We start from the raw sequence: 72,089 nt of genomic DNA, 5'->3' as shown, positions 1-72,089 counted from the left end.
GGAATGAGAGTAAAACACAGTGGTAATAGTATTAAATGTCTTCATAGGAGAAGTTGTAATTGTAAAATAGAATACTGTACATTAATACACATTTATAGTGTGTTATCAACCTTGAATGAAATCTTTATATACTTCTTTTTTGTTTTTTTCAGGGATCCTTGTGGGCAAATTTATTGGACTATGAAATCGAACATCTGCGCCGCACACAAGCAAATAAACAAGCAATTTGTACCAATGAGATCTGTTTTAGTTTAAATTAGACCATCAAATAAACACAGAGAGAAAAGACATTTTCCACCGCTGCGGGCTGTGTGCTGTTTGTGTTCTGAAGCATTTTTCTCACGCAGAATGAAATATAAAGACTTCCCCCACAGACACCCAGCGTGGCCTACGGAGCTCCGAAGCAGACGCCGGTTGCAATCATGTGTTTGTGACATAAAAGTCACAGTATTTAGAGTTCATGTTTTTGGCAAAGATCCGGCTGCAAAAGTGCCTCAATGCAGACAGAAACAGAACATATCACATTGGCCTTTACAAGGAACTGCTTCCCAAAAACCAGACGTGTGAAGACAGGCGGCAAACCTCCGGTTCTGCCGAGTGAAGCTGTTGCGGTAGAGTCTTAAAACTTGCATTCTCTGTACTGACCATCAGGGGGCGACTCCTCTGGTTGTATAGAAGTCTATGAGAAAATGACTCTACTTCTCTCTTGATTTATTCCCTCAGTAAACATTGTAAACATGAGTTTATGGTCTCAATCTCTAGTTTCAAGTCTTCTTCAATACAGCATGATGTTCATTTAGTAAATGATGCTCCATTTAGAGTCAAATAGACCATAAAGCAGGGTATGCTTTACTGTGATTGACAGGTCTCTACATGTATACATAGTTTCCAAGTCACTCCTCGGTATTCCAAATATTGTAACTTCCGTTCGTTGGTTGCAAAAAAAACAACATGCCGTCAACAAACCAATGGGTGACGTCACCAAGACTACGTCCACTTCTTATACACAGTCTATGGTGAAGACATAAGATAAATGTAAAGATAAACACGAGGAGATTAAAAAAAACTATGACAGCAAACAGCAGAGAAGAGTTTGCTTTCACAGCTTTCTTCCTTGACATGGGCTCCACAAATGTTTTAATTTCATGTAGCTCTTCTAACCGCTGGATAAGATCTTTAGTCCGCGCGGTTTGTTGTTGTCCGTTGCCGTTAATTCATTGTTGAACTGTAGCTGACTGCCCTACTCGAACCCCACACCAGCTACACTCATCACACCGCTCTCATTTCTGTGTGATTTTTGTGTTACTCTGGCTTCAAATCAGAACTTTGGAACCAGTATGACTTTGATTAAGGAAAAAAACCTAAGCTGTAGCATCTTGTTTCAGCTCAATTGGATAAAACATTTAACAAAAAATAACAAGATAATAAGGCGATATCAAATGTGACAAAAATAAGACGTGAGATTAAACAAAGAATGAAAATAGATCATTCATTTATAGGTCACAGAAAGGTATTAATGTCAGTGGTATAATTATATAGGTGTTATTATGGACATGTATTAATAAGAATAGGAAGACAGGGGCATTTTTGATTGTAAAAAATCTGATGGATCCATTATTTATAGATCAGATTATTCCAATCATTGGGAGCTTTAAACAGAAAGTAATTCTTAGCGATCGACACCAAGAACAGAAAAGAAGAGCTGCAAATCTTCACCTTTGAGAACACTTTGAAGGTTTGGTAGTTCTCAACTTTACAAAGTACCTTAAATAGCCTTAATTAAAATTGTTAATTCATATTCTGTCATCTTACTAATTACAAATGAATGGTCTAATTGTCTCATGCATGCTCTTTCTAACGTGCTGCAGATAAATGCCGTGTCGTTTTGGGGTAAATTTAGATTGATAGATGGTCTGCCGTGTCGTGGCGCGGCAATTTGGCGTGGAATGGTGCGCTGTCACCGAGGTCCAGTGATCAAAGGAGTCACCGGAGGTCAAGCGGGACAGTTCACAGTCTTCACACCCAAAAAAACAGCTCCTCCCTCAGAATCACTGCATATTTTGTTCCATCTTATCCCCCGTTGTGTGAACTCTGGAGGTCTGACACACAAACCACTTCTGGAAAACCCTTTCGTGATAGTCCCCCTCTTTTAGCTTCAGTTTATTAACAATTATTAAATGGCTAATAACCCTTTATAATGTAGTTTTAAGCACATATAGGTCCTCATGTGGAGACCCATAGGTAGAGGCTGGTGTATAAACGTAATGATTGACAATATTGTAAAACACAGGAGTAATGATGTAGGAGAAGTTGAAACTGTTGACATTTATATTAATATTGTTGACGTTTTTAATTTCAACATTGTGCAATATTGCATTTCAATTTCATCTGCAATATTGTTTTCATTAAGGTGCCATACAACTTTCTACTACTTATTTTAATATCATTGACAATATAGGCACTGGAGTTAGTATCACTTCGTATTTGTATTTTTACTCCTGTATATAATCTTTGCTGTTGAATTTTACTTTTTCTATTTTAGTGGAATTATTTTTACGAGATTTATTTACCTTACTTTTTTTGCTATTGTATTCTATTTTGCAATGGTGTCAGTATTATTCAATTTAAATTCTTTATTCAATTTTATTGTTCATATATGTTTATATTTTTCTTCTATTGTTTTTCTTCTGTTGTATTCTTTAAAGAAACTCTGGCACAAGAATTTCCTACTGGATTAATAAAGTTCTATCTCATCTTATCTTATTTTAATAAACACATTATTGTGTGTTAAAAAATAGTGTTTTAAAAGTATGTATACTGCTTACAAATGCTAAATATAGGGACGCATTTTTGTTGAAGTATGTTTCCAACTTGGTGCTAAATCCTAATTTCTGTTTTGTTTTCACACTTTCTTGAGATCACGTGTTAATTTAACAGTTGACTCCCATTATGTCGTCCTATTTGGACTCTGTAGGCAGTTCTCTCTTATTTCCCCCAGGATGACCTACCAAACACCTGGTATTTACAACTACAATAAAACACATTAATGTAGATATATTTGCCAATTTTACTTAACTACTGATTGTTCCTTCTCATTTTGTTAGTTTTAAGTAAAGTACACGTCATTAACCTGGCAGAGGGAGGCTGCTCTCTGTCCGGTACGAGCTCTTCGGGGGATCAAAGAAATTCTCGGCCAGCATGGGTGCCGTTTGGCTGTGAAAACTCAACGTTGTGCCCCATGACTGGAAGGGATTCACTGGGAGATAGAGACAAAGAGAGGGGGGATCAGTGGACCGCCCGGCTGAGGGCAGCGAGGGAGGGAGGGAGGGAGGGAGGGAGGGAGGGGGTTTGAAAGCAAACAGCCTACTGCCAGTGTGATATATGTTTAAGCCCACTGGGTGCAGAGCAGAGACACCCAGCTTAAGATCTTTAACTTGTCTCAGCAACCCGGGGATGGTCGATCCCTGCCGACTCTGGGACCCAAAGCTTGTGCTTTATTAAAGAAAAACAAAAAAGCTGTGCTTAAATGCCCATATGGAGGCAAAGAAGAGAGCATTCACTTTAAAATATAAAAATGTATTCTTTGATACAATGTAAGCTTGTACAACTTGTATTAATCGCACACGTTAAACTATTTTGAGACCCTCTGAACCAATAAAAGAACTTCATAACCAGTCAACATTCCTCACTGTCCTTGAAAGGGTTACATTATGTAACAAACATGTAACTGAGGGCTTGTATTGCTTAAAATCAACAAGTTATACCTCTCAAAAAAGCTATTTTTACACAGGAAAAGAATGTGCTTACCAATTAAAAAGGGCATATTATTCAAATGCATGTAGAAGTTTTGGTGAAGTAATTCAAAATTAAAATAATGAATCATATACTGGGAAATAAGGAGAAAATCCTCTATCTTAGTATATGTAGTTTGATTTCCTTGGTCGAAACATGCTGGCTTTTTAATGATTTCACTACTACAATAAAGATTTTTTAATATTTTCTAACTCATTGTTTCCTGTTGTAATATTTTGGAGTGCCTGGATTTCGTATTGTGAAATTATACAATAAAGTAGTAAAGTATAATATATAGAAAATCTGTTAAACGTAGTCTTCTCACTATATATATGGTCATATCGTCCATATAAAGTGGTACTTAATATCATTGGTTATGGCACCATAACTGAGAAATGGCTTTCATAAAACTACATTTTCAATACAGAATAAATGCTCATTTATCTGTCAACCTGCATTAATATCTTTTGGATCAAAAGCAACTAAATTTCTCCAGAAATAAGCTGATTCATCAAGTAAAAACCGCTTCGACCACGACCTCTAAGAAAACAATTGTAGACAGGGAAAGTTTAAAGGGCATGTTATTCAAATTCTTGTGGTAACGTTTTGGTAAATGTATAATTTGTGGGTTTGTATGATAAAGTCATGTTTCAACTTTTATTATGGTGTCATAACTGAGTAATTGCTTTGAATAAAATACGTTTTTTAAGGATAAAATAAAGATTAAAGGCTCATCAAAAAGTAGAGAAAAATATCTGTAAATGTGTAATTTATTGAATTTATATTTATATATCGTGTCATAAGATAAACTGCTTCGATGACCAAAAAATAAAGGCTAATTTATCCATCAACCAGGAATAATATCTTTTGGTCAAAATCTTTTGGACTCAATTCCTCCAGTTACTCCCTTCATAATAGCTTGATGTAGTTTTAATGTTCCCCTGTCAGTCAGCGTGAACTGATGGAGAGACCGGAGAGTTTAAACGGACCGGAACCATGATGCGTCTTTATGATAAATATGGCATGAATCCACCGTCATCATCTCCATCTGTTTTTTTACATTTAGCCTCGACATCGCTCGGCTCGGTCCAGCTGCTCGGACCAATTCTAAAAATCCAATCGCATCGTCTATTGCTGAAAATTCGCCGACTCCAGACACTGTATGGTATGAAAACAGTGAATCAGAGACGAGAGGCCCGGTACCCGACCCTGACTCAGTGGTACAATTTCCTACTTTTTCCCCTCTTCTTTAAATGTCAGACGCCAACTGAGGTCTGCAAGTAAAGACGAGGTTTTGGGGTGGGGGGGGGGACACGGAGGACGGCGACTGCTATTTGCCATGCTGTAACAATTAATTAGGAGTCACTCAAATTACCCGAGTAGTCCAGAGACGGTCAACCGAGAAGTTCCCACAAAAGAAAGAGGACCAACTCGGACCACCCAGACCCCTTTAGAGGGAACTGCTGCTGTCAATCATTTTTTAAGATAATAGCTAATACAAATAATAATGCGTCGATTAAGATAAAAAAAATAACCTTAAATAGAAAAGAAATATCAAGACATTAAGTATAAAATGGGCTTTTAAGGTCATTTTAGAAATCCTTTCAGCAGCTTTCAGAGCACTGATGATTGGCTGATGGGGCAAAAGGGTTTTGAAATTGCAAATGTGCAAACTTCCATTCTTTTCCCTGAGGAGTTTAAAAAATAAAATAACAATGGCATTGGATCTTCTTGCCCTTCGCAGAGGCAGCGAACGGCAGCGATGTAGACCCGAGTTATGGCAGACACAGCTGAGTTATTTAATATTGTAACCCATGTCCCAGAATTCTCTGCAGCAACAAACAGCCCGCTCTGGTGAGGACAGACAGGCAAGCGTCGACGGTGAAAGCCGAGGAGCCTGTGGTCGGGTTGTTTTTAGTGTTTTTTTCTGATTCTGCTTGGCGGGGAGCCGGCTTCTGTGCTGCCTGATACGACTTCTACTGTGCTTTCCTTCCCCAACACGGTCAAATCTGCACTGACTGTAAGATTTGAACCAATCTGGTATTTTGATGGTTGATTATTCCTTTGAATGTCAATCTTTGAGGTCTAAAATAGCTCAAACTGAGTTACTTACAATCTCAACTGTTGGATGTCAAACTATAATATTTGCTCCAGGAGTTATTTTGTGAAAGTGAACTTTAAAGAAAAAACACTCTTCTCTATTTCAGCAGTTTCCTAAATTTCCCAGAGGGACTTGTCTGGGCTCAAAACTAACTTTTAAAAGTTGTTGCCAAAACTGAAAGTATTGTCGCCATTTTTAGACACCTTTTATTTTGAGTAATTAAGAGAATATGCGGTTGATAAAATGTGACATAAAATATTCAAGGTGTTATCACAAACTACAGTATCATTTTTCTTAAGGTCAAACAACTTAGATTGCTTTACCACAACAAGCAAGTAAACACACCAATGCACCAAACTTTAAAAAAAAAAAAGAAAACTCATTGGGGGGAAGTATGTTTTGATGTTTGCGGTCACTATTTTTTATTATGCTTAAAAGGCCAGGAATTGGTTGCCAATTTCTTGAAATGGTTGTCAATGGCAACCTGGCAACCCTTACTGTTGAGCCCTGCTTGAGACACAAAGGTTCTCAATCTTGTTGAGACCTTGGTGGAAGTTTAATTCTTTCTGAGGAAGAAAGAGCGCACTGTTTTTGGTTTAAACAACATAATGTTGTATTTATTTACTGATTCATTCTGACAGCTGTAGTTAGAAGTTAACACAGCAGTGCAACAATGTCACTCTAAAAGAAAACCCTGCAGGATGAAGCACTTTTGTTACTTGATATTTCCTCCTTCTGTTTATTAGTTAAATTGTGGGAGACAACTCCCACTGATGAACATAAAAATGTTGAGCAAAAGTTAACGTTGACAACCAATTTCATCTCACCATTAAGACGTTAAGGCAAAGAAGTCTATCGTTTTCGTACAGAAGCCAAGTTTTGACAGCAAAAGTTTTTTTCCAGTCATTCCACATTTTGCAAACCCATCGAACCCAGACGTTAGAGCCAAATACAATTCAATTACCCCATTTCTTAAGGGTGAAACTAACCGAAGACAAATTGAACCAGACGGCGACCCTATGAGAGGGCTGTTAATCCACGGCTGTGGATTACAGGACAGTGTCGCTGGTTGAGAAGCAGAGGTGAAGCAGTAGATGAAGCTCCGGGGAGCCGACAGTGAATGATGTGCTGCCGGTCATTCAGACACTCTGAGATTGGCGTCTCCAAAGGCTTAAGGAGCAGAAGAAGCACGAAGAGGGGTTAGACTAAACAAAGCCCCGTCCACACGGCCTCTCTGGGGACTACAAAGGGCAAAGCTGCTCCTCTCAATCCACTTCCAATCCAGACCAGCAGCAAGATCAGGTAAACCACTTAAAGAGTTCAGATTATACAAGAGCGCGATAATCACTGCGGTGTATTACAACATTATGTCACTTCAAAAGATGTAGTCGTCCGTCAGATCAATGCCCTTTTTACAATTATAATAATTACAATTCATTGCGGTGATTGACACAAAAAAGGATGGCCAATTAAAAAATGTATACTCAATACAATTTTGTGTGCTAAAAAGATCTTGACTGATTTTGACTGATCAATCAATGAATATCCCATTTAAATTATTGACATATCATGAAAACACACGGTCTTATTTACGTTTTGAAGGATGTCTTTATTTGCTGTTGGATTTTGCAAATCAAAAATTTAAGCAAATTTGAGACTGAAGTTTATTCAGGCAAAGTTGTTGAAAGGTTGTGTCTGTTTGGACGCGTTACATTTGAAACGTTTTCAAGGTCAGGTGGACAAATTACTCATTTATATTATGTGTCTAATGATCTGCAGCACTCGGCATATATCTTGATAATTATTGTCTAGTGTGAGAGCCAGAAAGGTATCAGTAACTCAAAATGATTAGAGTAGAGACATATGCATGTGGAGATCAAGAGGCTGGTTTTCATCTATGATACAGCATGCAATAGTGAGCATGGACGGGGCTGATATTATTACACTTATAAAAAAAAGAGGGGGCCTCAACTAAAGTCTACATAGAAAGACAATTTTTATTTTCTTTAAACAAGATCAGATTTTAGATCGACTCATCCCATAGTTCTTGTGAGGACTGGAATTCCAAGATCAAGCATCTTCTTCCCACAATATTTGTACAGTTTAGCCTACTATATAGTGTGTACATGTCCTTATTTTGAAGAGTGTGTGTGTGTGTGTGTGTGTGTGTGTGTGTGTGTGTGTGTGTGTGTGTGTGTGTGTGTGTGTGTGTGTGTGTGTGTGCCACTGACAGTTTAGAGCTGCAGAGCTAAAACAAACTACAACATGTGGAATCATCCCACGTAAGAACCGTGGCACCAGACTCATCCAGACAAGCCTGAATGGCGAGCTCTGTGAGAATCCCGTCTGCAGCTTGAATTCCTTTCAGTATTTGCGAGACGGCTTAATAACTGTAGAATTAAACTAATTACAAACGCAAAGTTAACGGCGGAAACACGGATACGCGCCAAGCTCAGGGAACCCCTGAGAGTCTGGAAGCCGGCCTATCTCCTGAATCCAAAGGCATGCAAGCAAAACGACCAGATTCAATTGAGGTACACTGAATACTTCATGTACACAAGTGTTGTGTTGCTTGTGGGTGCGGGAGGTTTACGGTGCGTTACCGAGCCAACGTGGAGTCAATCAAAACTAAATGTGGAGACACGGTTCTACTCTGTAACTGACACGAAGTGTGCAGCGCAGTCGATTAAGACGCTTTTTTATTTTTTTTTTCCAGGAGGAAAGTGAAAGAGGCAGAATTTCCGTTGCCATGGCTGCGGCCATTAAACACTTTTGACTCCTGCCGGTACGTGCAGATTCAAGGGCGAAGCCGTAATGAGCAGTGACAGTAATGATACTGCAAGACTTACTGCAGTTAACCGGGTCCGTAATGGGGTACTTCTTCAAGCCGCGTCTCTGAAAAGAAAAAGAGCCTACAAAGAGCAGGACTCAATCACATCTAAGTGCATTACTGGAAAGCAAAGGGAGAGGATGTGCAGTCATTAATGCTCATTGCTGCCGTTGTATGAAGAGATCGGGGTCGGGCGAGGTCTTCCAGCAGGTTAACAACACAAATGTGCAGTTTTAGGTTGAAATTCTGACATTTCACGTTTGCTTTTTTATGGATTGAAGCGTTGCGTTATGCGTTTTTAGAAGCCAAACTAAAAAAACAAAAAGGGATTTGGACATTTCTTGCAGCAGCACATGAATTATACCCATTACCAGTGATTTGAAAGTGCAGAATGAGCAACAGCGGAATGATAATAACTGTAATATTGTCGCAGCCATTGTGTGTGCTCACTCCCCCGACTCCCACTTTGTTTGTGAAAGGCGACAGTACGAGGGCGACTTGGCCTTTGATTCTTGGAATCAGTAAATCAGTCTGCAGGCTACGATGAGACATCTCATTTGAGGTGTTTGTGTATTTTGGGTTTATTGGTCCCAAAATGCCCCCCTATCCATCTCTGACCAGCACAGCTTTTTTTCTTTTTCTTTTTTTTTAACTAGGGAATACACTGTTGAGAGGTTTATAGAAGAGCACTTAAGTTCACAGACGGGTTTACTGCTGGCTCCGTGCGCTTGGTGTGAAACAACAAACATTTCTCTTAAAACGGTTTCACTGCTCAATAGAAAGTGCGAGGTTACTGAACGCAGCAGAGCAATGGAGACACACAGATTCATATCTACAAAACAACTTTTTTTTTTTTTTTTTTTTATTCCTCGGTGTCTCCACATACAGAACACAATGTCCTTCTTGGTTAATTTGATAATTACAGTGTAAAACTGCAGCTTGCAACAAACCACAGACTAAAGTGCTACCTAAGGCTGAGTGAGACATTTAAAGAAAATTAGGTACAAAAATGATATTACTAACACGGGATTCCATGCCAAAACAGCAGGAGTCAATACACGTGTACATTGTAAAAGGATGACACTCATGTGAACAGCTGCTTTTTTTATCATCCATATCTCTAATTACGAGCAAAGGAGAATCTGTTATGGACTTACATTATTTGATAATGGTGCAGGGATAATACAAGGGTATTCTATACACTTTTTTTGTCTTCTCCGTTACACTGAATCATTGTGATTATTTTTTATTCCTTTTATTTAAAACATCCTGGTTTCAGACATCTGAATCACTGCCCACATCTCTGATTCATTCTCGTGATTCAAATGGATCTGGTGCTCTCCTCATTGACCTCAGAATGAGAAACTTTCCTAATATATTTTGACTCGTCTGTGGCTCAGAGAAAAAGCGGGTTGCCTTCCAAACGCAGGATCAGCGGTTCGATCCCAAGGTCTTTGGGCACACCTGTTTAATCAGTGTGTGACTGTGTGTGAATGGGTTTATGACGTACATGTAGAATAAAGTGCTTTAAGTGGTCGGAAGACTAGAAAGGAGCACCCCTTCTTTTTTTTTTTACTTAGTATCTAAAGATTATGACTAAGTAATAATAATAATAATAATAATGACTTATTATCTCAAAATAATTCCTACATCTCAAAACAATGACTAAGCATCTAAAAAAAGGACTAATTATCTCAAAATTATGACTTAGTATCTTACATTAATGACCTCAAATAACAAAATGGTGACTTGCTATATAATAATAATGATTATTATCTCAAAATAATGACTTAGCATCACAAAATAATGATTTAGTATCTAATAATAATGACTTATTATCTCAAAATAATGACTCAGCATCTCATAATAATTACTTAGTATCTAATAATAATGACTTATCTCGTAAAAATGAGTTTCTTTCTCAAAATAATGACTTATTATCAAATCATATTGACTTATCATCTTAAAACAATGACTTAGTATCGAATAAAAATGTTGACGGGATGGTATTAACAACTGAGCCAATCAGAGCTCCATAGGCAGGATAGAGAAAGGCGATGTCATCTTCCTGTGCCAGGGCCATTCTAACCACCAAAACGGTGGGGAAATGGACGGGATCGCCGCGGCTGTACAGGTTTCTTTAGGTCGACTTACACACAACAACTCTTCAACAAACAACTGAAATATTGACTGAAAAGTCTTAGACACAACAGATGCGTCAGTCACACCACTGTTTATTTAGAGCAACAAACCCAACCAATATACTACATGAAGTCAAAACATGATGACTTAGTCTGATCATGGGGCTACTTTTCAAAGGCAGTAAGTAAAGAATTAGAAAAGGTCCACTGTTGGCTTCCCCAGTGGTTGCATTTTTAAAAAGCAGACACTGTGGCAGACAGCCAGACAGATTAAAGAGCTGATTGCACCATTTGATTGTTTCATTTGTCCACAAACAAAAAGGTACATTCATCAAAATTAATTTGAAAGATGCTATAATCCCTAAAATGTTAAGTTATGATCTGTTGCAAAGGGATTTGACAGCTTCAGTGCAGTAATTGTGCAACATTATAAAACCAGCCGACTAAACCTTTCCGGATTTTTAAAAGCTGTTCTGAAAATCAAATAGATTAAAAGACTACTCAGTAAAGCGACACCAGTCACAGGCCAAAGAAGTTTCCTTTTTCAAAGAGAAAAACTTCATGTTGTTTTACTGCAGGTCTAGTATTTCTCTGCTGTTTCTTCAGGAGTATTAGTGTGATTTAGTGTAATCCAAATAATCACTGAAGGCAAAGCTGTGCTCCAAGAAAAGCACTTGGATGGTGCCAACGCAAATCATGCTATTTATCATTCCTCGGTAAACATGTCTCTGCATTACATGCATTTTTAACCCACACCCTTATTTTCTGGATGCTTTACACCTTCTGCCATATAAATGAGACATTTAGCATATCAGCACACGCACTTTGGTTTTTATGTGCATGGTTAAGAAAAGAGAAAATAAAATCATCTGCTGGAGGGATAATGACTTAATTTGAGGTGTGGGATCTTGGAAATGTAGATTTACTCAGAGTGATGAATCAGCTCGGGAGCCAATGAGCAATCACACTAAATCACACGTCTAAGGAACGGACAGATCGTGGAGAAAATACTACATTTTAAAGATACCGAAGGTGTTAAAACACGTTGTAGGACAAGTTATGCGGCTCCGTGTTCCTCTTCTGAGGAGGAAACGCCTCACGCCTCACTTTGGTTTATCTCAAAAGAAGAAGCTGCGAGAGAAAGTGCAGATCCATCTCCTAACAGGATCCCCAAAGAAACGCTTCGCCTACTTTCATGCACGGCCATTCATGCTGCTTTGTTTCAAGCTGCTTGGCTGACTGCAGGTCTGGCCTGCTGATTGCAGTGATAGACATGGAGGAATCTGGCGCTGGCTGCCAGAAACCACAGAAGGAAAAAAGGAGAGGACCCTCAGTCTGCCGGTAGGGAGAGGTAAACACAACTGGTCCCTCCTTGGTATGCAGGGCTTACGTTGGCCCGCGGAGGAGCTGCGACTCCAGAGGAGGTGCCAGTCTGTGGTATGCTCAGTAGAAAACACAATTATTTTTAATGAACACAACAAAACGAATAGCTGGCATTAACGCTGCAGTCTGAGTAACGCAGCCCACGAGCTGTTATTACTATTACTGTTGTGCAATCAAATCTACGCCAGCACAGACAGGCCGCAGTGTTCAGCCTGTTTAAAATCTAGATATGCGTTCACTGTAAGTGTACTGTAAAAAAGATGGTCGTCTTAATTGCAGCGTATTTGACGCTGACAACAGACTTGCTTTCTTATGATAATATAGAGCCTCTTGTAAAAAAGGACATACTGTAAAGAACCAGCTTCAAAGGACAGATATGTGAGCGTTTAAGTCAAAAGAAGTACTTTTTAACTTGGTTCAAGACTTTTTCAAAACTGATTTTAACATCATTGTCACAGTATATTTTCTTAGGCTGTAATTGTACCGTACATCCAAACTAAGGCGATGAAGCCTGGTCGAACCCTGAAGCCCGGTCACTGATTAACTGTCCGACAATTTCTTGATCATGAAAGGAGATTTGAGTCCCTGGTTAAACATCGATGACCCCGACATCAAATCACTATTTTCAGATTATTATTATTAGACCTAAAATCGTCCGCAAGTTAGGAATAATGTCTAACAAGTAGAGACAGTTATGACAAAGTACAGAGTCGGACACAAGTGTTGACACTTTTTGACCGATTGTTCAGGAAGTAATACTTATCTGCTATCATAAAATCCTGTGATTGATTTGTTTGCTTTAACACCATGAATGAATTGCACCAGAGTCCTCTTAGAAGCGGACCAAACCCCACCTTTGGGTTCAGTCGTTTGGTCTGCACCAGTGTTCCATTTACAGTTTTCTCATCGGCCCAAAGGAACCAAACGAACCGAGCAAACAGACGTTGTCTGGACCAAACCGGACCAAAGAAGTTAAGTTTGTGTTTCAAAATGTAGAATATAAATAGCCTCAGCCTGCTGTACATATCAGGTGAGTGGTTGAGAAAATATTATGTGTTCCAGAAAAGAGGCTTTTCATTAACAAGGTACAACATACTGCCACTGTAGAAACATTTATCTGCCAAGAATTAGAAGAGAAAGACTGCTTCAAAGTTAGAAACAAATATCTGGTCTTAGAGGTTTGTTTGTGTTCACATTGACTTAAATCTTTATTGAGATATTACAGCATTAAATAACCATAACAAGGGTGTAAATGACAGCTCATATTCATACAGTAATGTCGTTTTTGATTAATCTTTGTCCAAAAAAAGGGGGAAATATAGAGTAAAGTGACCTTCTTAGTTCCCTAAACTCTCACATAGATCATAACTGAATTACACCGCCTGAGGACAACCACCTCTTTTATAGGAAACCCCTCATCTGAATAACCACTTAATCTTATCATTCACTGAGGCTGAATTACTGTCAAAATGTTCAGCGTTTGATTTACTCCACTGACTCACTCCAGAGAAATTACAGCTGTGCTTCACTTACTAATGTTGACATCGAGCTGTAGCTGGTTGACTGCATGGAAAACTGCTTTATGTAACTTGTGCAGCATGAAGATTAAAGGTAGGCAGACATTAGAACAGTCATCTGGTATCTTTAACTTTGAACTTGTTTCTTTTCTTATTTTTCTGAGGCTGGAAGTTTTGTAGAACAATAATATATATATTTCATGACAAATCTATCTTATTTCTTGAGATATTCAGCCTTTAGAGTCCTGACATCACAGGAAATAACAGGATTGTCTTTCATTCTGTGATAGAGAAGGGGAAAAAAAGAAATTCAAGCACTGACAAACAAGAAAACGGTACCTCCTGTTTCCCTTCTCTCTATAAGCTCACGTTGAGCTTTCATGTGAATCTGCATGAATAATGGAGCAGACGGCCTTCAACCTAAATGTAGCATGCACAGCGGAGTGTAGAAGAAGAAAACACATTAAAAAGCCCACTCAGGGTCAAGGATTCCCTTGAGTGCACCAATATCTCTAATAGTAATCTATTAAAAATCACTTTAAAAAAACACGTTGAAAAATAGGCTCCCAAGCAGCCATTACTTTGTTACCTCTGGCAGACAGAGAGGCACCTGGGAAATCTGAGCTGACATTAGGAGGGGGGGGGAGCAGCGGTCCAGCAGAAAAACTATATCACTTTCTTAAGCTAATTAGCCCTGTATATGACCAATCAAAAGAACCTCACTCTGAAGCACAACGGCCGGCCAAGGAATATATTTGTCTTCCATTTGTGAAAAGACTGGCAGTGGAAAGTCTCCAGGACCGAATATTATTCACCCAGGACATTCCAAGGGATAAAATGTTGCATTAAAGAGGGTTTCGAGCGTCTGATTTGTGTCACTGCTGCCACTGTTATTCCCAAACAAACGGACGAGAGCTTTGTAGAAACTAGATCTCAGCATTTCAGATCGAATCAGTCGGTTCACATCAAAAACACTGGAATGAAGTCAGAACATGGCCGCTGGAGTAAAATGCTTTTACAGTGTTGCATTAATAACTTAATCACCTATAAAAATAAAAAAGGAGATGAATACACATTTTTTAAATGACCTTACTACATGCTGATAAGAGTCAGAACGGTATAATTATCCGTTTGCCTTTTGACTTTATACTTTGGCAACAATACATTTAACTATATTACAGAATGGAAAGATATGTCATATTATATGGCTGTCTCTATATGATAATAAAACAGTAAATCTATTATAGTATAACTGTCCTGAAATCATCCAATATACATAAGTATAAGTTATTTATTTAAGGCTAGACAATAAATAAATAAATAAATAAATAAATAGCTGATAGAAATAACCATGAAACTTCCCCAGTTGTTTATCTACATTAAGATAATTATTTTTTTTGTATTACAAGATTGCTGATATTCTTATATGTGTGCTAATTGCCATACATTTACAGAACAGAAATTGCTATTACTTGTCTATCTACTGTGGCTTGAATTTAACTTTATTTATATGCACTTTTGCGTAAAATAATCAGCCAAACAAATACATGTAAATAGCATATTGTTAAGTCTTTAAATCCTAACTTAAAGAAACTGAATAAATCAATGCATTGAGAAAGTGTGACTGTTTGCATTTCTTTAAATCCCAGATTTCACATATACCAGGCCGGCATTAAAACAATGACAGTAAAAGAAATGTGGAAGCTGTAGTCGAACCTTTGTGTTCTTCAAAGAGTAAAAGTGAACTGTTCTCAGTAAACCAAAGGCAACACTTTAAACAGTCAATGTACAACTTCCACCAGCAGAGGGGGTAAAAACATCAGAAATCTGAGCTGGCAGCTGGTTAAAGTTTGTTGCTCATTCTTATTCACAAGAGCCCTGATTTGTATTTCTTTGTATGTAAAAATGCACAAATAAGTCATGCAAAAAGCCTTATGCTGCCATGACAAAATTTGCTGCTCATTCATACTAAACCTAATACATGCAAAATACTGGAGTATAGTATAACATAAAAATATGAATTATTAGGCTTTTTCTTCCATAAAAAGCACATATTATAAGGCTGTTTTCCAAATTTGGCATGTTAAAGTTACTACAAGGAGTTTTTAGCCGGTTATGAAACGTTTCAGTTTAATACTGATATAACCTACATAAGAAAACGAGACCATCAGGTTATTTCTATATAGTTATTCTTATTACTTGTCAGACAAAATGATTCCCACGACATCAGACAGAATGATGCTTACATTTCAACAAGCAAAAGTCTCACGGGGAGAAGTTCGTTAGCCAGTTAAGAGGAAGCAACTGTCTTTGGAGAATTTTATATTTGACGTAAACAAGATTTCTGTGCAGTTTTACCGATCTGTTGATTTAATACACTAATAGATGAGTCGACTAAGAATGTCTTTGGTTGATTGCAGCCTAAGAAAGTCCCTTTGAGCTGCTTTCATTTTGCATGTGCAGTTTAATATTATCATCTTCATCTCTAACTAGATAATATATAATCCATCTTTAAGCTTTTGACATTTTCTCCCTGAACACACTTAAAGCAATAAATTTTCTTTATCTCTATCAATAATATAATTCGCTTTTCATTTATGTTTTTTGTTACCCTTAAAAAAAAGGAAAAATTCCCTTACTACTCGGTTTCTTTGTGTCTGAAGTTACTACAAAATGAATAACATATAGAAACAAAGTCCTCTTTTAACGAAAAGACCGTCAACTTGTTCAGGAGCTTTTTTTGTGTAAATCTGAACACTATTCAACTGCAACTTTAAGTTTACTTTGATTGCACTTTCTCTCCCTTGAAACACAACCTTAAGATCCAAATAGAACCACAGGAACAGAGTACGACGTAAAGATCTGACGGACAGTAAAACATAATAGCAAACACCAAAAACCATCACAGTACACCACCATCAAAGTGACCTCATAGGAAACAATGACCATATTCTTCCCTCAGGAAACATCTGGGCCGACACTTCAGCGTCACAACTGATCAGCAGAGAGAAGAAACGGGGGCAGGGGTGAGAGGGCGTTGTCACAGCGGCGTCTCACTTTTAACTCTGTGGTAGAGGAGCGATTATAGGGGCAACCAGGAAGTGACCCTGTAATTCATTGTTTCCACTGAGAAATCCTCTGAGGCAGCAAGAAGTGGACTTGTACTGTATATCAGCCATTTCAAAAAGACTGGGTCGAGGTCTTATTACGTTCGCCAAATAAATTAGCAGAATTTCTTCTCAGTCTTTTATTTAACATTTTGAATCTGCAGTACCCGTTGTGCCACCTGAGGGAGCCTGTATGTTTGTATTATTTTGATAATTGTAGCCGATTTATAACATTAATCTCGTTAAAGTATCCTCATACAACGGTTCTTCAGATATCTTTCGAAAAGTTACTCATCATTTTTAGTGCATTTCTCTATGTAGATTTTCGCTTGTTACATGCAGACTTTTCAAAATAAACTTCCCCCCTTTTACAGTGAACTATTCAGTTGGGTTTAGGAAACAAAACCACTTAGATAGGTTTAGGAAAAGATTGACGTTGGGGTTAAAATGACCACGGACGTGCGGTAAATACGTTATGCAAGTTACGATTCAGATAAATCAACTCTGACTTCTAGTCTACGTGGGAAACGTACTACGGCCTTCTGGGTAAAAAAAATGGAATCAGGAACATTAATTTACGCACAAATTTTCTCTTCTCAGGATTTATATAGAACTATTATTGTGAATCTAGTCGCCATGAATTGTCTGTTTTTTAAAAGTTTGGGAGACAATGCTGTATATGATACTTTTTATTAAAAACCACCCCCCTCTGATGGATATGATTAAGTTACATTAAGACAAATTGTGACCAATATTATACTTTTAGTTTTACGTTCTCATACAAATCCAAGTAAACGACTAATTGATCATCAGCTTATAAATAACAAATCAACAATATCTGCTTAAATGTGAGGATGTGGTGCTTCCCTCCATTACATATTGGATATCTTTGGTTTATTGGCTCAACATACCGTGGAAAGTGAATCCCTATGAAGTATTAAAACAATGGTTGTGTAATTTAGGAATATCTTCTTCATATCTTCTCAGATTTAAGCTGTATTTGAAATGCTAGCCTGGCTAACATTAGCTGCCTGTAGCTTTACACGTCTGTTTGTCATTTTGAGCTACTTTTTAAAGCTACTCTGTCTCATTAGCCTTCACAAGACACATGTTAGCAATGCTAGCTGGCAAGCTAAAGTTTTAACTAGCTAGCTAATGTGCTAAAAACTCATCACTCCCATCAAAAAAAACTAAAAAAAGATCATAACACCACTCATAAAACCAACCTAAATATCTTCTCCTCCCATGAAAAAAAAATATATAAAAAATATATATTTTAACTCAACATAAACCAGCCTACATCGGTTCTTACCTTCAGCAGCACCTCCACGTGGTCACCACAGTCGCACGCAAAGGGACCGTCTTGACATGCGCATGCGCAGTAAGGCACTGGTAAATAACGAGCCTAAATAAAGGTTTTCTAGTCTAGTGTCTAAATATACAGTACCAGTCAAAGGTTTGGACACACCTTCTCATTCAATTTTCTTTATTTTTATTTTTGTTTTTTTTCTACATTGTAGATTAATATTGAAGACATCCAAACTATGAAGGAACACATATGGAATTATGTGGTAAACAAACAAATGCTAAACAAACCAGAATATGTTTAATATTTTAGAATCTTCAAAGTAGTGGAATGAGAAGGTGTGTCCAAACTTTTGACTGGTACTGTATAGTATGATAATAATAGTATTATTAGTATAGTATAAAAGTTTATGTTGAATATTCTGTTTTTCTCAAAGTTGTGGTTTATGCTGCTGCAGTTATATTAAAGTAAATTATAAAAAATGTTTTGGTCCTTTCTGGAAGGAGGGGCCAGGTGTTTGATACAACTTCAGAAAGAGTTGAGTGAGTGAGCTATTTTGACATTATGACACTGAACATATTAACTTAAAGATTCAATCAGTATTTATGATGAAAATTAGACTTCCTTGAGGAATTGATGTCCAACAGAAATCATTTTTTCTCCAGCTACAGCACACAGATCTGCTTTGTATTTGATAGACAGACAGACAGATAGATACTTCAGAGGCTCGAACTCTTGCTTAGCAGAATTAGTGTTAATGTTTACCATGGTAGCATCCTATCTGTCAGACAACATAACATTAGAGTGCTAAATTTAAAATGAAAGTTTATTCATTTTCATTTTGCCTTCACCCATTAACAGCCGAGATCGGCTCCAGCACCCCTGTGACCCTTAACTGGATAAGCAGGTTACGAAAAATGAATGAATGAATGAGTTTATTAATTTCAATAAAACAGCAATATTACACAGTAATAGGATTTTCATGACCAGATTAAACCACATTCACCTGAATCAATACAGTAATAGATCAGATACTGTACCTTTGACCATTTGCACCCATAATACATCAGCATAGAGTATCATATTAATGATCATTGCATAAGTAATGAACTCATGAAAATGAGGCGATATTCCTCCAAAAGTGCTGATTTGTCATTTTCACTTCATTAAATTTAATGAATTAATACAGGGAATTTAAAAGGACAGTGGGAAGATTCCAGTGACCAAAACATAGAGTCATAGAGTCAGAATCAAATTATATTGCATCACTCTCATTCATATGGAAACGCTGAGAGGCAAGTGAGAAATAAAACATTTGCAGTGATCGATATTCTAAGTATGATTTAAATTGTTTTCTTTCCGGTGTTTATGACAAACAGGATAATCAGAATAATCTTTCCAAGTTCCTAGAAAAAATATCATCTGTGAAACAGTTTCTTTTACTTATTTACTTTTTTCCATGTGTGAAAACAGGTTAACCTTGTTTGTAGTTGTAATACCCATTTTGGCCACAAGAGGCTGAAGTGCACCACTACCTTATTTTCTAAATATAACTTAAAATGTTTTCTTCCAGGTAAGTTTTAATTTCTCCATTAACTCTAAACACAAGGTTCATGTATTGTGTGTGAGCAAATTATGCAAATCAAAACTCAACTGGAAGAAAACATGAATGCTTTTATGACTATTCTTAACAATTAACAACGGTTCACTTTAACCTCTTGTGGCGGAAATGAGTGTTACAACAACAAACAATGTAAAAATGCACCTGACAAACCACCTGTTTCACAGATTAAAAGAGGAAAGAATTTTACTTACTTACTTATCCTGGCAGAAAAAAAATGTAATTAACTTAGAAAGATTATCCTGGAAAAACATTTTTTTTACCCATTTTTAATTCATAAACAAAAAAGAGAATTTTTTTTAAATCAGACTTAGAAAATGGACAACCAGTTTTTTTGTTTTTTCTCACTTTCTTCTCAGGGCTTCCGTACATTTAACATGTAAACAAGGTAAAACCTTAAAATCCTATGCAAGAAGCTAAAACTAGAACTAATCATTGTTCTACCACAAAGGCCCCAAAGTAATAACACATTTACAAGTATTTTGTATCCACATTAAAAAAAGGCTTAATGAAAGCTCCTTAATCCTGGAAGGACTGAAGCTTACAGAGATTGCACAGAAAAAAAGACAATACAGTATTGATTAATACAGTACAATGAAACCGAATTGATTTCACACCAGCCTGGTAATGAGGGCAGCCGGTCATGCACATCATGCCTGAGTCAACAGCATGCTACGACGACAAGTAGCAGCCTACGCCATGCCACATTCACCCCGTACGGAGAAGTCAAATTTGATCAAACAGCATCAGGATACCTCTCAAGAAAAATAAAATAAAACCGAGCCCTTATGCGTGAGCACATTCATTCAGTCAGCTGCTTTCATTTCTTCTGGCAGAAGTTGTCGTATTTGCTGCAGGCCTTCTGCATGTCTGTTAAGAAGCTTGGAACCCCGGTCTGTTAGAGACAAACACACAAAAAGAGCATCCATCGTGAACACATGTGCCAAAACGACCCAACCACCCAGGAGGGGCAACACAAAGAGAGAGAGAGGGGCTGGATGACATCACCCTCGCAACACATCTGCTCACAATAACGATGGGAAAGAGTATAGAGCGGCCGGAGGGGCGGAGCTCTCTGAGGGCCTGTGACTGAACCTGTCCAGCGCCCTCTCAAAGCGCTCATCAAAGATCTGTTCGAGCAGGTTAAAGGTGAACATGTGCACTGTTTTGAAGACTATGACGTGTCCGGAAAGGGAAATTGTTTCTTCGCGACTTTTTTTAGCTGTTAATACAGTTTAAATACATCATATTGTCAAAATGTTTGAAACAAATGTGTCACTTTTAGGCTCTGTACAACAGATATTAAGGTTTTCTTTTCTAACCCTGAGCATCAGGACCATTTTGTGGTATTTATCTATTGAATGAATAGTAAACAAAAAACAAATGCTCTTCAGACAGAGAAACATAACTAAACAATGGATAGCTGATCAGCTGTGACACACCTCATATTAATTGAGGCCTTGATTCCTCTCTCCTCGCATCTCTTCCTGCCAGGAGGCGAGGAGGCAAGGAAAGGAATCGAGGAGGCACAAAATTCCCAAAATGAGAAAGACCCCTAGAGTCACATGCGTCTACGTATCAATACACCACCACTTCCTCTAAGTTTACACTCCTCGTCTGTTTTTTTTTCTTTCACTTGTGCAGCTAAGGAATCATAATCCCCACAGGCAGCCGTTCAAATCATACAAATCCCCTTCTTTGTTTGGAAATATCTCCAAATGAAGCAGGTTCACATAAACTGAACCCTTTCATTTCTCCTGTAAACAACGCAAAAACATGGTCATAACACTTCTCAATGAGGAAATGTTGATCATGTGATTCATCTGTAATTGATCAGCGAGGCCGGTGCAGCTTAAGCTTCTAAATGGGTCATTCAGGTTTAAAGCTGTGAACGTTTTATGCTTACATAATGTTTGTACTTATTGCAGTAAAATGAGTGTTAAAATAAAATAAAAAACATTCATGCACTCACCCCCGCTGCCCAGTTCACCAGCCAGGTAGGAATACTGCCACCGGGGTTATCGAAGTAATTCATGAAAACTGAAACAAAACACATGTTCATCAATCAAATGTTTGGTTTGATTTGAAAAATGTAAGAAGACTGGAGTAAAAAATGTGATAACAACATTATGACAATGTGATAATATCTTGTTATTGTTAAAAAAATCAATCAATGTTTTTAAAATCACAGTTTCTAAGCAAATTTCAATTAAAATAAAACATATTTCTCAAGAGTTTTCTTTATGAAATAATTATTATAATATTAATAATAATAAAAATAAGAAGAATAAGAATAATTAAGTATAATAATAATAATAAAAATAATAAAAATAAGAAGAATTAAGTATATAATAAAATAATAAAAATAAGAAGAATTAAGTATATAATAATAATAATAATAATAATAATAATATAAGTATAAATGTATTATATCAACGTCATTATTTTTATGTTTTTACACATATTTTCCCTATTCTTATGTGTAGTAATATTTTAAAAAATGACATTACAATATTAAAATATTAATTTATTGCCATATTAAGCAGGCCTATCCAAAAGTTCAATTTATCATTATATAAAACTAAGAAATGTCAAAAGTTCACTAGAAAACACAATTTATTTTAAATCTTTGCTGATAAAAATCTCATATTTATGATTTTTGATACATTTTTGATGCTGTCATGCTTATAAATCCACCTAATTTCCTCACAGCATAATATTCATTCCTGCAGTGGAATCATTATATTCCATCGTCAGGCGTCACCTTTAGTCCCACAGCCTCCGTCGCTCTCCAGGGCGACGCTCTGCTTGTAGTCTTTGACTCGCAGCACGCCACTGTTTTCTGCACACGGTATCTCCGGAGCACTTCTGGCCAGGATCACGCTGATCTTCCTGCCGTCCACGTCCAGGTTTCTGCGCTCCCTCATGTACACATACTGAGGGTCCAGCTGTTAGGGAAGACTCTATCTCTTGGGAGAAACATATGCTCTGATTTCAACTCTAGAAACCGGGCTGGATGCTCACATTTGTTTTTGTCCGGGTGAATTTTATTTGTGTCCATCAGAAGGATACATCTCTGTTTGACAGAGGAAACGGGTATTTTACTTCCCAGTAGATCGCAGTCTGTCCACTGAAGTCCTTCTCATAGAGCTCTAAATAAAATAGAGAGAGAACACATTAAATAAAAAAAGCAGCTTAACATCAGATACGTATATAGGTGGATGGATACAGATGCACTTAAATGTGCTGTATGTTGTTTTTCCATCTCAAGGAAAGGAAAATAAAGTTAAAAGCAGACACTGGAAATATTGCCAATGACCAAATTATGCAATTTGAAGTAATAACAAACAACTTTAACCCCCACAGAAGGCTAAAGTTCACATTAAATAAATGACATTCTGCACATGCAGTAAGAGACTTTAGATGATCTCACAGGCTGCAACCAAAAGACATTAAATTATTATCCGTCTTAACAGTAAAAGTTAACGTGTAGCTTTGTCAGTTGGTAGTTAATTGCTAATGCGACCTGCTGCAGGTCTAGATACATTTTTCTTTGAGCGAGAGACAAATGAGAAAATACAAAAAGACTATGCTACCAAAACAACACAAAAAGTGCCACTTTGGAGAAAGAAAAAGCTACTTCAACTAGCAACAAACGGACAAATGTTAACTATGTAATTCAAACTGTACATCTGCTTCTAACAGACTAGGCAGCTACAACACAGACAACGTTACCTGCATTACTGTAGAGGTGCATGAAGACCAGGATAACAAATTAAACATGTTAAAAAAACATTTTAATATAAAGTCATTTTGTCAGCAACAGAACTAATGACACTAATGTGAATATGAAGACGAATTCTTAAGCAGGAGAGATGAGGGAGAGTTGATTTGGATGGAAAAGACAATTATGTTTTTTGTTTTTACCTTTCACATATTTATCCCAATGTTTCCGATAGGCCAAGTCCATGTAGACGTCTGCACACAGCTCTGCAGTGCAGGTGTCGAGCACGCCAAAGACTTTGTACTCATAAAGTCGAGTTTCCTGAAAACAGCATGAAACATGAAAGTTCTCTCTCTAGACCAAAAGCAGACTGCATGCCACACCAAGAGAATGTAACTGATCCCCCCAAAACCACATAATACTGTGATTAGAGCATGCTGTCTGCATGCTGTCTGCATGCTTACACACCCTCTCTCAAGTATGTTGGATTTGATTCAAAAGAAACAAGCAGAAACAGGTGTGGTCGCTCCACTTCACTCACACGAATAAACCTCACACACTGCATTTATCGTCACTGATTTTGTGTGTCTACTTGAAGAGGAAGTGAAAGTCACACCAAACTCCATTCCCAAAAACATCAGTTTAAGGTTGTCTTGTTTGGCAGTGGAAAGAATATTAAACCTCAATAATTAATAGATACACATACAATAATACCATCGTGATAATACCACAGTGCTTTATTAGGAGTTTCTAGAGACTCAAGCAGTGACTTTTGCTCTGGTTTATGCTTTTAGATGCTTGTTTAAGAAAGGAGATGCACTTATGACTTCTGGTGACTAGTAGTTCTCTTGAATACCTATGTTGAATACACTTATTGTAAGTCGCTTTGGATAAAAGCGTCTGCTAAATGACTGTAATGTAATGTAATGTGTCCCATAACATCATTCTTAACCTTTAAACCAAATATTAAAAAATACAGCCGGGAGACAGTAATGAAGTAGTTCAGTATAACATAATGTAATTAAATTGAAAAGCTGGAATTACCTACACAAGACGCAAGACGCATTAAAGTCCCTTGAACTACAAATAAAATATCATGTTTAAACCTTTTTTTTTATCATATAGTGGAACTTTGATTTTATAAATAAACAGAACAATTGTGGGGAAAAAAGTTCCCAGTCAAAATTGTTATGATTTACCAATTTTTCTTTTCTTTTTTTTTGTATCACCTAGAATATAATTCAAAGAGCACTTAAGGGAATGCAGTATGCAGTGGTATGCAGTTGTATATCACTATGTTATTTCATTTTGACATGTTTTGTTTCCTTTCACCTTTCATCAAGACAAATTGTATGTGCTAGGTGTCTGCCGAATTGAAGAATGGATCTTTCTGATTTCATAAATGTATTGAATCAGGTTGCAGGATGTGTTTTTATGCAACCAAAGGAGAGCCACAATTAGATTGACAGATTTGTAAATGGAGTTTGGTGGGAACAAGTAAAGCCGGTCCAACAGCTCTCGCTCTCAATTTCCGGTTATGTCCCCATGTTGACCGCTAGGAAATCACTTTTTCTTTTTTTTTTTAAATTAATGTTGTCAATACATGAATCACATAAATAAAAAATAAAAACATATTATTTTTGTAAAGGAAGCCTGGAAGTCGGTTTTGATAGTGATGCTACCGGCTCTGCAGAGGAAACCCAGAGCCACACAGCCTCATTCATTCATATGTTTAGTTTCTTTCTACCTTGTCATAGAGCCGGTAGATCTTCACTCCCATCGTCTCCACGAACAGCTCCCATCCTCCCTCCAGCTGCGGCTCATCGAGCTCTCTCCAGGCGCTCTGGAACTCCTCATCTGTAAACTGCAGCGACATGACGGCTCCTCTGTGAACGTGAACGCATCATCTGTCACAAGGCAGCTACACCTCCGGTCATAGCTTTCAAAATAAAAGAGCATGTGGTTGATGTTTCTTTACAGCATATCAGTCAGAGATAGGAAGTAAACACTTGACTTATTTTTTAATTCTTGCTATACATTATACCACATGATATCATATTATATTTTATTTATTCAACACTAGGTAATATTGCTGCACTAAACTGCACATCATGTCAAAACTTTCACTGTGTTATACTGCATATCATATTTCTGTACTTTACTTTTCTTATATACTATGTTATATTGTAGTATTATACTGTATATGAGGTTATACAATACTATAGTACTGCACTTATTGCACAACTTATTCTATGTGTCATTTTCCATAATATATCACAATGTACCATATTACACTGACTTTTATATTAAATTAAATTAAATTAAAATATATTATATTATATTATATCATATTATATTATATTAATTATTCATCCAATATTAGTCTAGCGTACACGTTTTTCATAGACTTGTTGACTCTCTGCTATTAATCACACCACTGTCACTTTACCATGTCATTTTGTCTCTAAATGCCTCATAGTTTCTGCTTTTATTCTATTCTATTTTATTATTTTACTTTCTATATTTTTGGGTATTCAATTCTATTAGTATGCTGCTGCAACAACTGAATTTCCCCATTGGAGATCAATGAAGGCGTGTCTTTTCTTATCTTATCTAATCTTAAGTTATATTCTTCATGTACTCCTCCCATATAGCAAACATTTGAACAAACATGTTAGTCAGATATGCATGACTGGAAGCATTCTTGTTAATCTTTGCTTGTTTGCAAGTGTAGAAACATGACATTTGAACACAAACTACATCCACTCCTTTAGTCGTATCTATCCTTCCTTATACTGTTACAAGAAGACAAACTGAATATTATGCTGAATATTGTTTAAAAAAAAAACATGTTTCACTGTGATTGAGAGAAGGAGATGACAAACCAAAACCCCAGTTCCCACTTGTTTATGAGCGATAATCAGTGTTATGCAACGGAGATAAAATCCCTCAACAGAAGGAGGAGAACAAACACAGTGTGAATGTATTTACAGTGTTTGGAACAGGTGTGTGCGTCCTCGACAACAACATGTCAACAAGAATGATGCCTGAGAGATTGTCACACACAGCTCTCACATACTGTAGTCAGCATGGAAATCCAGTGAGAAAAACAAAAAGATCAGTCACAAACCGTGACAGCAAGTCAATTATTCTCACATTTGTTAAACATTTGTCCTCTTGAAAAAAATAGGGTTACATTTCTCCAAATGTTGAAGTTGCTGAATCAGTGTGGATATTCAGGTTGTGGAATCTTGCTGCACTGACCTCTGCAGGTTGAAGGTGAAGACGAACATTTCACTTCACGTCTGACCTGTTGATTCGACTGATGACTCGAACGTTGTAGGAGTCTGACTGGAGAATAAAGGTTCTTATAGAAGACACCTCCATTCATTTCAGTCATTAGTACCGCGTTTGTTTTTCTCCATCTGTGAGTCCCCTAATTTTATACAGGTGCCATACTGAATCGCTGGATTAACCCTTTCATCAGAAACTGACATAATGTGTTAATGTAGTTCTGTGTTATGGTGATTTATGGTTTACGTCATGTTGGTTTCTTTTATTTTGTTGCATTTTTTTCTTTTTTTTTTGGGGGGTTTGCCAACTGCTGAAGATGTTTTCTTCATATAATAATTAAAATAATATTTGTAGCAATAATCAGAATAATCAGAATAATAATATCAAATAATACATTGTTTAAATGGCGCCTTCCACAAGACTCTTAGTCACCTTATATCACATAATAATATTCATATTTATCTATGATATTCTATTTACTTGTTTTATTGAATTTAATATTTTATTGTTAATGTATTTATCACAATTTTCAATATATTGAGCTTGTATCTTTTTGTTTTTTATTTTAAGAAATCTAATTATATAATAATATACTATCATATCATATCATATCATATCATATCATATCATACAATACAATACAATGCAATACAATATAATATAATATAATATAATATAATATAATAAAATATAATATAATAATAATAAAATAAATATAATATAATATAATATAATATAATATAATATAATATAATATAATATAATATAATATAATATAATATAATATAATACTTAGAATTGAGCTCCAGAGGCAGTAACGGAAAAGAACAGATTTTACCTTCAGAATAAAAGCTTCCAACGAACTAAGAGTAATTACAACAAATGCTGGCAGCATTTATTTTGAAAAGCCCGACTGTAAACTGTATTTTCCCCTCATTGTTTTGAACTTCACGCTGCAGTCATCGATACTTGTAATAGTTGCTCTGAATGGGGATGGCAGTCCGAGCAGCAGCGGACTGCACAGAGGAGCGCTCCTCATGAATGGGAGTCAGATTCCATCCGACAGAGCAAGAGAAGAACAAAGAAGAAAAACAAACATCCACTTTTAATTAACTGAATATTTTATGAGCGACTTTGACTCAGAGGAAAGTTTCACTGCAGCAGAAGAGACTTTAGGAGACTGAGCAACATGGAAAACGGCTGTGAGGTAACTAACCTTTCGTCTTTCTCTACTTTGTCGAGCACCCAACCTGCAGTTTGGGTTTGAGGGTAATTAATTCACCTAATTAACTATGAATCCACCAGGCCCTGTATGAATTCAGATTAGATTAATGGTGGTGCAGATTAATATTATGGGAATTTAGAGGATCATTCAAAATTCGGACTTTTTCCTCATCTTCAGTTATCCTAAACAAACATTTAACATGCAAACTTGTCAAACATAGTCAAATGATTGGTTGTAATGTTTTACTGTCGCTGAACAACTGAAGAAAACAGTAAAACAAACGTCAACTTTTTTTTTTTCATCAGAATCATTTGACTTCACAACTTTTTCTGTAAATCTCCAAGTAAAAATAATAAGTGTGTTTATACTTTGAGCAGTTCAAACAAAAGACTGATGTTTATTTTCTGGGATTGTTTTGCTTTGATATTTTTTAGAGTCTTAAAGAGGCCAAACTCTTCAACACTGAGCAAAGATTTAAGAAAATTCAGAAATAAAAGCCTTAATATTAATTTATCTTGCAATAAACACCTTCAACCACTATTTTCTGAAACAAAGGTCTAAATTAGTGCACGACTAGCATTATTTTCATTGATTATTAATCATTTTGTCAATAAGATGTCAGAAAATAGAAAAGTATGCACACTATAATTTCTCAACAACCCAAGAAGATGTATTCAATGTGCATGTTTTATTTGACCAACAGTCTAAAACTCAAAGAGATTCAGTTCACAATCAGACATAACAAAGAAAAGCATCAACTTTTGATGAGAAACAGCAAATGTTTGGCATCATTTGGAAAAATAATGAAACAACAAATTGGTTATCTATTATTATTGTTATCTTCGCTCTGTCAGGCAAAAAATCCTGGTGGAATCAACCAATTAAAAACTCACAATGTGGTTGCTTAAACACCCACATTTCCCCCGGCAGCCTAATGCTAAACATTTACTGGGAAATTACAGATAATTACAGTTATTCTACAGCAAAATACTGCTAAATCACAGTAATCTGGTAGACTTTGCTGGGAAATTACAGATAATTAAAGTTATTTTACTGCAACATATTGCTAAATCACAGTAATATACTGGCGTAGCTACTGTGAAGTCATAATAAACCTGTAATTTCACAATAATTTACATACCTTAATGTGAAAGTAATGCAACTAGTAGCCAGTAATTTACTCTGAATGAAGAGTCAAGTAATTAACAGTGTACATAATACATAACTATAGTAGTACAAAGTCATGACCCCCAGTTTAGGAACCACTAGTTTGAAGAATGTCAGAACTATATTTCACCATTTTAATTAAAATGATGAAATAAAACTCTGACAATGATGGAAAGTATAACTGACAATGTGTTCCTCATTTATTGTCACTCAGAGTCAGACGTGTGTGTGGGGGGGGAGTGCTTGTGAAATTGCTGGTGATTTCGAAGCTCCTCGCATTTCACAGAGCAGTTTGTAATGTCATATCCTGCGCTCTCCAGGGAATGTCTCAGCTCGTGCGGGACCGAGCGGTCCTGCGTCATTCGGACACAACTCCCCCCCCCAGGCTGGGGTTGTGCAAAGAGGTTACTCTAAAGCAGCATGTGGAAGCGTTCGGAAAGTGGTGTCGAAATTGTGAAATGTGGGGTTGAATGGCTGTGTGTCCAGTGTTGAGCAACAAAGTTGTAATTTCATAAGTGTTTTTTTATTTTCCACATAGACCAGGAGACCCTAGCAAAGGAAAGGAGGTAAAAGGGCGTCAACGAGGAAACCATCTGAGGTTGGTTTTACCAGAAGGATCCTTGTTCCTGCGATGCCAGAAGAAGCCAATGAGGACGCCATGAGAACGCCAGCGACCCCAGAGAAGGCCAACAACAACGAGTGCCCCGCAGCCGCCGCGGTCAACATCCCCCTGGTCAATGAAATCCAGCTGACCGCCGCCACTGGGGGGGCGGAGCTCTCCTGCTACCGCTGCACCATCCCCTTCGGCGTGGTGGTCCTCATCGCCGGCATCGTGGTCACCGCCGTGGCCTACAGCTTCAACTCGCATGGATCCACCATCTCCTACTTCGGGCTGGTGCTCCTCTCGGCCGGACTGGTGCTGTTGGCGTCCAGCGTCGTCTGCTGGAAGATGAGACTGGAGAGGAAGAAGGAGCGGCGGCGGGAGAGCCAAACCGCCCTGGTCGCAAACCAGAGGAGTATTTTTACTTGAACCAGCAGGCGTCCTGGTTTTCTGATTCCGGAAAATGAAAGCCACCCTGACTTTTTGAGAGTTGGAGAACCAGCTGCAGACAGATGTTGTCCAGCATGTGTTGGATTTCCGACCCGTAAAAAAAGAACTTTGCCGGCAGACTCTCAAGGCCCTGAACTTAATGCTTTGAACACATTGTGAGGGATTTATTTGTCAAACAGACAGCGAGCATCTGGCGAGCTGGGAACGCAGCCAGAAGGGAATGTATCACAATTAAGATGAATTACCACTGTGCGAAGCGAGGTAGAGGAAGTCTCCCATTAATCTACCGCTGGATGTGGCGGCTTTGATTGTAATGGGAGGGATTGTGGTTTGAAAGGCCCAGGAGAGCAGAGAGGAACTGAAAGACACAGGGACAATGATTCATGCCTCATTTACTTCACTTCATCTCTGACATATCGGTTTGTGGAGCCTCAGCGATCATCTCACAGGGAATGATTAGGAACTGCCTGTTATGGAAGTATGGTACTAGATATGAGGGTTTTGTTATACATTTGCATATATATTCTTACAGCATATGTGATTAGAGGGCACATGATGTTGAAGAGAATAAGTAACCTAAAATATATGTTCTCTTAAAGCACTTTGATTATCATAGTCATCATATTCAGTATTAAACGTCTATTAACTAATAAAGGAGCCGAAGTGATACATCCAGAACAGTGCAACCCAGTCGGCACAGAAACATTTGTATGTTGTGAATGTTGACATTTTTTAAACCAAAAACAAGTTTCATGTCAGCCTCAGCTAACACTTGGAGAAATGCACAGTGGGACGTGGTTACTGTTTCGGAACGGTTGGTTAGGTTTAGGCTACAAAACTACTTAGCAACGTAACGTAACAACATAACGTAATGTAACAACGTAATGTAACAACGTAATGTAACAACGTAATGTAACAACGTAATGTAACAACGTAATGTAACAACGTAATGTAACAACGTAATGTAACAACGTAATGTAACAACGTAACGTAACAACATAACGTAATGTAACAACGTAATGTAACAACGTAATGTAACAACGTAATGTAACAACGTAATGTAACAACGTAACGTAACAACTTAACGTAACAACGTAATGTAACAACAATAATGTAACAACAATAACGCAACAACTTGTAATGTAACAACGTAACGTAACAACGTAACGTAACAACGTAACAAAGTAACAATGTAACAAAGTAACAATGTAACAAAGTAACAACGTAACAATAATTAATAACCGCCCTTTTCAGACTTTCTTATGTAACATATCAACAAAACACAACAACGTAACATACCTACGTAACATACCTACATAGCATACCTACGTAACAACGTATCGTAACAACGTATCGTAACAACGTATCGTAACAACGTATCGTAACAACGGAACATAACAACGGAACGCAACAACGGAACGCAACAACGGAACGCAACAACGGAACGTAACAACAGAACGCAACAGACGTAACGTGGCGAGCATCAATAAATAACAACTGCCCTTTTTTACGTCACATTAGGTGACAAGCCTCGCCTCTTTGCTTTACATGGGACACAAACTGCTGTCTCCTTTGTGAAAGTCCTGTATCTGTCCTTAGTGGACTTTCTCGCTCCTTATACTTATTATTATACTACGTAACTTTCAAACACGGACGCTCTTCATACTCGTTGTCACTCAATCTGACCAAATGCAAAAACTTTGACATTAAACGTATTCGAGGTTTGCAGAAACTTACAATGCCATTATTTTTCCTGGCGACTGGGTTGAATTGTGACGAGCTTTGCTTATTTTGGCAAACATTGGAAATCAAAATGAATATTGTATTGGGTGATGATCACCTATTGTCCAGTGTACTTCCATATTGTAAAGAAATACTTAATCTAGCGTATGTCTTTTTTCCGATGTAATCATTTGCATGTATTGGCTGTTACCAGGACGAGGTTTAATAAACTGATTGATAAACAAACAAGTAATGGTTTCACAGTTGGGATGATGAGTTTCAATGTTTATATGAACTTGGATTATTGGGACAGATATAAACATTCAACAGTTAATGGAAATCTATGTGTTGAGTTGGAGTCAGATTGAGGTTAGCCCACGCTAGCAGTTTCCCCCTGCTTCCAGTGTCTATGCTAAGCTAAGCTAACCATGTCCTGACTCTAGACTAAGCTTATATTTAAATAATGTTCGAACAGTTTCTTTTAAAAATTTTGACGAAGATATTTGCACCAAGATCTGACATATTTTTTAAAACAAACATGAATAATCCTTCTTTTAAGGTTTTAAAGGATTCCTCAAGTTAGTTTTGAAAGAGGACTTATTGAGGGATGCATTTCAAAGTTGAAAAATAAACTTGTCCGTGCCCTCAGGTGGACAAATTATGTAATTATAACACTTGTTTTATACCCCCTGTACCTAAATGTATTATTATTATTATTGGCCAACATACACATTGATACTGAATCGGTGAGGCTTTTAATGTTTATAGGTGTTTGTATTTCTTAGAGACGAGATACGTGTTGGAGAAGAGATGAGTTATTATTTTAACTCTCAGCTCTTTGCTTTCAGTGCTGAATTGAAGGAAATGCATCTTTTTCTCATGACGTACATGGGTGTGCCTGAGTCTTCAAAAGTATACAAGTCATTATTTAAAGTAATCAAACTGAATGTGTAATTGTGATGACATCAGAGTGCAGTTAAATGAAAAGGTTTTTTAAATATTAAAGGGTCCTTTCACTCAAATAACAAAGAAGGTTTTCACAAATCCTTCTATGAGATTTCTGCATCCTTCCAAACACAACAGAGGTTAAATGGAATTCAAAAAAAATGTGCTCAAAGCAATAAAAAAGGCCATAAAAAAACATAATTTGCCATAAACATTGTTTACATCTGCAGGTTGGAAAAAATCCACAAACAACGCAGTAAACTACTTTCTACCAAATTAAATAAGAGAAACCACAAAGATGTTGCCGTTGAATATTGTATATTGATATATCATAATATATGTAATTTGTCAATGCTGTGAGCACTACATCTGCAATTCCCACTGGACTTTATCGTATGAGGTGGAGACAGAAATCTCAAATATAACCATGTGAAAACCTCGGCAAATTAAACCAAAACATTCAGACTGCAGGAAAATACGATCAGTTTCTCAAATCAGATCTTTAAGACGGAGTGTCCGCACTGTTATTTGCAAGTGATCCGATTTGGACTTTGTGTGTCCAGGCCTCACCAACCTCTCTGCATGGGTTGCTATGGTAACAACATGGACATAAGAAAATACGTTACTCTGGCTTTCCAGCACAGAAACATCAGTTTTCTAAACAATCAAGCTGTTAAGGTTAAGAGGGAGGGGTCCTTAAATGTTTTTGAAGCTTTCAGCCACATCTCTATCATAACAGCTGCTAAATTTCTACACTTGAGTCATGTGATAACTTTTTTTTTCAAATTTAAATGTCAAGAATCAATTGTAACCCTCCAAATCAACGCTTCCTGCAAAGCTAGACACACTTAAACATGAGTATGTTATTTTTTATATAGTTAATGTGAACTGGCCCTTTGACAATCTATTTCCTTGTCATCATAACGCATCATTTATTTCACCAGCTGATACATCGTCTAAATAATCAACCGCTCATTTCTCCGCTGGGTCCTCCAGATAATTAAACATTTAAATTGTCTGTGGTTAAAGGAAGTTGAACTCTACCGTTTGACCCTGTGCGGTTTAAAATAACCTGGACGTGGAAGTATATTTATAGGCAGCATTTGCGTTGCTATGTGTCCCCGTGACACCAGACACTACAACTAAATGGTTTTCTTGCGTCAGAGGAGAACCTCCAACACACCATCAGCTGTAGGCCGGCAGTGTGTGGGGATCAGATCAGATAAACACATTTATGGGACACATGACACGTCGGGGGGGCGTCTCCAGCCTGCTTTTCAGGTTAGAGAGGAAGGAATACTGAAGCTGGAAAAAACGGGTGACTCGATATGAAGTTTGACAGGTGCTTTACACACTGCTGGCACCTCCTGCATGGACCGTGTGCGTCATTTTTTCTGCCTCACGTGGTTGTCATTCCACGCTGCCAGGTTGGTTTATCAATAAACAAGAAGAATTCAAGTCCTCTAAGTGGAATTAGTTACAACACAACAGAGAAATACTGTACTACAATTAAAATGTACATTTTTAGTAAAAGAAAAACATGAATTAGTAGTACTCAAAAGTAAAATAAACTTATTGAGTTACGTTTTCATTGGTGGGAGAAAAACTTGTATGCAGTTTTGTGGATTTAGAGATCAGATAAAGAAGATGAATGAGGAAAGGGATAGGAGGAGCTGGAATAAAGGAATTAAATAAGGGGCCATAGGAAAGGGAGGAAGAAAAGAAAGTAATCAAGACAGACAGGAGGGAAAAAAAGAGTTAGGGAAAGAAAGGAGGAAATAAAGAAGTAAATAAATCAATGAAGGTAGGAAGGAAAGAAAAAGAGGAGAAAGAAAGAAAGAAAGAAAGAAAGAAAGAAAGAAAGAAAGAAAGAAAGAAACAAAGAAACAAAGAAACAAAGAAGGAAATAAATCAAGGAAGGTAGGAATGAAAGAAGGAACAAGGCAGGAGAAATGAAGGAAAGAAAGAAGGAATTAAAAAAAATGAAATAGGAGAAAGAAATAAAGAAGGAAATAAATCAAGGAAGAGGAGTAAGAAAGAAAGATAAAACTGATTAGGGAAGGAGAGAATGAGACAGAAATATAAGGAAAGGACAGAAAGGAGAAATAAATAAGACGTGATGATAGAAAACATTCGAAAAGACAATACTTCCCTCTGAAAGGCAGAGGATGGAAGAGTAGTCTCTTAAAATGGAAAAAAGTACTTGAGTAAACATACATTTATTTTCCACCTCTCTCTACAAAGGATCAAGCTGAAGTCTGAAATTTCAGAGACATTGTTGGAATCCAACACAATTAAACATAATGAGCTCAGCATTACCAGGGATCCTGGTCCAGTCAGTCTAATAACACGGGCTGAGGCAGACCGGACCTGACAGCCGTCCCGCCGGCTGACTGAATCAAAGTGACATTCGTTCATTCGTTCATTTTCCAGAGCACCGAGGAGCCAAATGTTTCATTTGACCCGGTCTAGGTCGTCTGACTGTTAACATTATTCAACAGAGCTCTGTTGCTGAAGCACGGAACGAATACTGTTGTTTATAAGATCTGTTCCAAGAAAAGGCTCTGAGTTCATGCGCTGTACTCTGAGAACAAAGGTAAACCTTCTGGGTGTCAGGAGACAGAGATGGAAGATCAAAACTAGAAACCCAGGAGATTTTAGCCAATCCTTTTTCATATCATTGATTCATGTGAAAAATGTCTGCTTGCTCCAGAATCAATAAGTTTTGTTTTGTTAGATATTCCTCTCTTGTCATTCCCGAGGCGTCTGTAGCTCAGTGGGTAACAGATCCTCTTTTAAACATAAGGTTGGTAGTTTGTTTCCTTGTCCAGGTTGCTCCCCGGGCACTTTAGAGTAGCTAACTGCTCCTAAAATACTTAAGATAGGTTAAATGCAAAGGTTGAATTTAAAGTATGTACAGTATATGATTATTCTAATAAAGTTTATTTTTAGAGTTTCATTGCGATGGTCAGATGTCCAGTGGGGCTGTTCTTTGCCAAAATGGTGCTTTGAGCTAAATGCTAATGTCAGAATGATTGAATGAATTTGATCTCAAACTTGACCTGAAGGTTAAATGAAAAATAATTTACAATTCACCCTGGGGGGATCATGAATGTGTTTACCAAATTTCATTGCAATCAATTTAATATTTGTCAACACATTCTTGCTTAAAATCACAAATCTGAACCTCATAGTGGCACTAAAGTGGAAGTCGAAGGATCACTAGAGTCTGAATGATTCATCCTCTGAGGACCATGAACAAAATGTTATGGCAATCTATTAAGTAGTTTTTTAGATATTTCACAGCATGAGTGATCATGGTGACCTGCTGGCGGCACTAAAGGACGAGTCAGGGGTTCACCAGAGTCCTAAGGATTCATCCTCTGGAGAGCATGAATGTCTGAACCAAACTGGTGAACAGACCTTAGCATCCTTAGAGTCATAGTGGTAAAAGTTCTTGAGTGAGAACACATTGTGATGTGGCTCTGCTCATGAACAACAGCTGTGTTGTGGGTGTTTCTGCTGCTTGACGGGACGCCGCCCACTGGAAGGAAGTTAACCTCAGATATAAAGGTGAGCCAAACTGTGTGAATGAAACTCTTCTCAGTCTCACGCATCAGCTCAGCTCCTTCCTGCCCAGAGAGGTGTGACTGCTCCGTGATATCTGTGTTTTTATAACCATAGCATCAAACGTTGGGGGGATTATTATTGCTGAAATAAAGCAAATAACAAAGGAACAGATTCAGAAAACGTCTGAACCCCAAGACTTTCCTTCTATTGTTTCTATCCTTTTTTAATGATTTTTTCCAACTTTCTTTATTCATCTGTACTTATTTCTATCCTTGTGTTGCTGCACAATGGATTATAACGTCTAATCTCAAACCTAACCATTAAATGACCAATACACATTTATTGTTCTTGAAAAAAAATGGTTAAAAAACAAAAACACAACAAATACACAATCAACAAAGCTGAAAGTATTTGAATGAAGTTTGCAATAGAGCAATAGAAGCAAGTAAAAGACGAGTAAAAGACTAGCATTTTGTAATTAGCTCTAAACGAAAAAATCTGGTGCTAGAAAGGAGGAAATCAACAAAGTGATCACAAGGATCCTCAAAGGGGACATGAATCTTTTAAGATAATCCAACCAATAATTGTTATTTCAGCCTCGACCACAGTAGTGATCCGACCCGCCCTTCAACTCTGCCATCCCTGAGGCCATACTTCTAGCGATCGTTTGAAAAAAAATCATTGGCATTCATGTAAGAGTGCAAAACCTCTCCCTAGAACATAACGAGGTCCAGCAGTGTTTGAGAGAGTCACACTGGCGGTCACTAACTCTGCACGATATGCTCTCTCTTTGATTCTTTCATGTGCTGCCAATGGTTCTTGGAGTGTCTGAAGTGTTGGCGGGCCGCCGTCCCAGAGGTGCTGCCGGCTCGGTTCGCCCTCGTTCCACAACGTAATAAAGAGAAAGCTCTTCCTTAACCAGTTCCTCCCATTTTGACAGTAAATCCCACTTCAACAGGATGATGGTGCCATCTCCAATACAGCACTACAAAAAAAAAAACATTCTACTTCAAAGCTTAACATGAAGGGATCACAAGAGGCATACTGTGTAACATCATGAACATCTGTGGCCAATTTCATGACAACGCATCCAATAGTTGATGAGATGTTGTTGAGAAAAGAAAGTTACAAAATCAAAAAGGCACAGAAAAAATAGGAGGATGTATTAACTACCTGAAACTTTCTATAAGTTTGCAGTGAGCTAATGCAGATTCTGCATGGTTGGTTCTGGCTTGAGTTAAGGTCTCCTATAGATCTTGTACAATCTATATGTAATTATTCTTGAACAATCTAACTTTTACCACAAAAAAATCCAAAATCTGTCTTCAAAAATTGATCAAAAAAACCAGCTGATTTAATTATGCGTAGGGAGAGGCTTCTTGCTTGGAAACAGATGTGGGAGTGTTTCTCATTCTTTATCAGATGAACCAAAACTTTGACTGGACTTATCTCAAGCTTACGGTCATGATAACACGTCCTCTTTATGTGCAGATCTCTGCACATAAAGTGTGTGAAGAGGAACCTGGAAAGAGTTTATGGAGTGAGGCTGGAGGTTTACGAGGGAAAGTTTCAGCTCCATGAAGTTGCTCAGCTGTTCAGATGAAAAGGAAACCGAGAGCTGTGAAGACGATACTTCCCATGACATCATTGTCTTTGGGGGCATGTCAGACACACCTTCTCATTTCCTCCCTGGGCAATACAAATGATAAACTTTATTAACAGACGCAGGAAAAAACAGTTTAAATTTTCCTTGAAACACAGAGTAAGATACTGAAAAGTAAGATGACAGATAATGTGTCTCACTTTACTTAAAACTCACTGAACAGAAAACTACAGGAGGAAAATCATGAGAGCACAAGGCAGGAAAGGAGTTTATTAAATACATACAAGTTTTCTCAGTAAATTGGCTACTTTTTTGTTTTCATAAAATGACAGAAAAAAGTAAAAAAAATCCCACAGTATGACGTTTAAATTTGCTTCTTTTGTTGGACCCTCAGTCCGAAAATTTTATATATATAATTTCTTCTCACTTCAGACAAAAATGCATTACATTTTGTAATAAAACACAATTAAGAAGCTGGAATTAAAGAATGTTTCCCTTGAAAAAAATGCAACACTACGTTTCTAGATATGAAAGCCTTGAAATCCAAAAGAAAAATGCTAAAAATAACATTTTCTGTAAGATTTTACGCTTTTAATCAGGTGGCAACAGAAAAGCAAGTTCAATGTTAATCTAATTTGTTAAGACCAATAAATTGAGTTTAATTTATTGAATTAAAACACAGAAAATCATATTCTGGACGTTTACACCCACTATTTAATATTTTTTCACTGCTTTTACTTTATGTTAAAATACATTCCTTAAGCCTCTCCTGCTGATGTGTCCTCCTGACTGAAGGATTACGTTCCAGTACCTTGTAAGTGGACACATGCTGTTAATTAAAATGGTGACCTCTCAAAAACAAGTAGAAGAACTCCTTTGTCTGCTGTATTTTGCTACAAGGAGAGTTAGCAAGGAAAGTAACAAAGAACAAGCATGGTGCAAGAGATGAGGAGCAGCATCACCAGTACATGTGTTGTCCTTTCACACTGTGGCTGAACATTGCACAAGACTTCTGGAGAATAAAGGAACTTCCCGCTCCGTCTGGGGGGCCATCGCTAGGAAGCGTGTCCTGATCGGAGCCCCTCTGAGATCTGCTCTCAGTTTACAAGAGGACATACTGTACTTGATTCCTTTCATGCCTGCATGTGATGTTCATTACTGCTTCAGTGGAAGTCAATGGGGATTGACCATACTGACATTGACTTTTATCTGAAAGACATTTCCTATTTACAGCCCAGTATCACGGCAGTTTGTGAAATAGTCACGAAATGCAATCTTATTGGTTTCGTGTACATGGACCGAAATTGTCTCTTTATTTTCTAAAATAATGCCAATGGAAAGTCAACTAGGAGCCTTATTAGTGGTGGACACACAAAATAAATGCATCCACGTGACGAAGCAATAGTCAGAGCAAATGGCGTACTTTTATATATATATAAATATCCCAAAACACGACTATTGGTGGGCGGGAGGGGAAGTGGATGGCTCCAACAAACAGGACTTTCAACCAGAACACTGTTGTTTGTCACCTAGTTGTGGTTTTATGGTATTGCTTTTATTGCCTGTTAAATGTTTGTGACAGTTTTTCTAAACCGTATTACGTGGTGTTGATGCCAAAACCTAACTGTTCTTGGTTTTGTTTCCAAAACCCACCTGTCAATGGTTTTGTTGCTTAGACCTAACTTGCATTTTCAAACGTAATGTCTTCCTGAAAAAAAAACGTCCGAATCCTAAATAAAAGTAATGTCCACCTTAAAAAAATAAGTTGTGCCGAGGAACACGGAAAAATAGAACAAAACGTGTCCTTGTAGACAACCAAAACAACCAATAGATTACATTTCGTGAGACTGCTCTTTAAGTTTAAAAAAACAAAATTGGACCGGTTTCTGGTTTATCGTTTTTTCCAAACACTTTCTGAATATCCCTGTGTTGAAAAAGTTGTATAAATACAAAGTCATCAGAATTACAGTTAAACTCTGGTTGTTTCATTAAAGTGAGATTCATTAACAGCACAGTCATTATCCTCTGGAGCTTAAAACGACCCGTTTCAACATCATAGTCGACCACTGACACAGTTTTCAGCTGCTTAACATGCTTACATCAGACATTTATGTAACAGGCGAGTAACATCAGCAAAGTCGTCGCATATCTTTGATTAACAACCTCAGATTAGGAACAGGAAATCCATTAAGAGTTTTATTTATTCTTTATAAAAACAGACTTTTTATTCTCAGCCATCCACAGTACCTCATCACTCTTGTACAGTTGGGAGGTTGACACATTAGTCATGTGTGTGATTTTCCCGTCTTTTGCAACGCATGTGCGTCAGAGGAGATGATACCAATCACAGTGCGGTGGAAAAGCCAAACAAACTGCCTGTAAAGAGAGTTTGATTTGATTAGGCGTTTTTTCCTCACACATATGGACTTAATCATTCATGATGCATGATGGGACTGACATCAGGGTGTTAACTTTCCTTTTGTTCCGTCGTTTTTTGCTTTCTTCGTCCTCTGCTGTTGACCACAAACTTTAGACTGTAAAAAGAGGATTCAGTTGTGATGCAGCTCTGAATAAAATGGTTTAAAACTAAGATATCTAACAGCTGTTAAAATGTTTTACTTTTCGCGTTCTTACAAGCCCTGTTGTCAGTAAACAAATAAAATAACATTTATACTACTCAATATGATGTTTTTAGCTAATTCAGGTTGTAAAAACTCTCATCTGTAAATCAAAGGTGTGTAAAATGTCCAAAACACTTGGACAAAGGATGATTTTTGACAGTGTTACACCCCTGGGTTTAATTATGATGTGAGGGGTCACAGTAGAAACAATAAGAAAGGGACAAGAAAGTAAAAACATTAAAAGCAATTTATTGGAAAGAGAATGTTCCATTGCAGCGGTTCCTGAGAACATAGATTATGGCCCTAAAGCATACCCTGCTTTATGGTCTATTTGACTCTAAATGGAGCATCATTTACTAAATGAACATCATGCTGTATTGAAGAAGACTTGAAACTAGAGATTGAGACCATAAACTCATGTTTACAATGTTTACTGAGGGAATAAATCAAGAGAGAAGTAGAGTCATTTTCTCATAGACTTCTATACAACCAGAGGAGTCGCCCCCTGATGGACATTAGAGAGAATGCAGGTTTAAGGCACTCTTGCTTTAGCTTCATGTTTACACTGTTTCTGCTTTTGCTTCACTTTTTTAGACCCGGAGGTTGTTGGTGGAGTTTCACATAAAGTTTTAAAGCTGCATTATTTCTTTCTTTCTTTGGAAGTATAAAGACTGCAAAAGTCGACACAGGGCTGGTAGGATTGGAGATGGAGGAGTCCAACCTCCAGCGATCTTCCAGCTATGAGACCACTGTGCATTCCCGAGGTGAAACGACAAGACAATATTTATTTTTTTTGTAATGTAATTTGCTTACTTCAGTAATGGCACTTCAGTGACTTAGTTATTTTAACCCAAACAATGTTTTTTTTCCTAAACCTTACAAAGTAGTTGTGTCACCTAAACCTAAATGAGTTTCTGTGAATATTTTCTAAAGCCCTTATGGCTTTAACAAGCAGTCATTTAAACATGTTGCTTGCTTTCGTAGTAAAACGCATGATAAATGACAAGTTGCTTTAGGTAAAATATCATACGAGCATGACCAGGAACCTCATACGACCCTGCTTTAAAATATCCAAACTATCCCTTTAACATAGTGAGCATGTCAGCCTGCTGAAATCAGCACTGTGACCCAGCGTCAGCGTGAACATAGCTCATGTTCTGCTTTCTAAATGTTGTGGGCACCATAAAAGCAGCAGGTCTCCACTCTGGATCCCCGTCAACAAGAGAGAACCAGACCCAACCACACCCCCCTCCCCTCATATCCTCCTGAGTGAGAGTAACCAGCGTCACTGAGAGCCCCAGTGGGGGAGGTGTGTTTTGATGAGGTCTCGGGGTGCTGTGGACATTCCTAGGAGTGAACAAGCTGTTGTGATGACGTACACGGGACAATGGTGGGGAGTCAGCTTTACTGCTCCCCGCTGCTTAGCACTGGGTGTGAATGTTGGCTGCAGACATTTGATTTAAATCGAGATAGAGCTGGAAGAAAACACACAACGAATTTCATCAATCAGGGAAATATATAATCTGGAATTTACCAAAGAAAAGAGAATCATTTGCATTTTAAAGGCATCTTAACTGAATTCAAATGTGTACGTATTCATGAGGAGTTTGAGGACTTTTGTCTTGTTTTTTGTGTTTTTATGTGTTCTGAGAATGTACCAGTACATTGTTAAACAATTCAAGTTTACAGTTTTATAACCGTATTTTACTTTTACAGTAACTGAGTGTTACTGTAATTGTATATGACAGTAACGTCACTGTTAAAACCTGGGTTTACTGTACAGTACTGTATTCCTGTTGTTCATTATCACTATTTGTATTATTTAATTTCAGATTTGTTAAAAATATTGTTTTAATTGTATTTACTACATTTATATCCTACAATGTTACTGCTATTCAATACATAAGGAAACAATTATTGTCCAAAGACATGCAGCTTAGGTTAAATTATTACTCTGAACAGGAGAAGGGGTTAAAGATAGATGAATGGGTATTTGTTCTGTTATGAATTCATTTAAAAAACATAAACTATTCAGCTGTTTTACTATCATAAACCTTGAATCCAAACTTCTATTATTTTATCATTTCTATGAAGCCTTTTTTATTCTGAGTTATAAACATCATGCAGTGTAGCAAACACCCAACAAACCATTTAAAAAATACTTTATATTTAATAAACAGTGAACAATTTTAAAGCAGCTTCAATGATGCATTGCATACAAAGTCAACAAATCCCAAAAAATTATACAATTTAAAACTTTTACATGTATCCATATCCATATTTATCTTCATTACTTACAGAAGCAAACACTATAACTATACATTGAAAAAAACGGAGTGAAGGTAGATACACTGCAGGGTTTTAAAGGCCAATATAATGACACGAATGCAGGCTGGTGGCCGACCCTCGACGAAGAGGAAGCCATGAACTCTGGGAGGAGCGGGGTTCCCACACCCAGAAGAAGAGACGCAGAACGCTCTAACACAAACAGTCCTCCGCTCAGGAAGGAAAGGGCTTCTCTTTGGGCCTTTATCAGATCTGCAAGATCCTCAACCCCGTCCGTCACCCGGCCGCTGTCCGAGAGCTGAGACCCCACCCTCCTCCAGTCCTCCTCTTCTTCTTCTTCTTCTTCTTCTTCTTCTTCTTCTTCTTCTTCTTCTTCTTCTTCTTCTTCTTCTTCTTCTTCTTCTTCTTCTTCTTCTTCTGCGTGTTTGAGATGAGGTCATCATCAGACCCAGGGTGGAAAGTGGAAATGATTTGGCAGTTTGACACATAAAAGAGGCTCGATATCCGTCTTCTTATATGATATGGTCAGACCAGATATAGTGTAATATGTAGAAATGTATTATTAGGAATATCCCTTGAGATGAACCATCTCATGTTCAAGGGCGTCCTCAATGACAATTATATAATACAAGCACAGTAAGACAAAACATTTAACAAAAAGAAAGATAAATAAACAACACAAAATATGAAAAAAAAATTAAAGTAATAATAAGGAGGTCGTACTCAAACAGAGCATGAAAATCGATCATTCTTTCACAGGTTATAGAAAAGCATTAATGTCAGTGATAGCATTAAGTAATAAAGTCATTAGACATTATTATAGAGATGTCATTATGGATGTGCAAAACTTCTCCTATAGTAAGAAGACAGCGTATCTTTGAACTGGTGGAAAGATGATATGGATCGAATATTTACAGGTAGATTATTCCAATTCAAACACGTTCTTAGCTAATGGCTTAGAGACTGTAGGAACAGAAAAAGAGCGTTACAGAGTGTTTCAATTGATAATTTGAGGAGAAAGGTACCATCAACTGTTTTAAGTAGTGAAATGTATATATTAAAAAATAGATAAGGCTTTATAAAATCTTAAATAGCAAAGTACTTTATGGGATTCTAAAAAAAAGTAGACTTCTGTCTTTTTTTCACACTTTTCATGTTATACATAAAAAAACACTACATAAATGTCAGTTTGTTGAGCCGGCAGCTCAAAGTTTCAGATAGCAGCGCAGCAGAAGCTCCTCTCAGACGTCTCCTGGTCGTGTAACATCACCTCCTCGCTGAACGTCTCTGCAGTAACTCAAACAGTCTGAAACACGACGGGTCACGTTCGCCTCCTCTCAGGTGCCCTCTGACCTGCAGGCTGCTTCAGACTGAACTGGATATTCCCCCTTTGGCCCAGTAAAGGACACTGGGTCAATTCCTAGTTGAAAGCATGTGAATTGTGGAGGTAACCAGAACTATTTTGTTTTGTAACACGATGTTTTCTTTGCCAACCATGACAGGGGAAACCTAATTTTACAAAGGTAGAAGCCTATAGGTAACATTCACCAAACGTTACTGTTGCTAGATCCTCTGCAGTTTCAACAACTCAAAAAATACTGACTGAGTTTCAAAGAGAGCCATGCAGAGATTTATTTGTGTAAGATGGGAAATACTCAAGTTAATAGTCATTGGGAATGGAAACTTATATACAGGCCAATCCCAGATGTAACTAAGCAAGGAAAATGATCCAAATACAACCTTTGACCTGTAGTTTTTAAGTGTCTTAGAGCTGCATTCTCTCTACTGTCCATCAGGGGGCGACTCCTCTGGTTGTATAGAAGTCTATGAGAAAATGACTCTACTTCTCTCTTGATTTATTCCCTCAGTAAACATTGTAAACATGAGTTTATGGTCTCAATCTCTAGTTTCAAGTCTTCTTCAATACAGCATGATGTTCATTTAGTAAATGATGGTCCATTTAGAGTCAAATAGACCATAAAGCAGGGTATGCTTTAGGGCGGGGCTACACAGTGATTGACAGGATGCCGTTGTCCGGTCTGGGAGTTGTCCGTGTTTATTGTCTTAAAACTTTTACCCTTTTACATTGCGTTTTGAATTCAGGAGAGTTAATTCTGGTGCCTCTGTCACTAATTACATTTTGTCTGTTATTGAAATGATTTTTAGTCACAGTTTATGACTCAAGGGAGGAGAATTTCGGTTGACCCACCACTTTGTTTGCTCCAGATGTAAAAATCTCAGCAGCCATCTCATTGCTTTACATGGAATTTAGTCGAGATGTTAATGTTCCTCAGAGGATGAATCCCAATGACTTATAGGTGATTCACTGACTTTCCTCCATCACCACCACAAGCAATACTTTTGTGGTCATCAGTGAAAAGTTGTTCCTCTCAGATTTTGTGTTAATAACTTGTGGTGATTCTCTGACTTTTCAAACTTTTCCTCCAATACTTTCTGACCAAATACCTCTAAACTAATAACATTCCCACCAGAGGATGTTGTTGAGTATTATTACTGATGCCTTATTTAAGCAGTGTTTTCTGCTTTTTATAACTTATTTTTTGTGTAAGCTATAGAAAAAGGGAGTTATTCATCAGACTTTTTATTCCACGTATTTTGTTACAGATGTTCCCCAGTGTAAGTTCACATCAAATGACCACAGTAGTGGGAAAGTTGCTCCTCATTTGTTTTTTGGGTTGGTTGATGGTGTGAGATCAGAGGCCAGGTCACGGTGTGTCGAATCGAGAGGAGGACCACCGCACAGAGACTCAGCTTTCACGCTGTGAAAACGAACAAACAACCAGCTGGACGCTTCACAGCTGAGGGACTGAGACAAACTCTTAACATCCCTCTCCGTCTGAAGGCTCCTGCTGAGTTTGTCAACACACCCTTTCCCCCCCATCTCTCTCCCTGTTGTCTCGTCTCCAGGTCCCGCCGAGGCTGCTGGACTGCCTGGCACCAGAGTTTGGCGCTGGGGGAAGATCTATCTCCAAGATATGAGCAGGAGAAACTCCACCCAAGAGGCCTGGTATACACACACACACACACACACACACACACACACACACACACACACACACACACACACACACACACACACACACACACACACACACACACACACACACACACACACACATACACACAGACAAACCTATTACATCCTCTGAGCTAATCATTCCCCGAGACCACAACAACACAAACATCCCCAGGACAGAAAACGCCACTCTGTCTACGACGTTTTTAGAACTGTAAATCTTTTTTCTGTTTCTTTATTCACACTGACATCACAAATTTAAAAAAAGAGTCTATAATAGTTGCATTGACAATTGTCTGCAAGACCCAAATCAGTTTTTGTTTAAATGTAAGAAAGAACAATGAAAAAATGGAAAAAGTAATATTGCTAAGTGCTTTTCTACATATTTTCAAGCATGTTTCACTTCATTCCTGCTGGTAAACTTTGATTTGTCATTATTGTATTATATATGTTGCTTTTACTCCACATCATATTAATCATAAAATCTCAATCTGAACCTGGAAAGGTCATATTTCTGCACTCTCCCTGTTATATTGTAATAATCCTTGTGAAAAGGCAAATACTTTGAAAGCCAAAACCACCATTTTAAAGTTTTAATAATAAGTTTGAGGTCAATGGTAATACATTTCCTGGAAGCCAAAAGTGCTAGATTGTTAAATAGATAGTTTATTTGGGCAATTCCCACTGTCGTCTCTTGTGGAGCTGAATAAACACATTTGAGAATATCAGGACCAAAATACTTAAGAAAAGATAAGCACTCTGTGGGGAAGTGATCTGTGTTGACTCTTACAACATCTTAAAGAGAAGTGATTTTACTCTTTTGCCTCATAGGGACAATTTTGGCTTTTACATATTTTGTTTGTTTAGGCTGTGTTAATGCAAAAGGCATGCTGGTGTCCACTAGGGGCATCACTGCTGTATTATGGAGCACTGCAGTCTTTCATGCAATGCATCAAAACCACAAAGAAAATCCCCACCTCGTATTAGTATACAGAAAATAATTCAATATGGGTTTTTTTCTTCTTAAAAACAACAGTGGCTTTGTGTAAACAAACTGTGATTTATTTGTTTTTCTTTCTCTTATTTAATGGCACATAAAAATAAACATTTAACAACGCTCATTGGTTGACCCCAAGTATTCATTTAAACAATAAAATAAAACAGGAATTTGTTTCAAAGTAGGAAATCCTTGTCCTATAAAAAAATCAAAGCTTAAATGGTTAAAATTCTGAAAATAAATGAATATTTTGGGAGTTATGATCAGCACTGAGCTTGGTTGAAAGATTTAAAATTGGAGTGAAAGTGGAAAATTATAATAATATATGGTATTAAAATAGCAGTTTTAAGAAGGAGACATTTTTATTCTCTTAAGTAATACATTTTGTTTCCTATTTTAATATGAATAAAATGCATTGAAAACAAAAAATTTGCCAATCATTGACATATCACAGACTGTCATTAAAGTTTACAGAAAATAATTATATTTTTTTTGTGTTTCTTCATAATAACAATGGCATCATGTAAACAAAATGGAATTTAAAGGGCTCACATTCTGAAAAAGAATGAATATTTGGTAGTTATTATGATCAGGACTGATGTTGGTTGAAAGATTTAACTGAGTACAAGTGGAAAATAATATAGTATATTTTTATGGCATTTTTTTTTACATTTTTGTCTTCTACGGATACCAGAGCAACTTTTTAAAAGTGAGCCACAAGGGTTAAATCTAAAATGACATCAACTCTGGAGTCAGTTAATCCAGACAGATGCATTTTAAAGCCCTTTTTGATTATCCCTGTTGTTACATGAAAGGCAATCAATCATCTTGAGCAAATGACACATGTTATGAAAAGGGAAAAAAAATAGAAACGATGCGCTCATCGTCGCTGACAACGTGCACTTTGACCCCTCCAGATGCTGACTGGAGTGGGTCATCCATTTTGTTTTTCACTGGCAGATGATTCGTCAGCGAGGTTGCAGGTCGCCGAGTGTGAACCTGAACATGTAGAGGGATTACAGTCTTAACATGTGGAGAGGAGGGAGGTCGCTCTCTGCTCTGCAGATGTAATATGTACATCTGCTGTTACACACCAGCAGGCAGGAAACGTCATGACTAACAGAGTTCGTTCTGCTGCAGAGCTCCAGCAAATTACTGCTCGATTTCATGCTCTCTCTGTTTATGTTATGAATTCTTGTTGGGGAGAAAAATACACAGTGTACCTCCCCGTTGGTTTGTGTGTTTATGAGTAAAGATGCCAACTATCAAGGATTTCAGTTGCAAAAGATTCAAATTCCGGGAAGAAGTTTTGGGGTTTTGTAACGCATCATGTTTACAATATTTTCTGAGGGAATAAATCAAGAGAGAAGTAGAGTCATTTTCTCATAGACTTCTATACAACCAGAGGAGTCGCCCCCTGATGGACAGTAGAGAGAATGCAAGTTTTAAGACACTTCCTTATCGGCTTTACTGTCCAGATCCGGAGGTTGCCTGGTCAGGACAATTTAGTACCCAAATTGGCTTTAATCCTGTATTTAAAATATTGCATGCTTTAAAATCATCTAGAAAAAGTCCTCTGTAGCTCTCACCAAAAACTTTGAAAGCAAACTGACCAAAAACGGTTCTGGTTCCAGGGATGAAGTACATATTTTGTTCACATGGCTGAAGCTTGCAGCAACTGATAGTTTTAGGAGTAATCAGAAAGAGTAAGTAAGTAGATGTTCAAAAGACAAACCCAACTTTGTCAAACAAACTGCAATGATTTGTGTGGAAACCCAAATTAAACTGTATCTTCAATTGTAGTCAAGACCCTTAAATTACCAAAAAAAGTTCATAAATCCCTTTTTTTGGAAAAGAGAAAGTTAAATATTCTTTTAATCTGACTTTTTAAATACTACTTTTGTTTTCTGACATTGTTGTTTCACCTCCATCATCTATATTTATTTTCTTATATGCACCTGGAGCCATGTCTCCACTTCCTTTGTGCATTGCATTAAGGACAATGGTGTCCATCACCGGCAGACTCACACATCATGATGTAAACACAATGTACAGAAAACATGTGAGTATAATCAAGTTGTCTTCGTGTTCCATGTCAGTGTGAGTTACTGCTTTATTTGTGCTCTGTGTGTTCCCTTCTCCCCGTCTCCTGAAGCGTTTGTCTGGGTCAAAGTTCAGCCTCCAGCTCTGCTCCTTCTCGTTCTACTCCCACCGCTAACGTTGCTAATTGCTGCCCTCTGCTGTCTCACAGTAATCTCAAATAACTGCACCAAAACAACAGGTACACTGCAGATGACTTGTTGAGACATTTTTTCATGCCTGCAAACCGTGTCATGCTTCGTCATGCATCAGCAGAGATTATGACCCAGAGGAGTTCGCGGATAATCCCATCTCTGATTCTCTGGTAGGCTGCGATGACGAGTTTGACACACAGAGGAAGAAGGTTCCTATAATCTGTCCAGATTACATGTTCGACAAAATGATGTTGGGTCATAGATTATAGAGAGAAAAGTCTTTCTCATGTCCTGTGGTTGATGTAGTCTACTGCTACATGTTAGCATTTTCTGAGTGGCTTTTTTAGCCGTGCTCTCCGGCCTCTATTTAGCCAGATGGCTTCCTCTGTCAATCCCCACTCACAATCAAGATTAAGATTACACCACACACACACACACACACACACACACACACACACACACACACACACACACACACACACACACACACACACACACAAACATGCACTCAAATACGTCACATACACATTAATTAAAATTAAATGTCCATTTGCTAGCAGATGATATAACGCAGTCTGTCACAGCTACAACTGGAGCTTAAGTTATTAAAAGGGGGAGCCATCGATCGCAGGAATTCAAGGTTGGAGGAGGAGTGGCGCAGATTAAAGTATTTTTACCACAAAGCCATGTATCCACGCCGCTCATGTGAAATGGAGAGGTGAGAGACAAGAGGGAGGGGAGGGGAGGACAGATTGAAGAGGACAGAGAGGGTGAAAGCCCTGCTGTCACCAGGCTTGTTGAGTGTTTCTCAGTCCGTTGCAGCCGTCGATACCTTCTACCTTTCTCTACCTTGTTCTTGTTCGAGGCCTCTGGGCCACCCTAGCATGAAGCAGGCACCATGGGCTTTCTGGAAAACTACCAGGAGATCGACCCTGTCACTTTGAACCTTTGCATCCTTATCGCCAGCTACGTTATCTTGCTCCTCGTATTCCTGATATCGTGTATCATGTACGACTGCAGGGGCAAAGATCCCACCAAGGAGTACGCCCCGGATCCACAGCCGACCCCGTCTCCCGTCCGGCTGGTGGTGATGCAGAGCTCTCCGGCACCGAAGGGAAGGTGGGACGCGGCAAATATGATCACGACCTACCACGAGCCGACACTCTCGGACTTCAGGGAGAAGAAGAGCACGATGGTCTGAGCGAAGACTCAGCGGACTAAACTTTGTATATACACAACTTCTTTTTTTTTTTTTTTTTTTTTTGTACATACGTTGTTTTTTTTTTTTTTTACATCTCCTTGTTTCTCACTGGGACAATGTTAGGATTTGACCTAAACAGGACCAGACTAGCACGGTAAGAGAGAGAGAGAGTGACGTGTTGGTGTCTTTGAATGGTGTGTGAATGGATGTGAAATCCGTCTTTATCTCAAGGATCTCAAGCCAAAGCCTGCACAAGTGTCACAACTGATAAAGCAAAAGGAATGAAGTGGGCATTTCTGTTGTGTTGTTGTTGAGGGATGGGCTTTAGGATTAGGGTAAGGGTTGTCAAAACACACAGAGAAGTGTAGTAGAGGAGGAATTTAATTAGAGTTTTAACGTCCGTGGCTCTTTTTAGATTTTAAGTGAGGCATTTTAAGACGAACAAGAATGGATGGATTACTTAATGGGCTGACCGGGCAAAGGCCAAAGTGTCAGGGCCTGTGTCACCAACCACGAAGAGACTGAAATTACCACAAAGAGACACAATAGCACTATAAAAGAGTTAAAGAGACCAAACTACAAATCGATGCAAAACAGCTTCAATGAGACCACAAAGAGGCAATAACTATGAACAGGCAAGCAGCCCCAAAGAGACACAGAACAACCATAAAGAGACACAAAATGACCACAAAGAAACACAGAACAGCTAAAAAGAGACACAAATTATCACAAAAGAAATACAGATGAACTACAAAGAGAAACAAAATGACCACAAAGAGATTCAAAAGGACTAGTAAAAGACTTAAACTGACCACACAGAGACACAGAACAACTATGAAGAGAAACAAAATGGCCACAAAGAGACGCAAAACAGCTACAAAGAGACACAAAATTACCACAAATAGATTCAAAATTACTAGAAAAACACTCAAAATGACTAAAGAGCCACAGAATGAACACAAAGAATCAATGAACAACTACAAGATGATCACAAAGAGACAAAGAAACGACAAAAAAGGGAGCAAAACAATCACAGACCAAAAGTAACCAAAACAAAAACCGGGTAAACATCTATAAAGTCTGTGTATCTTAATATGTCTGAGAGGTGTAGCGGCCTTTTGCATGTCTGTGCCCAGGGGGGGCCATCGTCTCATAATCAACCGATGCAAACAAGAAAAACTTCATTTTGACGTCTTTGGATTTGATTCCTCTTCACCAACGCGCAGATAAAACTACATGGATTGCATTGCTCTCGATTGGCTGCCATTCAGGGATTAGTGTTCAACATTTGGTTAAATCTGGACGGACGTTAACCCTTTACATAACTCAAGGAAGTGTGATGTGATGTTCCTGCTGTGGTTGTTAAAGCGGCGGACAGATGAGTTAAAGCTCGCCGATCGAGGTCCTGAAATGAGACATCTACGTTTGTCTTTAATCAACCGGGAAGATGTTAATCCCTCGATCGATTCGGAGCGCCACTGTGCAGGCACAACTATGGCTGAACGTTTGCATTTCAACACAAATGATTAATAGATAAGCAAGTAAATAAAAAAGATTGAGGCTTTGAAAAGTTAAGCTGCAGTGGTGCTGTTTGTCTATCATGAAAATATCTCAGTTTATATAAGTTTTACCAGCTAATATCCAGATCTCTTTTTTTTTTTTATCTTGAAAGGCCTAAATATTACATTTTATTTAAAAAAAATCTTACCAACTGAATTTTCTCTTGTTTTATTGTCAGATTTTTTTTACTGAATAAAGCAGAAAAACTTTCTATTTGTTGTTTTTTAAAAAACATTTTGGAGTGGCTTTTTTCCCAGTGTAAAGATCATCAATAAATGGTTAATTTATAGTTAATTAAACTGTCTATAAACAACATCTGGATGGCTAATATAACGTTGCAACTGATGATTATAATACTTTATTAAATGGTAAATAAATACATTGTTATTTATATAGTTGTCAATGGTTAATATATGTTTTTCCTGGTCCATTTATGTAATAAATGCTTTATAAATCATTTGGTATTTATTAACAAATACTTAACACAGTATATAAATAGCTGTGTATGCAACAATAAACTGTTTATAAATTGTTAACTAATGTTATTAGAATGTAATTGTTTTCATATCTCTTATAAAATTATGATTTCATATTCAACAAACCACTTGACGAAATAACTAATTATAGCATTGTAACAATAGGTTAACACGATAATTATGATTTAATTGTTTATTAACAGTAAAAATGCCTTTTTTTTCTGATTAAAAAACAGGGCCGCCTCATTGTGGCCAGTTTATTGTTCAAGCTAGTTAAATGCTACTTTAATCTATTTTGTGCTAATTTCTTCCAAGTTAAATATTTTATTAAACATCACTTCAACTCGACAATTAGACAGATTTTTCTCATGATGTAAAAAACAAGTAAAAATGTGCTTATTAAATATAGAGATAGTTAATCATAGTTGGTGTTTTGCATTCACCTTTACTTAAAAAAATTGTTTATTTTACTCCGTCCACTCAAGTTTAAGGGTGTTTTTAGCCTCTAGATCATATCAGTCTTCCAAAAATAAAGGTATAGATAATACTAGAATCTGAATCAGAGACAGTACACACAATAAACTGAATCTTTGTTGGTCATAAATAACTCTGTGCCCTCGTAGATGATTTTTCATGTATTTTTACACTGTGATTACAGCTACGTAGTTGCCAACACTTGAACAGAAATAGATCCCGTAGCTCTGAGAAGACTCAGTGAACGTGAACAGAAACCTGGAGCTCTAAGTAATCCAGCTGCTTCTGAGAAATGAGCAGAAACTGGAATGCATTCATAAAAAATTATATTAAAAAAGGTGGTAAATATATTATGTAAGTAAAACCAATTGCATAAACCGCACCATCCATCATTGTACATTGTTTTACCTTTTGGTGTGCATGATGTAGAAATATGTTTTGAAGTAGAAATAAAAATGTAATCATTAATTAAATGTTTGTGGTATGGAGTAGTGGGCAGGCGTTACCTTTTTCCTTATTGATGCTGTTTTTTTCACGCCTTTTGAATGTATGTGCATCATATATATGTATACACACCATGAAACAGCGGCTAAGTCTTGATTTAATTTCTCATTTATTCCTGTAAAAAGTGACAAGAACATCCCTTCCTGTTATGTATCCAAACAGGCAGAGGAATTATTCTTTTTGGTAATGAATATTAAACAAGTTAATTTGGGATTATCATTTGGGAAATATTTTATAATCTCCACCTGGCATACACCATTTGGGAGATTATGCATTTATTCGTGTGTGTGTGTGTGTGTGTGTGTGTGTGTGTGTGTGTGTGTGTGTGTGTGTGTGTGTGTGTGTGTCTGTCTGTCTGTCTGTCTGTCTGTCTGTCTGTCTGTCTGTCTGTCTGTCTGTCTGTCTGTCTGTCCACTGCTAATCTCTCATACTGCTGGACCAATCAGCCTCATATTTTCTGAATTCATTTATGACTGTATGCTCGGGAACCTATTGTAATGAGCTTTAAAAATATATACTAAAGTTAGGCATGACACAAGGTGAATAAATCCCTGTTTTTGTTATCCTCGCCGCTATCTTGATTGTAAGGGAGTTGGGCAGGACAATTGAGTGAGATTCAACTTTTTCTTTGTTTGGGAGCGGAAAGGGAGAAACACTTGAAAGAGAGATAATGTCTAGTTGAGATTACCATTTTTAATGTCATTATCAACGTCATTATCATGCTGGATTTCAATAGACATTAATGCTATTACAGAGGCATTTCATACCTGTAATATTTTGTTTTAAAAAGTCATATTTAAATATGACTTTTTAAAACAAAATATTACAGGTATGAAATGCTTCTGTATGTGGCAATATATTGGCACCTTTTTTTTTCTCTGCTTTACAGTAGAAATCATCCTGATTGTGAACTTTTGTTACAGTCCAATCAAAGCAGCAGACTTCTGTCCAGGTCTCGATGCAGTCTGACTCTAATCCTCAGCCAGTGTGCTCTCCACTATAGAGAACGCTAAGTTTAGCATGTTAGCTGCAAGATTAATTCACTGGGATGCGGCAAAACACTGCAGCAGCAAAGGTTCTGACCCAAACACACTGTTTTACTTTAGTATTCATGGTGGGCATTAATAAGTATTCATGGTGGGCATTAATAAGGCGGTACATTTAGATAAGGTGGAAATTAAAAATGTACGATTAAGAGCAGTTTTCAGTAGATTTGTGTTAATAGTTTTATTTTTTGCTGTGGAACCTTAGTGGACGTATTTTGTTGTCAATAGTTTGATGGATATTTATTTTTTGTTACATTTGTTGTGCAATTTGATTTATGTGAATTAGTGTAGCACCCTTTGTTGAAGCCATATTTTTCAAAAAGTACTGATAAAAAGCTGAGTTTTTACAGATATATACTTGACTGCTATATAGTTGATGTGAATGATACATTTCCTCAGTATGAATTTCCTTATCTCCCTCACAGGAGGCGAACTACGGGCGACGCATTCAGGCATGAAACAGTAAACCAATTATAAAACAGTTTAACCCTGTGTCACGTAAATCCCCTTTTATATAAGGTCAGTCCAATCTATCTGTCTGTCCTACTAGACCAGAAGAGACGGTCAGAGTAGTAAAGATGTTACACTAAAACCTCAGACATTTGCTTTTCTTTCATTATCCCTTTAACCCAAAAATGACTATATATGGCAACAATTTGAAATGCTCCCTGGGAACTAAAAATAATTTGTTTTAAGAAGCTGAAACACATTCTGTCTGCATCTGTGGATATTTGTTGGCGGTCAAATTGTGATCAAGACCTGAGAAACTTTAAATGTGCTCCAATTGACAAAATGAATTGCTGGTGATAAATGTAGTGAAACGAGAGAACAGAACACGAAACTGTCTCACTGTGTTCGAAAAAAATATATTTATTTTGCTGTAATAATGTTCCTTTTCGTATCCTTTGATATAAATCATAGAACCCACTGGTTATTATTTGTTTCCTTTCACAGTTTCCTTTTGACTATTAGAAATGCACAAGTGATGTAATTCTTCACTTTTTTAATTCCTCAATTGTTTTCTCCTAAAATGCTTTATCAGGGTCCCATTATCAGATTTGTTTTCCGTGGTTTATACAAGTTGGGGTTCTTGTGAACAGTAGGGGGAGGACCCAAATTAAATCACTCAAGGGTTGAATTATACGCACTTTATTTGAAACAATCGTCAAGGAACAGGCTCAGAATCAGCCCCAAACAAGTCCAAAGGAAAAGCCTGAACCACACCAGCAGGAGGATAACATGTCAACTGGGAGTGGACCTGAAGTGGCTGATATTTATGTGCTGATTCTTGATGGGACTCAGGTGTGACTTGATGAGGGGACGAGTGTGCAGGGAGGAGCGGCTGTGGCGTAGTGGAGAGCAAGGATGGATCGGTGGTTCAATACCCGGCTTCGGCAGTCGATGTTGCCATCGGTGTGGACTGGATGTTGCATGAATGTTAGTTAGAGTCTGATGGTGGCACCTTGCATGGTAGCCTGTCATCAGTGTGTGAATGGGTGAATGATATGTAATATATACTACTGATTGAGCCGGAGGAGTTTGAATGAAGGTTGGTTGATGACAAATATTCCAACTTTAAAGAGTTCCCTTTAACTGAAGGCAGTTGTATGAATACAGAGTTGGTTTAGGGAGGTTTATGGTCAATATAGAACTTTGGACACCCAGCACCTTAGCACTGTTAAACCAAACAGGTGTTTCCACTTAATTAGACCTTTTCTGAAGACTGTGTGGACGTGAAGGTTGATTGATTGGTTCATTTAGTTTGGTATCTTCACATAACATTTATGTAACTACTTTATTTATTTTTAATTTCTAAGTACAATTTACCCTAACAAGTCCTTCCATTGATCTTCCTCAAAAGAAAATCTAAGATATGCAACAAAAAATGCCAAGAATATTCAGACAAATGTGACGTCCTGATGTGCACAGAAAAGTCCAAAACCGTAAATGAAATGCCCCTCACACCCACACAGGTGTTCTCAGTTATTCTGGATAATCCGACCTGTGCTTAGGTTCAGGTTGGATTGGAGCTTTAGGCAGGAAATGACAATAAAAATAAAAGTACAGTCTGTTCTGCAAGTTTAGTGCAGAAACCACCTAAGAGATTGCACTGCGCTTAAATAGAAGTTAATGGGGAGCGGTGAGATATTCAGAATGATAAAGGTGTAACAAGCTGCACAAAACTGGAAGGACATGTTCACAGGTCTCGCAGAGTAGCCTGCATATGTGAAAGAGTTGTATTAAGCCTTTTTCGGCTCCAGAAGAGTCTGATAAATGTCCTCAGGTGATGTCACTTGAGTCAGCGTCAGTTTGGGCTGAAGACTACGAGACGGAGTTCTGAAGCTGTTGTCTGATGTCTCATAAACAACTGGAGCGCACATTGTAAATGTAAACCGTCAACTAAACTGTATTTCCTTAAAGTCACCAACGTAACCTCATACAACGGTTTGTACGATATCCTCCAAAAAAAGTTACTCCTTATTTTCTTCCTCGTTTCTCTTAACAAAGTCAAGCAGATCATGTAAATTTTGTCACATGCTTACAGTCTTTTCTAAATAAACTTCCACCTTCACAGGAAACAATCAAAGTAAATTTCTGGCAACCAAACTTATTGGTTAGGTTTAGGAAAAGATCATAAGAAACTTTGTAAAGTGTAGGCAACAAAATTACTCATATCGTTTAGGGAAAAGATTGATGTTTGGGTTAAAATAACTACGGAAGTGATGTTACGTGACAGACAAATCAACGTTGACTTAATGTTTCACTCGTGACACCTACATCTCCTGGGTGAAAGAAATGTTTTGGACCCATCCGCCTCCACTCAATTCTGTCCTGTTTTGTTTTCTGCTTTATTTATACTTCCTAGTTCATGACTGAATTGATTTTGTGGGATAGTCTTCTGCCCTTTATATCAAATGATTTCTCTTAACATGTGCAACATAGTTACCTAAAGAAACAGGAATACAGGTCTAAAACTGATAGACTGAGAATGAAAACTCCATCCGCCACCAAACAGAGGCCTCACACTCAGACGGGGACAGAAAGAGATCCTGAGCCGCTGTGACGCACTACCAACCTGCAGCTCTCAGGTCTGAATCACATTAGAGGTGTTAGCGTGTAGCGGCATGCGAGGAAAAAGCAGACCGGAGCCAGAAACAAGGAGACACTTTGTCCTGACATATGGCCTCTGGCAAAACCCCGCCTTTGTATCGGCTGATGTCCTCTTTAAAAAAGCCAACGTATAGACAACGAGCTCTCTCTTTGTCTGGATCAATCCTATTCTACTCTGGTATACAGTAACTGCTACGTTAGCACAAAGGCCTAGATACCTTTCATTTAATAGGCTAGAACACCATTTTTTCTACGGTTTTCTGAACTAAGTTTGTAAGTTTAATATTTGTAATTCAAGATGAAGTGGTTATCTGTGTTTGCTGAAAGAAAACCAAAGTTCACTTTTATTTAACATTCATATCTGCAGTTCACTTTTGAGCCACATTAGGGAGCCTGAATGTTCATATTGTTCTGATAACTGTAGCCCACTTATAACACAAAATCTACTATGAAAGGCTAGCGTACATTCTGTTTGTTTAACTGATGAGAGAAAATGAAAAGAATTTAAAAAAGGGCTGTTAACTCAAATTAATACTTTTTGTTAAGTATTCAGTTTAAAATATTAAAGTAATTGAGTTCCTCACTGTCTGATAAACAATCAATCCTGCAGTTTTAAATCATATATAATTAAATTAACTTTGCAGTTGTAAATGAAAAGACGATACAAGTGACATATATGTATATGATCTATAAATATGATCTATAAGGCAGTGGTGAAATTATTTATTAACCATTATTAGGGTAAAGCTATTACTTATTAAACCTTTTATAAAGGGTTCCATTGAAGTAGTACCATCAGTTTTTTTATTTTATTTTATTTGTTATTGCATCTATTGTCTTATTTCCCTTTAAGAGAATGCCTTGTACACATGACATAACATTTAAAAGAGGAAGTGAAACAATCTTAAAACAAATACAATAAAGAGATAAAGGAGATTATGGAAAACTACAATACATTTCCGGCTGTTTCCATATTTATCTACACCTTTTATTCTTTCATTTCCTGTAATCACTCTCTACCATTCGCATTATCCAAAAGAAATCCCTCCAGAACTAGAAGTCACACGACACCGCCCACCTCGAATCTGATTGGCCTATTTGTGGGTGCCTCGTTGCTCATTGGCTCACACCGCCGTCACTCAACATCTCGCCACAGCGTTTGGGCGGAAAATCATATTTCCCGTGGAGCGGCTCAGCGGGGGGGAGTTACCCGTGTTTGAGCGGTGCTCGCTGGGGGATCTTTTTCGGTTTGTCCCGGCAGCTCGCTGGTGCTCATGGATGTTTCGACCTTGAAGAAGAGACAGTGAGCCAGTATTTGTAACAGGATGGTATTAAGAAAAAGACTAAAATGGTGCCTTTGTAGTTGGAGCGCTGCCGCTGTAGCTGTGGAGAAAGTTAGCCAATGATTAGCATCCCGTTAGCTCAGGAGCTAATGATTAGCATCCCGTTAGCTGAACGAGCTAATGATTAGCATCCCGTTAGCTTAGGAGCTAATGCTAGGCCGAGAGCTTCCTTGGGGTCGTCAGGGTGGTTTATTGTTTTCTTCTTCTCTGTTTTAAAGCAGACATTAGTAGATATTTTTTATTTTTTTTTGTCTTTTGCTCACTTTGGTGAATAAGGCTCTGAGATGAAGAGAGTGAACAGCTTTCAGAGGTTTGTAAAACCAAGAAATGTAACTGTGAAAAAGGATGTTTTTAGGCTGTCTGACCCCCATGTTAACTCATTCTTCATGCTGAACAAAAGATCACTCAAATTAATGCTGTTTAAGTTATAATGTTGTTGAACTTTGACATAAAAATAAATAAAAAAAAAATGTATTTAACTAGGTGGAAATCTACTAGACCCTGATAGGTAATTGATTGGCAGCAATTTTTTAATTCACAATAATAATAATATTCTTTATTTCTTAATTTTTTGCCTTTCTCTTTTTATAATAATATTTATTTTGGTTTTGGACTAGTTTGGAAAACTTTCATATTTAACTCTTGTTGAAATTGAGCTTTATTGACTAAATCGCATTACAATACAATTAAATGACAATGACAATTGTTACTTACGTCTCTTCATTTACATTACATTACATTACATTACAGTCATTTAGCAGACGCTTTTATCCAAAGCGACTTACAATAAGTGTATTCAACATAGGTATTCAAGAGAACTACTAGTCACCAGAAGTCATAAGTGCATCTCCTTTCTTAAACAAGCATCTAAAAGCATAAACCAGAGCAAAAGTACAGAAACAAACTAATACGAATACAATAAGTGCAACAAACAATAAGTGCAACAAACTAATACCAATACAATAAGTGCAACAGACTAATACCAATACAAAGTGCTAAGTGGAAGGCTCAGGGTAAATGTAATGTTAAGCAGTATAACAAGTACAATCTGCACTCATGCAGTTTAGTAAAGTGTGTCAACACAGGAGTAGTTAACTAATGCGTAGTTATGAATATACTGTTAACTTAATGTTATAAAATGTGTTGTATTGGTCAAGTCATTGCATCTCAAGCAGGTTAAAATCTGAAAATAAATATATAATCATATTACAAGGCACTATCGTCGTAAATATTTAGTTTCAGTGTAAAGATTAGAGTCCATTGTTTATTTTATCTGGTATTTGGCTTATTATGCCTCCTTGAGTGCTCTTATGTTGTTTGTTTTTTGTGATAAATATCTATCTATCACACTTTATATCCATTATACATTTCCCCATGATGGTGTGTTCTCTTTATTGCACTGAGCACTGTAACATAGATAACATACTATAATCAACATTTTAGTCAATTAGTTCTCTGTTGCTGTTTTAAAGGGTTAACAGCTTACCATAATTGTTTTTTGTGTGTGTGTTTCAGGTTCATGAACAGAAAGGCCTCTGCGAACTGCCGCTATCAGCCCACCTGCTATGAGCATGCTGCAAACTGCTACACCCATGCAGTAGGTGGTTTCAATAAATAATCTTTTAATGTAGAATAATCGATCTTATACTCAGAGTTATAGCTTTAAAAGCCTTTTTACAGTAGGCTAGATTATCTAGATCTGTCCGTTGTTTTAATGGTTTCGTTCCATCTCTGTAGTTCCTCATCATGCCGGCCTTCGTGGGCATGGCGTTGCTGCATCGTCTGTCGGACAACGGCTGGGAGAAGATCACTGCCTGGGTGTACGGCATGGGCCTGTGCGCCCTCTTCCTCGTCTCCACTGTGTTTCATATCATCACCTGGAAGAAGAGCCACATGAGGTGAGTAGGAGCACGAGTAAGAACCAGCATGTTGGCAGGGAAACCAGTGCCAGTACAAGTTCTCATAAAAAAATATGTATATTAAATCCACAAGGAGACAGACAATAGAGCAAGAGAAACAATCTCTACTTTTGTAATATTCAGTGCAAAAAATGGTTCTAACGCGTCCTGGAAAATCTGAAAAACAAGTTTCCAGTCATAGTGAACACATAGAAATTGAGTGAAAATTAAAATGTCCTGGAAAATCATTTTAATATTCTCCTATTTTCCTTGAGCTGTGAATTAACCATGAGGTTATCTGTCGGAGCGTACATTGCCGTCTAAGTTATGTTCAGGGTCTTATCGACAAACCAGAGTATTTTGGTTTTGTTGTAGAAACGCTGTGAACGCAACCCCAAGTCGCATCACATGGTAACTCGTTTGATGACTTCACATAACGTTGCTTTCACCACTACTTGTTTTAAACAGTGTAATAATGTTAAATTGCTTCGCATGTTTGGTTAAGTTGCTGAAGTTGACGTGTGTCTTAGCTTGTTTTGGCTGCAAAGGTTTAAAGTTTATGGTTCAACTCTGGACGGATGCAGTTGTTTCAAATGCATGTTTGACATCGTTGAGACAGTTGGATAATGATGGAAGGGCAGACGGGGTTAACACAATGAATTGGAGCCAGAAACATTTGATCAAAGAACAAATACCAAAACAGTATTTTATAATAAGAGATGATGAAATGAAAGATGATGTCACTTCCTCTGAAACATTTAAGAACATGCAAACTATGTTTCTGCTTTGCACATCTTGTGACCCTGAAGTTAACAAATCACCTGTTTGTTTGTTTCAGGTCCATGGAACAATGTTTCCACATGTGTGACAGAGTGGTCATCTATTTCTTCATCGCTGCCTCCTACACACCTTGGTAAGCGTCACGCAGAACACAGTTTGAACATTGGGCGAAGGCAGGGTTCACCCTGGACAGGTCGCCAGTCTATCACAGGGCTGACACACATATAGACACAAACAGCCACTCACGCTCACATCCACAACTAGGGGCAATTTTAGAGTCATCAATTAACCTAAGCTGCAGGTCTTTGGACTGATGGAGGAAGCCTGAGAACCCGGAGAGAACCCACGCTGACACGGGGAGAACATGCAAACTCCACACAGAAGGCCGTCTAGCCCGGGAATTGAACCCGGGCCCCTCTTGCTGTGACCGCTACACCACCGTGCAGCCCCAAGTCTGATTTTGATGCATGTTTTCTTTTTCCTCTCGTTTCCTCTCAGGTTGAACCTGCGTGAACTGGGCCCTCTAGCAGCACACATGCGCTGGTTTGTGTGGCTCATGGCTGCTGCTGGAACCATTTATGTCTTCAACTATCATGAAAAGTGAGTTAATATGTGAAATTTAGAATTTAAGAGTCTGATCTTACGTCTGTTGGGAACTTTTCAGAAAGTCTGTGACTACCAGAGAATCTGGATTACCCTGTCACTGTAAAAATCTCATTAGAAAATCTAATGAAAAATATTCATTCACATTTACATTTTCCTAACGCATAAAATGACAATGAAAACAAAAATCTGAACATTTGATTGTCTCATTTAGTTAACATAGTCGTGTCAAAGGTTTTTATGGAGGGGATTTTGAATATCTCTCTTTTTATCACTCATGCAAATGCGGGATTTTTTAATGCTAACTTTTCCCACCAACTACTCTTCTCTAAAGGTTATCATTTGTCACATTCCTCTTAGGTTGTGTGTGAGGTTTAGTCTAAAGACATACGGGAACTTCTGCTCTGTTTAGATTCTGTAGATAAGTGGAAGTTTTAAGACGGGCTTGGTGAGTTTTATCAGTCCCTCATTCCAGTGTTCATATTCAGTTTCACTAACGAGATTATCACAGCAATGATTATGCTGCCAGTGAAAGAAAAACTCTTAAAATGCAGAATCCACATTTATGTCTCTGTCATAGCAGATAGAAGCTGATATTTCCATCACATCGACCGGGTCAGTGAACATGTTGTCTCTCTTTGTCTCCACAGGTATAAAGTTGTTGAGCTGGCCTTCTACTTGATGATGGGATTTTTCCCTGCGTCGGTCGTGACATCAATGGTAATATTATTATTTATGAATATATTTACAGTCACATTTAATTTGCATGTCCTGGATGTTCACATGTCACTTGTTCAGCCCAGCAGGCTGTAACAACAGGGTGGAGGGGGGGGTTATGAATGTGTTTTTTATTTCCTCTTCTGTTTCAGAGAATTCACAGCGGAGGGAGGACTAGTTTGATTCATTATTTCTATTAATAAACGTACTGTCATTGATATCAGAACGTGATCCACGCATGCAAAAGCTCTTTTTGTAGCACATTGTGGAATTAAGTCTGGAACAAATATTATCTTTTAAGAGTTGTGCAAAGTGGAAATATTGGTTCTTAGAGGTTTTAAAGGGATCGAGCTCGCACTTGTTGCTTTTCACCAAGCTTCAACATGTTAAATCTCTTTAGTTTCTGCTGCCCTCTTGTGGTTTTCAATGAATATAGCAGCCTGATATGTCATTAAAGGAATACTTCACCCATAAAATGACTATCTGTATATCAATTAATCATCTGGTATTACTTTGGATTGTAGAAGAAAACATAGTTTTTCTTCCCTGTGAACAGAGAATGGGAAAACCAAAGAAAAGTTGACTTTAATTAAATGTGGGCCTCGTTTCACAGTAAAACTTCCATTTTCATGCTCTTGCACAATTCTTGCAGTGTTATCAAAGTCTGTATGCAGCCTGTCATATGTATATTCATGTCGTATATTTAAAACACTTCTGCATAAACGGCCTCACTTATCCAAAGTGTTTTCAGTAGATCGGTGAAACCGATTGTAAACAAAGACAGCTGCTGAGTTTTTGTTACGTGTCATTAATCTCTCCCTTTGTTTGGTTTCCTCCTGCAGAGCAACACGGAGGGCCTTCAGGAGCTGGCCTGCGGCGGACTCATCTACTGCCTCGGCGTGTTCTTCTTCAAGAGCGACGGCGTCATCCCCTTCGCACACGCCATCTGGCACGTGTTCGTGGCGCTGGCGGCGGCCGTGCACTACTACGCCATCTGGAAATACCTCTACAAGACCCCCACCGCGGACGCCCTCCTCCAGTCGTGACCGTAGGCGAGGTGGAGTAGGGGGGGGCTCGAGGTCGCCCGCACACACCGACTCCCTCAACTGCCCGCTGGAGCCGCAGCGACAGCCGTAACGTTTACTCAAATAATGACCGTGAATTGTTTACTGTTTTCTAACAGATCTCTCAGCGTCTCCATGACGAACAAAAAAAAAAAAGCTTCTTTCAAAAGCCGTTTTGTACAACTTCAGTCTAAAACAAAACTTGACAGTGAGGGAGATTTTGACTTTTTACAATGAATCCTGGCACATTCAGTATTTGGATATTTGATAGGAAGTCTTTTTGTATCGTTTTGAAGGGAGACACATTCCATGTTTGGGTGATTATTGTCAAAAATGTGGGGATTCATCCATTTTGAACACTGGGGATATCGAGTGAGGTGCTAAGAGTCTGACCTGATTTTCTTTTTCTTTTTTAGACTTTGCTTTTGAGAAGTATAAACAAAAAAACTGCTTTTTTCTCCAATTAATAATAAAAGTAAACCAAAGATCTTAAATTTAATTTGAACAGACGTACAAAAACTTTAGAGATAAATAGAAATAAATCAGTCGATTATGAATCTGACCAGATATATCGTTTTAAAAAGTGTTCAGACAGATTTGAAGTTATTTTCATGGAGGAAGGAAAGAAATGACGAGAAAAAGCTCTCCGTGTTATTTAGTTTTTCCATTTATTTTTGTAATTTTCTTTTTACAGTGATGATGTCGTCAACCCATATGATCCACACACTCTTTTCGACCAATGTTTTGTTTTTGTGTCCAAATGCAGTCCTCTGTAGTCAGGGATCCACAGTGTCTCCTCTTTAAGTGATTTAGCGCCCCCTGCTGGTGGGGCCAGGCGGTAACAAACCGCATTTTAGGGCGAGCTGGGATTTTATTAAATGAGCCAAACGATGAGAGAAAATCTGTTTCAGGTAATGCGAGGAGTACTTTCTCATTAATGTGAACAGCAGAGTGTGCATGCTCGACCTTTGTACTGTAGTCAAGTGTTTCATTTCCACTGATTCTCCTCGAGGACCAACGGTTTTCCTCTCTGGATTCTGAAGCGGGAGTTTGATCGCTGCAGAAAATCTCATCTTTTGTGTACATTTGCTTAACGGCTCCAGATTCCTAGCGCGTGATGCTTTTTCCTCTTAGTGGAGCTGAATGATTGCATATTTTCTTAATTGTGGCTCTTGGTTAATAACCACTGTATTTTGTAATGTTTGTATATTCTGTTTGTTCGTTCCATTGATTACATGATCCTGGCCTTCTGCAGGAGGGGAAAAAACAAAAAAAAACTGCTGCTTTTTTTTGTCTGTTCCATTGGGTGTTAATGGTGCTGCTGCATATAAACATGAATGCCCCTCCGCTATACTGAGTACCACCTTTCTAATGTGACAATAAAAAATGCTAATGCCCGGAGCTTCACAGTGAGCACTCGTAGGTTTCCTTTTTAAACTGTTTGCATTGACTGTGTTGTTTTCAGGAGGAAATCAGGCTCTCGTTAGAGACATTCATTTCCTGCAGGAACAAAAAGAAACTAGACGCTTCCTTCAAGTACCTTTTGGAGGAAGACATGTGGACGGATAATATGTAAAACATACAAAGAGCCTGTTTGTCAAGATACACTGACGGCTGATGAGCAGAGCTTAATAAAAGCTCAACATTTTCAATACCAGCGCCAATTTAACATCACTTTATTTATTTATTTTATTCTTTTATTTTTTGCAGGGTCAACGCACAACTAATAGTTATTGTACCCGAGTTAGCCAGTAGCTAATTGGCATTTTTGCTGGGCAGGTAGAGCAACACCAACACATGCACGACATAAAACAGCACAACAGAAAAGTAATAAATACAATCACTGTGATAAATAGAATACATCTTTAGTTAAAGCACTTTTGTGACGACTTTAGCCAAAGCTTAAGGCTGGTTTTAAACACTGCAAAACTTCCTGAGTCTTTTTATTATATTTATAATTTAGTGAAATAATCTCTGTGTCGGCACAAACTTGTAGAATAGATACCCGAACACTTAAATCTAAGCAGAGAACACTTCTAGCTTTTGGATGAAGCCAGATGAAGCCCTCTGTTTTGGTACAGAAACCAATATTGTCTGTTCCATGTTTAAATCTAACATTTACATCATAATATTTTATGAGAACAGAAACCAATATTTGGCTTTTTTCTGCCTGTTTAAACGTTACTTATTTACAGATTCACACATAGCAAGGACATATCTGAAAGAAAGATTAAAGAAATGCTTTTCAACGTCAATGCTACAGACACATGACAGCTCTAGTGATCATTATTTCAATGTGTAATTTATAAAAAAAAACAAAAAAACCTGCATGGATGAGCAGAGACAGGAGGAAACACGGTTTAAAATAATTTGGGATTTTTATTAGACACGACAAATTACAGAGAGACGGAGAGGCTGAGGGCCGAACAGCACACATACACGTCATGCATCCGCTCCATGACAGTCGAGACCAGAAAACACACCTTTACGTCGTGTTTTTACAAACTCTGAAACAGTCCGCTGGTGTTGCCATGAATACAATGGTTACAAGTCTGTTGGCAATGTCCAAAAAAAAAATAAGAAATGAGGAGAGTTGTCAGTGTTAATAATAATATATAGATTTTTTATTGATGCACCAAGAAGCCCTTCAGTGCAGATGTGAAACTATCAGAGCGTAACATTGCTGAGAGACCGGGGAACAGTCAGTGTATTCAAGGCACTGGAATAGACTCAGAATTATGGTTAACGTTTCCGGGTGAGGTAGTGAGATCACTAGACAGTGAGGTACGTTTGGGATACGCGTGGATTAATTATTGGCTTTTTCCTATATCTATATCTATATATATATATATATATATATATATATCTATATATATGTATGATTTCATAAAAATATGCTCCAGAGATTCAGGGGGCTTCGTTCCAGTCCTTTCTACCAACCCTGTTCACATAAGATACAGAAGGGAAAACACCCTGTAAAGCACATAAAACACTAAAACGCTAGTTTGTTGGTTAGAAAAGAAACATATTTTCTACATCGCACACACCTTTGGATTGGATCGATAACGTTCAACCAAGTCTGGACTGGGATCTGACGCGTTTTATTGGGACGATATTGACTTTCGTTAGAGTTTTTATGTTTTTTGAATCCTGTTTCCACCCTTAAAGGAACCAATTACTGAAGCTTCAAAGATTTTCAGCACAAATATATGGAAATCCATATTAAAAACTTTTCTTTTACATTTCAATTGTCCAGATTTTGGCTTAAATCAGATTTTTTCTTTTTAAACGGACAAACAAACAGTATAATTAACTAGTTTTTGAATAATCTGCTGGAGCCGTTTCTCCCAGATTTATCAGATTGTCAACATAGGATTATTGAGCAAAAATAGTTCATGATAATTATTTTGTTGAGTTATCTATAGGACATAATTTTTTTTTTATGTCTTTTTTGGCAAATGAATTCCTCATATAGGATTCTAGGGAGGTGGAGAGAGGGTTTGTCTAACTATGAAGACGAATAATAACCCAAAATGTCGAACTATTCCTTTAAATCATTCAACATCAGCAGCTCTGGACTTCCATAGAAACAATCAGAAACGTCAATATCAGCCCTCAAAAACACAAATATGCCGCAGTCTTGGACCGATTGTCAAAAAGCAGCATGCAGCTCTACACTACAACACACGTAACACTTTTTTGGGGCGGGGGAAACTCTGCTTCCCAGCATCCATCACTCAGGTTCAGGGACATGCTACACCTGCATGGGGTGAAGGAACCAATCACAATCACACACACAGAGCAGCAGAGTAACCAGATATAGATTTCCCTTCCTTCATAGTAACTTCAACCCGTCAAATCAGATCAGAAAGACACGACTCACAAGCTGCGTGGTTTAAAAAATAAAATATATATTCACCGTTGTTAGAAACGTCAGGACGTGTCGGGGCGGAAAAGACAAGATGAACAAATGAGAGTTTGAGTTGGTGGATTTTTAAAAAGTGCCAGACTGTACATTCTCTCTTCAGCATCTGCTTCCTCAGAGTTAAATGGGATTTATTATGGGAGTGTCATCATAATAATAATATTAATAATGATAATAATAATAATGCCCAGGAGGTTTGGGTGCTGCTGAATATCCACATATTGGTGTAAAACTACCACGTCCTAATGAATATATAGAATATCAAAATACCACTATATGTCTTTTGAGTTATATATTTGTATTCTTTAATAATATTCTGGATCTGTTGTGCCTTTAAAATACATAGTTCAGCAATGTATAGGAAAAATACTGTACAAAAAGAACAACCTATAGAATCATTTTCATATAAACATATCTCTTGTAACCAATATATCGTCTCTGTGAATCGTTTGGTCAGCAGTAAACAAATTGATCGGGTTAAACCACAGTATCGGACAACACCATCCAACTTTGTTTTTTTTTGTCAACATCTTTTACATTCATACAGCCATCTTTAAAAAAAAAAAAAAAAAAGCAAACATAGAGCGACTACAGACATCTGTATTGAGTTCTAAAAATAAAAACACTCATATAAATCATGCTAAAGTTAATCTGAAGCAAAATAATTATCAACAACTTTGCAAAAAAAAAAAAAAAAAAAAAAAAAGAAAGGAAAAGATTTGCAAATTTTCATTCTGTGAAAGAAAATCATGCTTAAATCTGAAAACAAGGGAGGAGGCTAAACGACAGGTAGTATTAATACTAACAATTATATCAACAGAATATATTTATGTATATATATATATATATGTATATATATATATATATATATATATATATATATATATATATATATATATATATATATATAAAAACAACAATCTTCCATCTGAGAAATAAAAAGGTCGATAAATATGTGGCGGAGGATATTTTTTGAGCGAGTGGAAACATTGCACCGGAATCAGATTGTGAAACACGCATTAGTGCAGAGGTTACATAAAGTTAGTTCAAAAGCGAGGTGGGAGGCGGTAGGGGGGAGAACATGTAGGTAGTCGTGTCAGTTTAGTTGTGGACAGGAATTATTGCTCAGTGTCCGGTTCACGATTGCACAGACGGGAAAAAAGAAAAGAAAAAGAAATGCTATCTGAACTTTAAAATACAGAGAAAAGCTTGAGGTGTTAGGTTAAGACGACTGAAATACAACATTGAGTTTAAAAAGAAGAGGTTTCTGATGGGGGGGGAGACATTTACGGAGGTTAAAAAAAAAGTGAGGGGGTTATACGCTGGCTCTCAGACACGTCACATGTTATAAACACAGAAGAAGAAGAAGAAGAAGAAGAAGAAGAAAGAGGGAAACAGGAAACAACAGTTTTCAGTCCTGATCTCACGTATAAAACTGGTATGAAAGTGAACAAACAAACAGCATGGCATCGTTTCTCAAAAAAGTGGAAGGTAGCAGGGAGGGGGACGGGGTTAGCTGGTGGGTCGGCTCATAACTCCTCACAGTACATTAAAAAGTGGGAAGAATGCGTGTGTGTTAATACACATTAGTATCTATGTATGTATATAGACGAGTACAGAAAATAACAGGAGGAACAGACGAGTTGAAGCTTATGATAGGTGTCATAAGCTGTGAAAATATGACAGCTATGACACCAGAATCACCCAGGTGTGTGTTGGTTGAAGGGGGGAGGAGGGGGAGGGGGAGACGGTAGGGAGAAGAGGAGGAAGGGGGGGCAGTGCCACCAAAAAAAGAGACACATTGTCCTTCAAACTCGAGGGAAGGCTGGGGTTTTAGAGGGGGAGTAAAGAAGGTGTGGTCGGGTTGTTGTTGGTTTTTTTGGGGTCGGGGGGGGGGGGTGGGGGGCTCTCACAGGGGCCCGTGTCGGGCCTCGTATTTAGCCACAATGTTCTTGCAGCGGCCGAGCTCCTTCCGTATCTCCGCCACCTCCATGCGGAGGGCGCCGTTCTCCTTCTCCAGGAAGCTGGCCCGGATGGCGATCTGGTTCTCCTTCAGCCGCCGGGCGTCCCGCGACCTCTTGGCCGCCACGTTGTTCTTTCTGCGCCGGGCCCAGTACCGGTCGTCCTGAGAGGGGAGGGGGGGGGGGCAGAGCGGACGGGTCAGCACATGATACAAACAGACAGAGGGGTGTTTTAAAGAAAAGAAATACTGATTATTAAATGATTGTTTTGTTTGATGCTCGGCCCCATGATGAACAAGGTCAAACCAGACGCTGTCACTTTAAATTATTATCACCAATCAATATGTTTACTGTTAAACAGCAAACTCCAGCCTATAAACCCAAAGCTAAAGATGTACCTAAACCACTTTCTTCAGACCAAGTACAAGTACCTAAAGCTTAATAATACTGTTACAGTTCTTTTCATCACTTTCTGAGTGTGAAATTTGAAATATACAAAATGTTGTTGATATTTTAAGAGTGAACTCTTCAGTTTTTCCTGATACAAACAACATAGTTTGCAGTAGGGATTTTTTATAATTAACCATTTAACCGTGTCATCAGTTAAACAGTTAAGAAGTATTAAAAATAATTAAAAAGGTGCAGGATTGTCACTTTAAAAAGGAGAACAGCTCGTCCACCTTAAAAAGGCCAGTCCACCTTAAATGAGCCTGAGCCGTTGTTGTCGGTTTAACGCCCTTTCCTTTAATGAGCAGGCGGCTGACAGGTGGGAACACGTTGGGTTAATCGTGTTGTCTAATGCTGAATGATTCATCTGAACCTGAAGACACCAAACACACTTCCTGCTAAATAATGTGCAACACGTTTTAAAGGAAACTCTCTTTGGACCCAAGCTGCTGCTAAGCTGCAAAATTGAGTGTCTTTACTTGGGGGTGATTTAAAGTTATGAAAATATTACAGGCTGAGTATCTCTCTTGTTAAAAGCATTTAAAACTGTACTTCAAAATAAAATAACACCTTTTTTGTCGTTTCTGAGATTTGCCTGATGTTTTTGCTCAGTTTCTGCAACAATCTCCTATTTATTCATTTAATTTCTTTAAAACGAGTTTGCAGGATGCCTGCGACTGAAGGTCTGATAGGAATTGACCCTCAAAGATCCATAATGTGCTTGGAGTACTAAAAACTGTCAAATTACAAAAGCTGGCATCCATTTTTTTCTTCATGATTTAAATAATAAAAAAATAGTTTTTGAGTGAGGCTTATTTTGTAAAAATAAAGGGTGGGATTTTCATACATTTCTCAAAGAATGGACACTTGTAGTAATAAAAAACCAAAAACTCTGATATCGTATTGATACAGACACAGGGCATCCAGTCACCTTGAGGTCTTCGGGGATGAAGACCTTGCGAGCTTTCTTGATCATGGGCTGCGGCTTCAGCTCCTCGGCGGAGAACTTGCGTTTCCTCGGGTCGAACATCTCCTGTCCGGGAACGCTGGACAGAGCCAGGTCCTGGGGGTCGGGCTCGTAGGCCAGAGGAACCTGGATGGACTCTGGGTCGATGGGGCTGGGGGTGTCGCGGGCCGAGGGCAGTGCTGAGGGACGGCAAGAATAAAAACATCACACATTAGCTTCCAGCAAACACAAATCAAATGATGATGAATAAATGATTGTGGATAAATGATTGTGGACTGAAAATTATAGTCATTTTAATGATGAACTATAAGCTGCTTAAAGCTTGTGTTAGGCCATAATTCATCTCTAATAACTGCATATTTTTTATTTGTTTCATTCTGTATGGACCTCTATGTGTCTGAAATAAAGTTGAATTATTTCATATTGCAATAAAATAATCATCTCCTTCAAACAAATTAACATATTCAGAAGTTTCTGGCTAAGAAAATACATTTCATAAGATTACATTTGAACACATGATAAAGTTAGAATTTGCTTTCGCCTTTTACTCATTTTTACTGAACAGAGCCTGAACGCATTATAATGTAAACAGAACCTCTGTACGTTACTAGCTCTCCGTTAAAGTCAATTTCAATACGGATTTGTTGTTCAGTTCACAATCGAACATTACCTGGGAACGGCAGCTAGAAAGCAGTAATGAGGATTTCCTGATCGCATATTTTTACTGAATATTGGCCA

The 72,089-nt window shown here is 37.7% G+C and overlaps 4 protein-coding genes across 5 annotated transcripts in view; 2 read left to right on the top strand and 2 right to left on the bottom strand.

Moving 5' to 3' along the window:
- Positions 1-19,136: 19,136 nt before the first annotated feature.
- pctp (phosphatidylcholine transfer protein) lies at positions 19,137-25,398 on the bottom strand. Its single transcript, XM_054607894.1, has 6 exons — positions 25,270-25,398; positions 23,726-23,843; positions 22,871-22,950; positions 22,563-22,734; positions 21,771-21,838; positions 19,137-20,693 (listed from the first exon to the last, which is right to left on the bottom strand). Exons 1-6 carry the CDS (start codon positions 25,396-25,398, stop codon positions 20,619-20,621), a joined length of 642 nt encoding a protein of 213 aa, XP_054463869.1. The 3' UTR covers positions 19,137-20,618.
- A 2,435-nt stretch (positions 25,399-27,833) lies between these two features.
- tmem100a (transmembrane protein 100a) lies at positions 27,834-31,246 on the top strand. The gene is made up of 2 exons (XM_054608150.1): positions 27,834-28,023; positions 29,747-31,246. Exon 2 carries the CDS (start codon positions 29,840-29,842, stop codon positions 30,236-30,238), a length of 399 nt encoding a protein of 132 aa, XP_054464125.1. The 5' UTR covers positions 27,834-28,023; positions 29,747-29,839; the 3' UTR covers positions 30,239-31,246.
- Positions 31,247-58,838: 27,592 nt separating this feature from the next.
- Positions 58,839-65,458, top strand: mmd (monocyte to macrophage differentiation-associated). Of its 2 annotated transcripts, none has more exons than XM_054607540.1 (7): positions 58,839-58,949; positions 60,505-60,586; positions 60,727-60,887; positions 61,726-61,800; positions 62,166-62,267; positions 62,921-62,990; positions 63,830-65,458. In XM_054607540.1, exons 1-7 carry the CDS (start codon positions 58,921-58,923, stop codon positions 64,031-64,033), a joined length of 723 nt encoding a protein of 240 aa, XP_054463515.1. In that variant the 5' UTR covers positions 58,839-58,920; the 3' UTR covers positions 64,034-65,458. The 2 variants fall into 2 exon arrangements, with proteins under 2 accessions (XP_054463515.1, XP_054463517.1); XM_054607542.1 differs by having other exon boundaries at positions 58,857-59,299.
- A 4,410-nt stretch (positions 65,459-69,868) lies between these two features.
- The window catches only part of hlfa (HLF transcription factor, PAR bZIP family member a), a 10,473-nt gene continuing 8,252 nt past the window's right edge, over positions 69,869-72,089 (bottom strand). Inside the window, exons 3-4 of the mRNA XM_054607793.1 lie at positions 71,316-71,530; positions 69,869-70,101 (exon numbers count right to left, since the gene is read on the bottom strand). Coding sequence (XP_054463768.1) covers positions 69,886-70,101; positions 71,316-71,530 — 431 coding nt within the window. The 3' untranslated portion in view covers positions 69,869-69,885. The remainder of the gene's footprint in view (positions 70,102-71,315; positions 71,531-72,089) is intronic.

This window comes from Anoplopoma fimbria, chromosome 11 (genome assembly GCF_027596085.1).
Source record: "Anoplopoma fimbria isolate UVic2021 breed Golden Eagle Sablefish chromosome 11, Afim_UVic_2022, whole genome shotgun sequence".
NCBI classification, from domain to species: domain Eukaryota; kingdom Metazoa; phylum Chordata; class Actinopteri; order Perciformes; family Anoplopomatidae; genus Anoplopoma; species Anoplopoma fimbria.
This window is presented reverse-complemented; position numbering and strand designations above follow the sequence as displayed.

Bases quoted from the DNA above. Each gene is read 5' to 3' on its own strand.
- pctp (XM_054607894.1), bottom strand. From the start codon at position 25,398: ATGTCGCTGCAGTTTACAGATGAGGAGTTCCAGAGCGCCTGGAGAGAG. The intron at 23,844-25,269 runs GTAGAAAGAAAC...TGCTGTTTTCAG, and splicing joins TCTACCGGCTCTATGACAAG to GAAACTCGACTTTATGAGTA. The intron at 20,694-21,770 runs GTGAGTGCATGA...TGTCTCTAACAG, and splicing joins TGGTGAACTGGGCAGCGGGG to ACCGGGGTTCCAAGCTTCTT.
- tmem100a (XM_054608150.1), top strand. From the start codon at position 29,840: ATGCCAGAAGAAGCCAATGAGGACGCCATGAGAACGCCAGCGACCCCA.
- mmd (XM_054607540.1), top strand. From the start codon at position 58,921: ATGGATGTTTCGACCTTGAAGAAGAGACA. The intron at 60,587-60,726 runs GTAGGTGGTTTC...CCATCTCTGTAG, and splicing joins CAAACTGCTACACCCATGCA to TTCCTCATCATGCCGGCCTT. The intron at 61,801-62,165 runs GTAAGCGTCACG...GTTTCCTCTCAG, and splicing joins GCTGCCTCCTACACACCTTG to GTTGAACCTGCGTGAACTGG.